This window comes from Heloderma suspectum, chromosome 4, assembly GCF_057233095.1.
Source record: "Heloderma suspectum isolate Gila_16-S chromosome 4, 16-S_ref, whole genome shotgun sequence".
Classification (NCBI taxonomy): domain Eukaryota; kingdom Metazoa; phylum Chordata; class Lepidosauria; order Squamata; family Helodermatidae; genus Heloderma; species Heloderma suspectum.
In genome coordinates, this window is record NC_139461.1 from 173,258,504 (window position 1) to 173,318,942 (window position 60,439).

General features: G+C 45.4%; 1 protein-coding gene across 1 annotated transcript; it reads left to right on the top strand.

The window, feature by feature from the left end:
• Positions 1-15,336: 15,336 nt before the first annotated feature.
• RGSL1 (regulator of G protein signaling like 1) lies at positions 15,337-60,236 on the top strand. Its single transcript, XM_084851618.1, has 22 exons — positions 15,337-15,349; positions 17,022-17,104; positions 19,795-19,869; positions 23,908-24,037; positions 26,266-26,370; positions 27,588-27,749; positions 27,913-28,898; positions 34,866-34,928; positions 39,109-39,331; positions 42,731-42,838; positions 43,610-43,718; positions 46,326-46,519; positions 49,172-49,289; positions 50,045-50,141; positions 50,714-50,843; positions 51,293-51,476; positions 52,881-53,019; positions 55,109-55,233; positions 56,246-56,361; positions 56,667-56,669; positions 59,366-59,461; positions 60,169-60,236. Exons 1-22 carry the CDS (start codon positions 15,337-15,339, stop codon positions 60,234-60,236), a joined length of 3,327 nt encoding a protein of 1,108 aa, XP_084707744.1.
• The last annotated feature ends 203 nt before the right edge of the window (positions 60,237-60,439 follow it).

Below are 60,439 nucleotides of genomic sequence, written 5' to 3' on the forward strand. Positions count from 1 at the left end.
GCTTGTACAGAACAGACCCAGCTTGTGCGTCAGCCTTACCCTACCTGCATGACCCACTGTTCCTCTTTATTATTTATCATGATTTTAAAGGGCTTAATTTTAGGTACAGAATTGTGAAATCAGATTTAAATATTTTTTATCTCTACCCCAAATTAAGAGATTGGCCAATCAGGGCCTGTTTAAAGGGCATATTGTATGCTGTTCTGATCAATAAAATTGTGTCCCATCATATAACCACTATTCTAGTCTGTTAAACTAGTAACTCTAGATCAAGCATGGGGAACCTCTGACCTGTGGACCTCATAAGGCCGGTGGAGGCTCTCCATATGGCCCTGAAGCTTCTTTGCTAACCACTCTGTCATGGAGGGAAAAGCTCTTATCTCCAATCAGCAGCTGATTGGAGATGGGCTTTCCCCTGCTTAGAAAGGCTCCCTTTCTCATACCAGCTTCATCATGTTTTTTAAAAGCACAACATCAATCTCCAGGTGGTAACTTGGCAACCTTAGTTGCTTTCTCACAGGTATGCCTGGCCTCTCCTCAAAACCTCTCTCTCCAAACAGATCATAAGAAGCAGATCATAAAGTTGCTTATGAGAAAAAGAAAGATATTTGGTTTGGCGGAAGCTCCCTGGAAAGGGATGGAGAGGGTCGTCATCTGCTAATCATTTAGGCAAATAAGCTGTTAAAAAAATAAAGAGGAAGACATGTTTTCTACTTCTGTCTAATGGAAGAGGCGTTAGGATTTGTTAAACCGAAGTTACTGCCCACATCAGTCCAGTTTTGCTGAAGAGCTGGAAACACCCCTGAAAACTGCTGAGAACCACACTAGATGTTTACAGGAGATGCATGCCTACCACATCTCCCTGCTAATGTCTAAAGAATGTCTAGAGAAAGGCAAGGCATGATGTGATCAAGCTCAGAGTTTCTCCACCCTGCATAAGCAGCAGCCAACCAAGTGTTGTGGTGGCAGAAACTCCAGTCCTGATGAGGTCAAGTCACAAGTCGGGTGCTTGCAGCTGCAGCTCTAATCACACCAGGCTCTAATTGCCCTACCTCAATTCACAAAATTTTACCTGGGGTCCAGTCATTGTTGTCTTACACTCATATCCGCCCCATGTTTCCCACTGCTTCCTCTGTCTTTTTCCTTACTGCAGAAAATCCGTTAAGGAATAAAAGAATTGCTGCACAATGCCTTCTGGTAGGAGCCCTCCATCTGGAAGCACCCCATATCTACCAGGGAGACACTGGTCAAAGGTGTGCCACATGACCTCCTACCATCTAATTTGGGCCTGACAACCAGTGTATACAATCCACAGAATCTAAAGCTTTTCTTGTCCCCATTTTAAAAAGTCAAATTCCCTGAATATAGCAAAATGAACGTTAGGGAGAAGGTGAACCTTTCGCCCTACCATGCTTTAAAAAAAATGTGGGCATTTTAGATTTTACAGCTGTTATTATATATGTTGAATTGGGGTTTTTTTCTGTACCATTTTTTCTTTTTTGGTATTATATTTTTCTTTTTTCTCTTGGCTTTATCTGTAATCCACCCGGAGAAGTGTTGTTATTTGGCAGATTACAAACAAAACATATTTTATTGTGAGAGATCATTCAGTCATGCAACCACTTCCTGCTTTGGAATGGTCCAGAAAAGCTTTAGCATTTGCTTTTGCAGATAATATACTGCTCCTTAGTGAAGCTTTTTCTGTGTCTGATCATAGCCCTCAGGGTGATGGAGGGTCACTTTGAGTGATTTGAACAGGTGGAGCCTGCATTGACCTTGTTTGTACACTAGCAGACTTGTAGCCTGTGGATTTCAGGTATTGGGGTTGATGAAACTCCCACATAGAGCCAGAGGCCTATGCGCTCAATTTGCTTTTATAAAGAATAAATATTGAAAGACCCACAAAGGTCCTGGGCTAGCTTTGAAGAAGCTGCCAGGTCAGGGGTTGATGATTGCTAGTTTCAAATTGGTTTTTCAATTTCGCAAAGGTCGGCCGTTTATCTGGGGTGCAATGGAAGGCTCTCATCTTTTTTTTCTATTTTTCTAAAAAGGAGCTCCATCTGGCACTGATAGGCTTGGCTGAGATGTGATGCATCTAGGGCAATGTAGATGTGGGGCCAGTGGCCTCAGAAAAAGGGCTGGAAGAAGAGAGGGCTGAAGCAGCAAGCAGTGCACTGAAGCATCTGTTCTGTGCATGCTTACCTGGGAGTAACTCCTATCGAAGTCAGTGAAACTTACTTTCATATAGGTATACACGTTCTGCATGGGGTGGAACTCTGAGGCAAACAGGGGCGTTTCAACCTTGTGTTTACCTTGTAGTGCTAATGTGGATGTGGGAGATGGCATTTGCAAGGATGAATCAGTAGGCCTGAGGATGAAATTAATCCTTCTCCCACCCACTAATTTTCCTCCTCACAAATTTCTCCCTGGCTGTAGTACAGTTAGGACATTTTAGATTCTTCACTTCATGGTCTTACCCTAAGCTCAACCCCATTTAGATGATAATTACCTCAGTCACTTCAAAACATAGTAAGCCAACCCTGCTGTGTTGGAGGACCCCTATGTCCCGCCTTGGGGGCACTGCTGCCCCCTGGCTTCCCTCCCCAATCAGCTTTAAAACCAGAAATAAGTGCAGGTGAGGGAAAGGCCCAAGCAAGAGAATGGAGAGGTGAAGAAAGGGTTAAACATGTCCCAGCTACCCACCCGTTCTCCCCCTCAAATGCCCCACATTGCCATTAACTGGCAAACACACATTTGCCAAAGTATTCAAAGGGGAAACTAGAGGAAAGGGGAAAGTCTCCATCTATGAGGTAAGGCAGGAGTGGGTAGCTTGTGGCCCTCCAGATGTTTTGGCCTACGACTACCATCAGCCCTAGCCAGCATAGCCAGTGGTGAGGACTCATGGGAGTGGTAGGCCAAAACATTGGGAGGGCCATAAGTTGACCACCCCTGAGGTAAGGCTTACTGAAATTTGGGATCATCATCACTATGCAAAACTGTCCCACCAACTGCACACACTTGAGAAACCACAAGAAGGTGGCCAGATGAAAAACCAGGCAGCGCTCCTGCACCTTTATTAGTTGTGTAGAAGAGGGAATTTCAGCAGGTGTAGCTTGCATGGCAGTGGAATGTATTTTCGACACAACAAATTAACAGTGCTGGAGCCCTGCCCTTTTTTTCACCTGGCCAGCCACCCTAGAAGGAACGCTGATCTGGAAGCTTCACCTTCAGCCATCTGAAGGTCTCTTGCTCCACCCATTCTCTTCTGCTGCCTGGAACCCCTTCTCAGAATACCTACATAGTACTTTCTCTCTCTTCCTTCAAAATCCTCTTTTTGTAAAGCCCTTTGCTTAAGACAGCAAGTAGAACTACACACTATGTGGGTTGCAATATGTCTTTGTACACAGCGTTATTATTAGCAACAACTGCAGTGTGAATGACCGCTGTTAATAATGTGATTGTCATTTTCAAGACTTCCTACATTTAGTTTCCTTCTGGCCTTACAGTTTACAGTTCTCCTCCCTTCCATCCCTGTGTGCCCCCCCCCCTTATGTACTATATATAAGCCTGAAACTCTCCATAATATTCCATGCATCTGATAAACTGGGCTATAGTCCACGAAAGCTTATGCAGAATAAATGTATTAGTCTTGAAGATGCCACAGGACTCTTTGTTCTTTTTGCTGCAAAATAGAGGCTTTCTCTGTGCATGCATTACATGCCCATCATAATGAAGAGCATTTCACTTGTAGATAAATACTCATTCACTTAATATTTGCATTATTTTGTGCATGGTGGACTTGTATAATTTGCCCTTTGGGACTGTGTCAGTTACTGAGAAGGAAAAGCCAACTAAGCTCCTCACACAGGGTTTCAGTCTAAAGCAGGAGTTCTTGAGCCCAGAGTAAGTGCCCGCCCACAGAGGAAATTGCCAGTGGTGTCTCTGCGTGAGTGGCTACACAGGCTTTGCCTTCCTCCAGTCAGCTTCCTGTGGGCTTGAATGGAGTATTCAGTCACCCCAACACAGAGGGAGAGCAGCAATACCCACCTTCAGAAGAGGTTGCCTGTTATATTTCTGGATGAATCATCGTTCTGGGCTTGTCTCCTAATCAGCCTTTCTGATCAGTGATTCAGGCAGAAAACACAGAAAAGAGGGGGTAGGTAAGTCTTATTCTTACATACTCTAAGGGTGCTCTCAGATGAGGCTTTTACTGTGCAATCACCCTGTCTTCACAAAATTTTATAGAGGGGTCCAGATATCACTGTCATCCATTAAAAAAAAAAATGTTTTCCCGCTGATACTTCCATCTTTTTCCTTACTACAGAAAATCCATTAAGGAGGGAAAGATGGAATAGCTGTCTTTTGATTGATGGTGTTAGGAGTTGTCCATCCAGAAGCACCCTAAAAACCAACCCTTCTGGCTGCAGGAATGAAATGTGCCCCTGATTTTAATTGAGAACGCAAGTGTTCTTCAGCTATCCAGAAGCCTGGGAAACACTCACTGTAAGTTATCCTGAGCTGAGAAGATAGTACTGTGAGGACACTGTCGTGTGTCACTGAAGGACAAAGGAACAACTGGGTGCAGAAGAATGAGTGATGTTCTGCAGTTTCCTCAACCCTATCTAGCACTGTATTTGAGTCCAGGTCTGACGTGACTAACCGTACTGGAACAAACACAACCAACATAGTAGGACGCTGGCCAAGCGCTACAAGGTCAATCCACTCCCTACCCTTCCCCCTCCTCTGATTGGTCCAGAGGCCTGTGGGCAGAGGGTAGGCGGCAGAGCGGTAAGGAATGTGATGTTGTAAGTTGGGCAAGTGTGGCCAATGAGAGCAGGAGGCAGGGTCACTACCACATTCTCCCTAGTAGTACTCCGGAGTACGTATTTCATTTTCTCACATATCTTCTCCCATGGGCTCTAGGGCAACCTTCCCCAACCTAGAGCTCCCCAGATGTGTTGGGAACATAATGGGAGTTCTGGCCCAATGCATTTAGAGGTTGCCAGGTTGGAGAAGGCTGCTCTAGGGCACAGGCGAGCAAAATGTAGATCTCCTGATGTTTTACATGTCAATTCCCAGCATTCCTGAACATTGGCCATGCTGGCAGGGGCTTCTGGGAGTTGAAATCCAAAACATCAGGAGAGCTACCTTCTGCCCATCCCTGCTCTAAGGTATATATTTCATTTTCCCAGAGCTCCCAGTTACTTAAATCCAGGAATCAACAGCACAGCCTGCCTCTTGTTCCAGACTTTTGGGACAGTACCAGGATCTTGGGGCAATAGCCATTTCTACATGAGCCTTTTATCCCACACCTTTACCGAGGCTTCTGCTTCCAGGTTCTTTGTGGGATTAAGATCAGCTCTTTTACATGTGCTTTTTTCTGGGGAGTTTCTTTCTCTGCCTTTCTATATGTTTCATTATTCAACCACTAGATGGCACTGTGGTGTAGAAGATTTGCACAATTTCACAAGACTCTCATTCTGCCATTTCTAAATAATACCACACTTTCCTTGTTAGGAAATTTTTTTGATAATGGGTGCAAAGCATAGGAGAGGCCCTGCAGGATGACAAGGTTATATAAAGGTCCTGAAAACTACCGTGAGTGAGCAATCACGAGTGCACAATAAAAGCCTCATGTAGAAAGGCTCAGTGTCATTCCGCAGCAAGACAGTTTTCCTGATGGCCGGCTCTTTTCCTTGTTCCATGCCAGTGGAGCAAAGGCATGCCATTCACTTGTATGGGACAAGAGGGGAACTGTAATTTGATTGACCAAGAAAAGAAAATCCAATGTGGCTCTCTCTTGTGTGATTAACAGCAGCTTGATCTGTACAAATCATCAGGTGAAGCTTTTCATGACATGCCAATAAATATTGTTACTTGCTAAAGCCTACAGGTCAAGCTCTTGTTAAAGGTACAGTAAAGAGCAGGGGCCAGTAGAAAAGCTGGCAAGCCTAGCTTGCAGTTCGGAAAAGCATCTGGTGGGAATGCACCTTGAAACAACTTGATCTGGAACAAGAGTAGGGGAAAATACCTACTCTCATTTTCCTTTGCAAACCCTTTGCCTCAGCACCTGTGCTCGGCCTTTCCTGGAAATATCCAGCTTCTGGTTCCGAATAGCTGCATCTCTGAAGGGCTTTTCACAGGAGTTTCAAGGCATCACTAACTGAGACCACCCTTCCCTCAAAAACGAATGTCCAATGTGGATACCAAAAGCCAGTGGTTCTTTCTACAAATTTTGATCCAGACCTTCTCAATCTGGCTGTAAAATCAGACCTGAGGAAGTATATTCACTCCTTATATTCAATAGTATAGTATATAGCAATATCGCATTTAATATATTGCAATACAATATTACTTTAAATAAAGCCGCCTTTCCCAGCCTGATGTCCTCCAGATGTGTTGGACTCCAACTGTCATAATTGCCAGCCAACATAGCCAGTGGCCATGCTGGCTGGGAATTATGGGTGTTTCAGTCCAACACATCTGGAGGGCAGCAGGTTGAGGAAGGCAGAAATAAAGCATTGCTCCTCAGAACCCTTCTGGGATCATGGAGCTCAAGATAAGCAGTGGCTGAATATGAAGGAATGGGTGCTTTCTTGAATATGGATTATCTAATTATAGTATAGCTCACTGCTGTCTGAGAGAGAAGACTGGCTTTTGTTAGTGGGCAGCAAACAACTGTTATAAAATAAATAAATTACAGGAAGGTTGCCACATTTTTACTGGGACTCACACACAGTTATAGCAAGTTAAGTTTTCCTTGCAAGGAAAGAAGTGGTGAAAAAGAATCTCTGTCTGCTCTGTGTGTGTGTGTGTGTGTGTGTGTGTTGTGCTGTGTTATTATGAAGCTAGGAGCAAATCCAGTAAAAACCAAGTGGCAGCTTTGTAGTGAAAGCAGGAAAACTCCAACGGAGTCCAAACTGAGGGCAGAAAAGAGGTCAAAAGAGCTTGTTTTACTTCTGGAAATGAGGAGTTTAAAAGGGCCTGAGTATTGCTCTGATGAGGAAAAAGTTCAGCCACTTCTGGAAAACGCCTACTTACAAAGTTCCAGGTGAAAGGCCAGGGCAGCCTTATCAAAGTTCTTTCCAGAAGAGGTTACATCATTGCACAGAGAAATTGAATCAGAGATCATTGGTTGCCTCAAACTATTAACCCTGCATGCTACAGGTTTTTGTGGTGTTTTACATGTTGCAAGCAGCAAATGCCTTCTCTCTGGCAAAAATGACGTACTTGAAACTGTCTTCACTCACGGGGCACCAGAATTGTTAGAATATTTATGCTACACCAAATAAAAAGCTGAGATTTAGTACATTCATAGTCCAAGAAACAATACTATGGCTGAATCCACACACAGAAGTTATACCGTTATCATACCGTTATCATAACTATTGGTACACATGGCACCAATGGGCACCAATAGTTTTGATAACGGTATGATAATGGTATAACTGCTATGTGTAGATTCAGCCTATATTGTAATATAAAAGTCTGGAAGGAGAATAGTTTCTCTCTGTCACCTGAAATTCAAGACATGAAATTTATCTTACTATAGAGGCCAGCATTGCAGATAGGGTGACTACATGCGAACAAAGAACCCAGGGATGCCTTTAATAATGGGGGGGGGGGGTTAGACAAATCTCACACATTAAAAGAATTCATGAGGGTTGTGGAGGCACATGGGTTACTACCACCTACCACAGATGTGTACGCTGGGTATCCCTACATCAGCAGTGCATTCAGTGGGCATGAGGAGGAGTCCTGTGTGCACAGTCACATGTGTGTAGAGCTCTTGCATGCGGGGGGTGGGACCTGATTGGCCCAGAATCCCCCTTGCACAGAAGAGCTCTATGCGCATACATTACTGCTTGCTGAACATGTGGTTGGTGGGGTGTGTGGCCAGTGCACACGTTGTGTGGCGGGCATGGCTGGCTGGCACAGCCCTGCCCCTAGTACATGAGAAGTGTCCATCCAAACAACCCTATTGCAGAATTCCCGCAGGTGCAGCTTTCCTCAGCCCTACATGTCCAGCTGCACCAGCTAAAATTTCCCTCTTCTAAACAACAATAAAAGAGATGAGAGTCCTATCCATCTTTGCATCTGGTCAATCTAATAGAGGTTAAAGCCTCTCCCCTGCCACCAGCAATCTCCATCAACATCATGGTTTCCTTGCCGCTATTAGCATCTGCCCCTTCATGGATCACTGCCTTGTTGTGGCGAAGGGGCTTGTGTAACTCAGTGAAGCCATAAGCTATGCCATGCAGGACCACCCAAGACAGACAGGTCATGGCGGAGAGTTCTGACAAAATGTGGTCCACTGGAGAAGGAAATGGCAACCCACTCCAGTATTCTTGCCAAGAAAACCCCATGGAACGTATCACAAGGCTAAAAGAGATGATGCTGGAAGATGAGCCCCTCAGGTCGGAAAGTGTCCAATATACTACTGGGGAAGAGCAGAGGGAATTTCCAAGTAGCGCCAGAAAGAGTGAAGTGGCTGGGCCAAAGCCAAAAGGACACTCAGATGTGTCTGGTGGTGAAAAGGAAGTCCGATGCTGTAAAGAACAATATTGTTTAGGAACCTGGAATGGAAGATCAATGAATTAAGTTAAGCTGGAGGTGGTCAAACATGAGATGGCAAGATTGAACATCGACATCTTGGGAATCAGTGAACTAAAATGGACAAGCATGGGCGAATTTAATTCAGGTGACCATTATATCTACTACTGTGGGCAAGAATCCCTTAGAAGAAATGGAGTAGCACTCATAGTCAACAAAAGGGTGGGAAAAGCAGTAGTGGGGTACAATCTCAAAAACGATAGAATGATCTCAGTACGAATCCAAGGCAAACCATTCAAGATCACAGTAATTCAAGTTTATGCCCCAACCACTGAGCCGAAGAAGCTGAGGTTGATCGGTTCTATGAAGACCTACAACACCTTCTAGAACTAACACCAAAAAAAGATGTCCTCTTCATCATAGGGGATTGGAATGCTTAAGTAGGAAGTCAAGAAATCACTGGGATAACAGGCAAGCCTGGCCTTAGTGTACAAAATGAAGCAGGACAAAGGCTAATAGAATTTTGCCAAGAGAACACGGTGATCATAGCAAACACGCTTTTCCAACAGCACAAGAGTAGGGATGTACAAAACTCCCCTTACCTGGCTCTGCCGGGTTCCGCTGGGGGGGGGAGGTGCTCCGTCCCTCCCCCCGGAATCCTGGCCGGCTGGCTGCGCTCTGCAGGGATTCCGTAGAGCCGCCGGCCGGCTCCGCCAGCAGCCGGACATCCGGCCGCTGGCTAGCAGGGACGCAAATGGCGGCGGCCATAGCCTTACGTAGCCTATCACGTCTGGCTTAAAAAAAAAAAAAACACACGCGTGTACACAAAAGGCAGCGGCTATGGCCACAGCCATTTGCGTTCCTTATTTTCACCGTCTTAGTCTACGTAAATATTTACGTAGATTAAGATGGCCAAAAATAAGGAATGCAAATGGCGGCGGCTACAGCGTACGCATTTGCGTACGCATTTTTTTTTTTAAGCCATGAATACACAGTGGAGGTGACGAATAGATTTAAGGGATTAGACTAGGGGTGGACGAAAGTCCCTTACCTGTCCTCGAAGGACGTTCGCGGTGGGGGGGAGGCGCTTCGCTGGTCCCCCCGCAAAGTTCAGGCCGGGGGGGGGAGGCTTCCCGCCTCGGCCCGGCCGAAATTCAGGCCGGGGAGGAGGCTTCCCGCCTCGCCTGGCCGCGAACGCGAAAGTTAAAAAAAACACAAAAAACGCCCCCTGATAGGCTACGTGACGATTCACGTAGCCTATCACGGGTGACTTTAAAAAAAAAAAGCGCGTACGCTAATGGTGGCCCCCATAGGGAGCCGCCATTCGCGTTCCTTATTTAGTCGCTGTAGTCTACGTAAATGTTTACGTAGACTACGGCGAAAATAAGGGCAACGCAAATAGCCGTATTTATTTTCGCCGTAGTCTACGTAAATCTTTACGTAGACTACAGCGAACAAATAAGGAACGGGAATGGCGGCTCCCTATGGGGGCCGCCATTATCCGTACACACTTTTTTTTTTTTAAAGTCACCCGTGATAGGCTACGTGATGATTGACGTAGCCTATCACGGCTGACTTTGCAAATCTAGCCGTGATAGGCTACGTGAATCGTCACGTAGCCTATCAGGGGGCGTATTTTGTTTTTTTCTTTGATTGCAATGGCGGCGGCGGCAGCCAGTCGAAAGACCGGCTGCCGCTCCCGCCCCGCTCGAACACCCACCGAACCGCCGGCCGGACCCGCCGCTGGGAGGGACATTCGGCGAAGGTAAGTCCCGTCCCGGGGGGGGTGTGGGGGGCGGGGGGGTTCGGAGGATTTCTCCCGGAAACTTGTTCGGGGGGCCGAACACGTTGGCGCTCGGCCCCCCGAAGTTTCGGGGAGAAATTCTCCGCCAACCCTAGATTAGACCTGATAGTCAGAGTGCCTGAGGAACTATGGACGGAGGTCCGTAACATTGTTCAGGAGGCAGCAACTCAATCCATCCCAAAGATAAAGAAATGCAAGAAAGCAAAGTGTCTGTCTGATGAGGCTTTACAAGTCACTGAGGAAAGAAGGTAAGTGAAAAGCAAGGGAGAAAGGGGAAGATATATCCAACTGAATGCAGAGTTCCAGAGAATAGCAAGGAGAGACAGGGAGGCCTTCTTAAATGAACAATGCAAAGAAATCGAGGAAAACAATAGAATGGGAAAGACTAGAGATCTCTTCAAGAAAATCGGAGATCTCAAGGGAACGTTTTGTGCAAAGACGGGCATGATAAAGGACAAAGAAGGCAGGGACCTAACAGAAGCAGATGAGATTAAGAAGAGGTGGAAAGAATACACAGAAGAACTATACAGGCAAGATCTTAATGTCCCTGATAGCCATGATAGTGCGGCCGGACTTCCTCGAGAGTGAAGTCAAGTGGGCCTTAGGAAGCATTAGTAACAACAAAGCTAGCGGAGATGACAGTATTCCAGCTGAGCTATTTAAGATCCTAAAAGATGATGCTGTTAAAGTGCTGCACTCAATATGCCAACAAATATGGAACACTCAACAATGGCCACAAGACTGGAAAAGGTCAGTTTACATTCCAATTCCAAAGAAGGGCAATGCCAAAGAGTGTTCAAACTACCGTACAATTGCGCTCATTTCACATGCCAGTTAGGGATGTACGAAAGTCACTTACCTTTTATGAAATTTGATTCGTGGTAGTGGGGAGGCGCTCTGTCCCTCCCCCTGAAATTCTGGCCGGGGGGGAGGTGCCCCATCCCTCCCCCCCGAAATTCTGGCTGGGGGGGAGGCGCCCTGTCCCTCCCGCCGTGAATCCTGGCCGACCGGGTCTGCAAATGGCGGCAGTTGTAGCCGCCGCCGTTTGCGTCCCTGCAGTCACCTGTGATAGGCTACATAAATGTTTACGTAGCCTATAACGGCTGAGTAAAAAAAAAGAAAAAAACTGCGCGTATGCAAAAGGCAGCGCCCATGGGCGCCGCCATTTGCATTCCTTGTTTTGGCAAGTCTAGTCTACGTAAACATTTACATAGACTACAGCGAAAATAAGGGGAACACAAATAGCATAGATGCGTTTTTTTTGTTTTTTGTTTACTCAGCCGTGATAGGCTACTTAAACATTTACGTAGCCTATCACGGTATTTTTTTAAAAATCTAGCCATGATAGGCTACGTAAATCTTTACGTAGCCTATCACTTTTTTTTGTTTTTTGTTTTTTTTACTGGAAATGGTGGCGGTGGCAGCTGGTTGGAAGACCGGCCGCCGCCGCCGAACCGCCCCCCAACCGCCGCCGGAGCCACCACTGCCAGGGAGATTTGCCCAAGGTAAGTCCTGTCCCGGGGGGGGCAGGGGGGGCAGACCGTTTCGCCACCGATTTCGGGGGGCCGAATGCGCTGGCATTCGGCCTCCCCGAGATTCATGGCGAAATTCTCTGACATCCCTAATGCCGGCAAGGTTATGCTCAAAATCCTACAAGCTCGGCTTCAGCAGTATGTGAACCGAGAACTACCAGAAGTACAAGCTGGGTTTTGAAGAGGCAGAAGAACTAGAGATCAAATCGCCAACATTCGCTGGATCATGGAGAAAGCAAGAGAATTCCAGAAAAATGTCTATTTCTGCTTCATTGACTATGCTAAAGCCTTTGATTGTGTGGATCACAACAAAGTCTGGCAATTCTTAAAGAGATGGGAGTACCAGACCACCTTACCTGTCTCCTGAGAAACCTGTACGAGGGCCAAGAAGCAACAGTAAGAACCGGACATGGAACAACCGATTGGTTCAAAATTGGGAAAGGAGTACGACAAGGCTGTATATTGTCGCCCTGCTTATTTAATTTATATGCAGAGTACATCATGAGAAACGCTGGGTTGGATGAATCACAGGTCGGAATTAAGATTGCCGGGAGAATTATCAACAACCTCAGATATGCAGACGATACCACCCTAATGGCAGAAAGCGAAGAGGATCTAAAGAGCCTCTTGTTGAGGGTGAAAGTGGAGAGTGCAAAAGCTGGTTTGAAACTCAGCATTAAAAAAACTAAGATCATGGCATCTGGCCCCATCACTTCCCGGCATATAGAAGGGGAAGAAATGGAAGCAGTGACAGATTTTATTTTCTTGGGCTCCAAGATCACCGCAGACAGTGACTGCAGCCATGAAATTAAAAGATGCTTGCTCCTTGGGAGGAAAGCTATGGCAAAGTTAGACAGCATAGTAAGAAGCAGAGACATCACCTTGCCGACAGAGAGCGCAGGACAGGAAGGCCTGGCGTGCTATGGTCCATGGGGTCACGAAGAGTCGGATATGACTGAACGACAACAATTAGCATCTGACATGTGTTTGGGAGTCTCTAATTTCACTCCTCCTTCCAGTGCTCCTGCTCAAGAATGCGTGTTGCAGAGATCTTGATTCTGTGTGTGTGTGTGTGTACATGCACATATGAGTGTGTGTGCATGGGTTTATGTGCATCTTTGTGCATCACTCCATGGGGCTCTTGGAGGAACAAAGGTTGCCTACCCCTGTACTCCAGCACAAGGCAAGCCCCACACATGGGATTGAATGTTCAGCTGTGGCCATGCTTGAATCTGACTTGGACTGGAGAGGGGGACTTCCAGTGGCTGCCTGGACAGTATCTGTGCTTATAGAACGTAAGCTGAATTTACAGTTACTGGGAGACAGGAGCACCTTGACCATTGCCTCCTGCTGTTTCCCTCAATTACATAGTACATCTGAATGTACTCTAATTCTTGCAGCATTTTAGAATCACCCGTTTCCAGGACGTACAGCATGCCATGTCACGTTCATTGCACAGATCAGATAATTAATGTTTAAAAGCCTCCTCTACTCAACGTCGGGGGTGTGTGAGTGGGTGGGAAGTGGTGCCTCTGAAATTGGGATTGAGGAGTCCCTGAGTGCCAGCTCTGCACTTAATCCACATACGTCAGTAACAGTGTGGATGTAATTGGGAGTTATTGCAACAGGGCTGATAAGCAACAATAATCCAGACTTGGAAAGGAAATCCCTAGCATTAACAATTTGTAGCATGTCACTGAGATTTTCTGCTGTCCTTTCCACACCATCTCATCTCCAGATGAAAATTCAGCTATTTTGACTGATGTGGTTTTTAATCTCTTTGCGCCACCTGCTGTTAGAAAGAATATACTAACCCCCTTTTAGGTACTAGGAATTTAAGGCACAAGGGAGAGTATCTTTTTAACTAGTGCCCTTTCACAACCTTTTGGTTTCCCTGCGAAAGAGGGTGCTGTTTTTCTGCGTCTTTTGCAGGAATGTTGAGAATTTTGGAGAAATTACTCAGGGTGCAGGGCTTCCTTGCTTCTCTTACTTTAAAGAGGTGGCTGAGGGTTTTGTGTGTGTTCTTTATTTTTCAGTTCTTATCCTGCTTTGTACTTGCAGCCTCTCTGGCTTCTTGAACTTTCTGAAAAGCCTGCTAGAGGGCTTGACCAGGACTTCCTCCTTTAGGGCTTTCCAGTTCTGCTGCTTGCTGAGTGCTTGAAAGCTGAACGAGGCACTTGGGGTTTTCAGAAGAAGAAGAAGTCATGCAATTTCCAGCAGGGAAACAGGAGGCAGGAGGAGGGGGCTTAAACTTCCCTCACTCACTACTCCCCCCTTCCAAATTCTTGGAGACAATCAAACCTATTGGTAAGATAACCCAAGGAAAAGAGATATCTGGATAGTTTTGAAGAGCTGAAGTGAGATCTGTAGCATTTCTATTGAAGGAAATGGGAAATGTCCTTGACTTACCTCTTTGGATCCATTTATATAGTCAGCTAAATCAAGTGGTCAAGCATTTTCTAGGGATGTCAGAGGATTCTGTCTGGAGGGTGAAGCTCATTGAGCTTTACTTAGCTCGGCCTCCCAGACTTCAGCTCGCATTCCTGCAAGCTGGCCTGACTTGATCTGCATCAAGTTGGGCCAGCTCACAGATTTCTGGTTGTTGGTTTTATTTGTGTAAAGCAATTTGTGCAAATTACAGCTGCAATTTGTGCAAATTACATAACTTTTGCCTGCAATTTGTGCAAATCGTGCAAATTGCAGCTGTGGTTTGTGCAAATTGAGACCAAATTTGCATAATTTGCTCAAATTACAGCTGTAATTTATGCAAGTTACTTTTTAGAGGAACTCCCCCCTCCAAAAAAGTTCCCAGATTTGGGGAACAAACCCCCAGCCTGGCTCGCAAATACAAGCCAAGCTGGGGCCCAGCAGGAATCCGTCGGGCCCCAAACAGGGCACATTTGCCCGCAACGGACATCTGTAGCATTTTCTGGACTGTACCACTTCAGGGTGGAAGTGTGTGTGTGGGGGGGTAGTGCATATTTGAATGTTCCTAAACACACGCAAGACTCCCTACACGTAGGTCAACCAGTTCTGCCTAGACATCTCTCTGACGTGCTATTTTGATATATGTAGAGAATGGGACTTTTCGGGGGGGGGTGTTCAAACATGCAATCCCCCCCCCCCGCCTCAATCTGCAGCGTGAAGTGGTCCCATCCAGGAAAAGCTTCACTCTGCTGATTCTATAAACACCACTAAGAGTCCAGGAAAATTTGTAAGCTGGATAGGAAGGGAAAAAATGTGCATAACAACATCGTAGGACTGGGATACATATAACATTGGGGGGGGGGAGCAGCGTGAGCTTCCCAAAGGTCACAATTTCAGAAGAGTGGAATGTGGAACCTACTGGAGGAACAACTGCTCTAACGCATCATAACAGAACAGGGAACTCAGTGTAGAACTGTCATAAAAGGCTGCAGCATTTAATATCCTAAAGGCAGGCTCAACATGAATAGAGCCAGTGAGTTTATATATTATTTGCTTATCCAGGATTTTTATCCTACCCTCCCGCCAAGAGTCTCAGGGTGGTGGTGTACGTAAGGCTATCCCATTTATCCTCACAACAATCCTGTGAGGTAGATGAGGCTGAGAGACAGCCATGGCATTTCCACAGCCACAGGGAACCTGACGGATTTGAGACTGGGCTCTTCACAGCACTCAAAACACTACATAGTCTTCACTGGCTCTCCTACACCAAGATCAGTTATGGGCCAAACACCTCATACTTCTCAGTGGCTGCCCTTTGGTTATGGGACTTCCTTCCTACCAGTTCCAACAGGCTTCCAATGTTCATGCCTGAGTACTTTTCGGAAGCAATTGTAAGACCTACCTCTTTAAGCTTACCTTTGGGGCTTAGGGTCCAGATGGCAAAGAGTAGGGAAATTTTACTATTTTGCTGTGCAGGGTGGAGATTTTTCTTTTGTCATCTGCTCTGAACCTTCAGAGTGCGGCAGGCTATACACCTAAAGAAATAAAGACATGGCAGGGGGCATCTACTGCTTACAGCTTCTGATCTGACAATGGCCCTTTGGAATTATGCACAATAATGCCTTGTTCAAAGTAAAGAGGGAAAAGACAAACTGAGGTTTTGGGGAAGAAATGCAGAAGACACTATGGGCAAACAGGAAGCAAAAGAGGGAGTCAAAACCTGGGAAAACTTACCTATGTATGTCCCATCCTCAAAGCATTTCTGCCACTATGGAAGCATTAGTGCAGAAGTAGGCAACATGGTGCCCGTGGGCACAGTGCACCCTCTGGACACCATTTCTGGTACCTGCAAGGTACCTTACCCCTTCCACGTTTTAAAAAAATTAACACATTTTCTTACCAGCAGCTAGGATTGCTGTGGAATAGGTTTTTGGCGGGGCTGTTGTTTAGTGTGTTGGGGCTCAGACCCTGCTTCTGCCTTGTACTCAGTCTTTTGGGCTGGTTCCTTGTCCTTTGCCACATCTCCCATGGCAGCCATTTTGTGGTAGTGCCCAAGACAGTTTCTCAGATTGCCAAATGTGCCTACAACCCCAAAAGGTTGCCTAGCATTAGTGCCACCTTATGTTCATGACATTTTGTAACTTCGAGTAGCCTTCATGGTATAGCGGACCTTCTAACAGCTGAAGCTGATTTGCTGATTGCGTCCGCTCCTAGACAGAATTAGTCTAGCCACAGTTATCCATGCTCTAATAACTTCTGGGTTGGATTACTGCCACACACTTTATGTTGTGCTGCCGTTCAAAATACTTCGGAAATGACAGCTAGTTGAGAACACTGCTAGTAGACCTAATAGGGACCAGAAGAAGAGATCATATCAATCCAAAACACTGCTATGCCCCCCCCCCCGTGATATCAGGAGGCATTAGTGCTAAACTTAAAGATGAGACATCTCTACCGCTTTGAAAGCCCTAGATGACATGGAAGCTGTACCAGTGTTCCAATGTGGAGCTGTCCCTCCGGGTCAAATAGCAGCAGTAGTAAATTTAGCTGGGGCTTTGCGTGTGCTGTACCTGGAAAGGAAGCATATATGTACAGTAATGTTTCCAGATTTATAGGTGATAGGCAGGGGCAAATAATCCAGTGGATAGCATTACATCAAACTTTCAGCTTGATAACCACAATCATGCGTTTCCTCTCCGTTGCAGAGCTGATCGCTAGCAAGCACTTGACAGTTCTTCTACAAGATGAAATCTTTACTGACTTCTTCAACACATTCCTGAACCTTCCTGTAAGTTTCCTTCTTACACCTGGCATCTCTTTCTGCATATAAGCCAGTTCCCCCAAATCTCTCACACTCGTGACCAAGAAACAAAGGATAGGCCTCTGCAGGTAGGAGTAGGTTTGATTCTCCATAGTTGGAGTTATTGGGACAGAGAGCATATTTAGCCCTTACCACGTGTGTCCTCATATTCACCCCTTTCACCCATATAACTCATGGATGGGGAACTTCTGGCCTGTGGAGGTTCCTCATCTGGACCGCAGAGGCCCCCAACCAAGTGCTACCTCCTGAAAGTTTGTGGGGAAAGGAATCCTCACTGTTCTCTCCAATTAGTGATCAGAGATAACAGCAGGGATTCCCCTGTGCGCCACTCCCTTTCCCATTCATATAGCTGTCCATTTATATAGGGAAAAATAAAGAATTGTTGCCATGAGAGTTAAACCTGCTCTCCAGTCCCATTGGGATCAAAGAAATATATGTGTACAGCATGGGAAGTGAAACCTCTCTCAAATCACTTTCAAATCTCTTAAAAACTGGTAGCTGTACTTGTTGCGAAAAAATTTGCAACCATGTGTGTGTAACTTATGATTTAGTAACTTCATTAATCAGCTGTTTTACCTGATCTTGAAATTTCAGAACTTAGTATTAAATTTATATTAACTCTGTTAGAGATAGAGTGGTACAGTAAGCAAGAAAGTTGTTCAGTTTTGAAAGCTTTTTCAAAACAAAAAACCCTGGAAATCGCTATGATCCACAGTTTTGGAGTTATACATAATAGAAAAAAAATAGTTTTACAATTATTTTGATTAAATTCAACCAAAAAGCAATTTTCAGTGTTTTTCCCTTAGTCTGTGTGCAAAGTGCTTTAATTAAAAAAAAAGAAAAGAGTAAACCGACCAAGTGGAACTTGATATATTGATAGCTAAAGAAATAGCTTCACATTTTAATATATATCACACAGTGAAAGATTTCATAACGGAAGTGCATGTAAAGAATTCAAAGTGCTAATTCAAGTACTAAATCTCAATTTTACCATTATTTATTTATCTCTAAATATCTTTGCCATTCCACATCTTCTATTAGTACATTATGTGATTGAGCTGCTTCTTTAAAAGTATCATATACTACCCTATTATATGTTCTGATATCTTCCTTACTGGTGGCACCAACAACGTGTAGTAATAGTAATCTAAGAAAATATATTTCTGTATCTGAAGGAGAGACACCATGCATTGTCCCTAGACAGGAACAGCCCAAGGCACTGGGTACATACACCAGGGGCGCAGAATCTCAGGCCTGGGGGCCAAATCCAGCCCACTTGGGGTCCCAATGCAGCCCTTTAGGGTTCCGCAGACAGCCACAAACCCTTTCCCCCAACCACCGATTGTTTGATGGTTTCCCGGTTTTTGTGCAGTTTTCTCCCCATTCTAAAAGGTTGAAATGCTTCTCCTAAGGCTTAGTGACTGGCAGTTCAGAGCTTTAAGCTACAATAGGCTGGTATTTTTGGTCCTTTGGGCCCTCCCCTTTGCCTTTGGCTCTGCCCATCCCTGGAATGTGCAAGTTTTAACACCCCTGGCATACACCCTGTAGCGTGCAGCAGAGTCAGGGATGTGGAACCTCTGGTCCATGGGCCAAATGCGGACCTCCAGGTCTCCTATTCCAGACCTCCAGGCTCTTCCGAGGCCACGCCCCTTCATTGGCCCACTCTAGGTTACCGATATTATTTACACCAACTAGAATTATTGATTTCTTCCAACTACAAAGGGGGGCTCACACACATTGGGGAAAGGAGAATGCCTGGATGCCAATGTCTTTTTTACCCCTGTTGCACGCTGGACAAAACTATGAGTCACTTCTGTAGTTCCACCCATTTTTGCTCTGACTCCACCCACTTTGGCTCTGGCTCCACCCACTTTTGGCTCTGGCCCCACCCACTGCTGTAATGTGGTGGAGAGAAAACCCGGGCAAGTTTTGACTGAGATTAAGTGGACCTCAACAGGGAAAAGGTCTCCCACTCCACCCATACAGTAACTACAGTGTTGGAATTAAAACTGGGAGGTATCAAGCTATGTACTCAGTGGAGTACTTACTCCCAGCCTTTCTTGGGAATATTCCTGTTCGTATGGAGCATGACTTGCAATAGCAATGGTGGGGAGCATTAGCAATGGCAATTAGCAATGGGAGCATGCATAGATTGACATCACAAGACATCACAAGGTAATCGCATCGCAATACAGTGAGAAGTGAGAGAGTGTCTAAATTAAAAACTTTAACATTTAATTTTGATGTTTCAACTAATTTTTAAAAATAGAATTATTTTTCTGCAGTTCTAGACATCAGTAGCAAATGTATGCGATCACGTATTGCATACCCGTTCAGCTCCGCAATACAAATTATTATAAACATTAACAATCAGTTGCGAAGCTGCCAATTTATTTTGGGGTTTGTGATTATTTTTCTGCAAATCTAGGCATCGGCAGCTTTAATTTGAAACCATTCTGAACTCGATCGGATAATATTTAGGTGTCGAAACAGGGTGAACAAAAATTCATGCTCCCTATTACTATATAGTTTGTCTGTCTCAGCCTTAGTTGCTTTCTTTTATGCATAGTTGCTTAACTACATCCCAGTAGAACCTGGAGCTGAGTCTATATGACATCATCTCTAACCAGGCCTTTTCTCCCTTTCTCCCTCTGTAGGTATTTGGTCAAACACCCATTTTCATGGGCAGCATTCGCAAGTGGTATCTTTGGCCAGAGTTACCGTGCAACCTGGTAAATTTCAAGCTTTTCCAGAGCTGACAATCTTTGGCACAGGGTGATGGATGTTACTGATAGTATCACTGATACCTGCTCAAAGTCCCAGGAATATGGCACAGTTAAATGTGGATCCACCCAGGCTTGCAAACTGATGGCCATCGCTAAGTGTTTATTGCTGCTAATACTCTGCCATATGGCTAATGTATGCAAAGGATGTGAGCTGTCTCACTGAAGTCAAGCCAAAGTGAAGATGATTGCTTAGAGCTATGCTTCATGGTCAGTTCTTGGACGTGGCTTAAATTTTGCAATGTCAGTTGTAATTTCTAGCTATCTCCACAGAATCCAACAATGAGTCTTCCTCAGTGTGTGGTGTCCACAGTCTTTTTTATGTTTTATCTATTGGAGGGGTAATGGTTGGTTGGAATTCCTCATGCTATTCCAGAATATATTATCCTGTAATTTCTCATTAATGTGTCTGGAAAAAAAAAACTTAACCCCTTTATCATGGGGACAGTATATTCTGTCAATGACCCAGGACGTTCCATCCCATGTTGATTATTAAGGCCTGGCTGACATCTCACAAAGCACATTTGATACACTGACAAACTGGGTTGAGCTTTGTACACCCTGAACAACTTCAGTTCCCACCAGGGTATGATATGAGCAACATTCGGACTCCTATAAAAGCAGTTACACAACAGCCACGTTGCAGGTACACAAGAGCCACTTTGTTCTGTCCATGCTGAATGACAACTATCATACACTGAAGAGGTTGTGGGAATCAGTTGCCTCTCTCTGAGAAGCATGAGCACAATCAGTGAGAAAGATCTGCCCAGTATTCAGAAATCAAAGAGGACTAGAAGGGGATACACTTCCAGTGGTTGTGCTCTAAAGCTGATCCCAACCCTCTCTTTCCCCCATAGCTCTGTACGGAGAGGTGTTGCTCTGTACATCAAAGAGGGCACAGTGTCGAGCAGACTAGAATACCTAGAAGGGGTAGACTCTTCCACAGAAGCACTGTGGGTGACAATACCAGGCTCCAAAACTAATTTAGTGCTAGGAACGTACTATCGTCCCCTAGACCAGAATGATCAGGGTGACCTTGAGATGGAAAACGAAATCAGGGAGGCCTCCCAATGAGGAAGTGTTGTAATAATGGGTGACTTCAATTACCCCCACATTGACTGGATAAATGCATATTCCAGTCACGACAAAGAAGTTAAATTTCTCGATGCCCTAAACAACTGTGCCCTAGAAAAGTTGGTCATGGAACCGATTAGAGGGGAGGTGACCCTGGATTTAATCCTAAGTGGTATCGTCCAGGACCTAGTACAAGATGTAAAGGTTGTTGACCCAACTGGAAACAGTGATCACACTGCTATCAGATTTAATATATATTTAAGTGGAAAATTGCCCAGGAAGTGCAACACAGTCACATTTGACTTCAAAAGAGGAAACTTCTCTAAAATGAGGGAACTGGTGAAACGGAAGTTGAAAGGGGGGTTAGATCTCTTCAAAATGCTTGGAGGCTACTCAAAACCACAATAATAGAAACTCAACTAAAATGTATACCACAGGTTAGGAAAGGTAGCACCAAGTCCAAGAGGCATTGGAAGCAGGGAGCTATTCGAGAAAATAGGGCTTCCTTCAGAAAATGGAAGTCTTGCCCAAATGAGGAAAACAAAAGGGAGCACAAGCTTGCACAAAGGCGATGCAAGCAGACAATAAGAGATGCAAAAAAGCATTTTGAAGAGCATATCGCTAACAATATCAAGGCCAACAATAAATAATTATTTATATCAGAAGGAGGAAACCAGCTAGGGAGGCAGTTGGACCATTGGACGACAATGGAGTTAAAGCAGTACTAAAGGAGGACAAGGAAATTGCAGGGAAGCTGAATGAATTTTCATCTGTCTTCACTGCAGAAAATATAGAATAGATACCTGTGCCTGAACTGATGTTTTCAGGAAGGGAGTCTGAGGCAAATAGTGGTGACAAAAGATGAAGTTCTCAACCTTATTGATAAATTGAAAGCAAATAAATCACCAGGCCCAGATGGGATCCATCCTAGAGTTCTCAAATAACTTGAATATGAAATTGCTGATCTTCTAACCAAAATATGCAACATGTCCCCAGGATTAGCCTCTGAACCAGAGGACTGGAAAATGGCCAATGTAATACCAATTTTTTAAAAGGGATCCAGGCAGGATCTGGGAAATTACAGACTGGTTAGCTTAATGTCTGTTCTGGATAAATTGGTTGAAAGCATCATTAAAGATAAAATTAGTAAGCATATAGAAGGACAAGCTCTGCTGAAAAAGAATCAACATGGCTTCTGCAAAGGTAAATCCCATCTCACTAACCCTTTAGAGTTCTTTGAGAGTGTCAATAAACATGTAGACGGGGTGATCTGGTAGACATGGTTTACTTGGACTTCCAAAAGGCTTTTGACCAAGTCCTGTCACCAACCCTCCTGGGCAAACTTAGCAGTCATGAAATAAGAGGACAAGTCCTCTTATGGATCAGTAATTGGTTAAAGAACAGAAAGCAGAGTAGGAATAAATGATAAATTCTCCCAATGGAGGAAAGTAAATAGTGGGGTCTCACAGGGATCTGTATTAGGACCAATGCTTTTCAACCTGTTCATAAATGATCTGGAATTAGGAGTGAGCAGAGAAGTGGCCAAGTTGGCAGATGACACCAAATTAATTAGGGTGGTTAAAACAAAAAGGGATTGTGAGGAGCTCTAAAAGGATCTCTCCAAACTGGGAGAATGGGCATCTAAATGGCAAATGTGGTTCAATGTAAGCAAGTGTAAAGTGCTGCACATTGGGGCAAAAAATCCCAACTTCAACTATAGCCTGATGAGATCTGAGCTAGCAGTGACCGACCAAGAAAGAGATCTTGGGGTTGCGGTGGACATCTCAATGAACATGTCAACCCAGTGTGCAGCTGCTGCAAAAAAGGCAAACTCCATGTTAGGCATAATTAGGAAAGGAATTGAGAATAAAACTGCCAGTATCAAACTGCCCCTATACAAATCTATAGTGTGACCACACTTGGAATACTGTGTATAGTTCTGGTCACCATACCTAAAAAAAAGGTATTGTAGAGCTGGAAAAAGTGCAGAAAAGGGCAACTACAATGACCAAGGGGCTGGAGCATCTCCCTTTTGAGGGAAGGTTACAACAGCTGGGATTTTTTAGCTTGGAAAAACAGTGAGTAAAGGGAGACATGGTAGAAGTGTACAAAACTATGCATGGTGTAGAGAATATGGATCGGTATACATTTCTCCCTCTCTCAAAATACTAGAACCCAGTGGGGTCATCCAATGAAGCTGATTGGTGGGCGATTCAGGACAGATAAAAGGAAGGACTTCTTCACACAGTGCATAGTCAGACTATGGAATTCCCTGCCACAGGTTGTAGTGATAGCCACCAATCTGGATGGCTTTAAAAGAGGGTTAGACAAATTCCTGGAGGAGAAGGCTATCAATGGCTACTAGTCCTGATGGCTATGTGCTACCTCCAGTATCGGAGGCAGTATGTCTATGTACACCAGTTGCTGGGGAACATGGGCAGGAGGGTGCTGTTGCACTTGTGTCCTGCTTGTGGGTTCTTGGTTGACAGCTGTTTGGCCATTGTGTGAACAGAATGCTGGACTCGATGGACCCTTGATCTGCACCAGGATGGCTCTTCTTATGTTCTTACTATTCCCTCTCCTCTGCCTCCCTTTTTTACCTAGCTAGCCCACCCTCCAAACCTTTCCTCTCTGTCTTTGCATTTGAGCTGGCTTAGCACAGATTTTGAGTGGTGTTGTGGTCCAGGCAACACAGCCAATCCTTTTTGCCGGTCATGTCACTCAAGAAAGCTATCATTTCTCTCCCAACCTGTTTTCTTGTCCCCTTGTAAAGAAAATGATAAACCAGGAAGTTCTCCCAAGGCCTTGGATTCTAAGATAGTGAAAGTTAACAGATGTGCCACCTAGTGCTTTTATTGATTATTGACCCAGATTGTTCTTTAATGTCTCATCACCCTTCTGGGGACAATACAGATATCAAAGCACAAAGGTCTGATGAACTGGATGGAAAAATATCGGCTGCCTTTCTTCCACAAAACCAACTTGTGCCTTCACTACATTCTCTGTGACGAGCTCATCAGTTTCATCCGGTCTCCAGAAGCAGGTGAGAATTGCATTAGAGGTTAAGCAAAACATTTGTGTGCACAAGCCATGGAACTGACATTATCTTGACTACGTTTCAAAGAGGTATCTATTAAAAAAGGAGAGGAATGATGAGGTTCTGAAAATAATAATAGAACCCATGAAAAAACAAGAGTGCCCAACAATGATGAAAAAAAACCAATGAAAAATTATGACTCTGTGTGTGTGTGTATGTGTGTATGTGTGTGTGTGTATGTATATATATATATATGTGTGTGTGTGTGTGTGTGTGTGTGTGTGTATATATATATATATATATATATATATATATGCTTCTTTATTATGACTGTTGGCAGGTCACCTTTCTACTGGATGAGCCCAGGATAATCAGCTGATGTTTTATCAATGGAAGCTAATGCCAGGAGACTCCTGATAGCTGGGAATCTCTGTTGTGCTTTTGGAATGAGATACCCATCAGCACACATAGAAGGTGATAGTCCTCCAGCTGGAGGAAGGGGGCAGTGAGAGAACAAAAAGCATTTTGCAGTTTGAATTAACACAGTCAGTGGGAGGCAAAGATAGCTGAGTGTTTCTAGCTGGAATTGGGGGTACATCCTTGGGTGGAGCCACACCAGTTATTCTCTGGTGGTCTGCTAATGAATTGTCTATTTGTTTCAAATGTGGTCTGTGTGCATATTTTTAAGAATACAAATATTAGAAAGACACTATTAGTCTCTACTGCTCTCTCATCTAAAGGGAATTAAATCTGGTAGTACTGCCCATGGAACCTACCTCTCATTGCTCAGGGAAGTGGAATATATATGTATATGTATGTATATGTGGAGAGAGAGAGAGAGAGAGGTATAAAGTGGCACAACAGCAAAGCAACAAGGCAGCTCTGGATCCACTATGGATGCAGTCACCCTTAAGGTAAAAGTTAAAATGTTTAGCTTAAAATATATTTTAATACTTTGCTGTTAGTCTTTCTGTATGAAAGATAGAAAGACTATTTATAGATGAGGGTAAGAATATCACACAAATGATGAGACAATCCATAAGCAATAGAAGGAGATGAACCTGCACTGTAGTTAGTACTGAGTGATATGGTACAAAAATTCCAGTTCCAGTGTGATGCTGGTCATTCTCATGTATTGCTGTTAGCCTTATTTAAGGAGCTTTAGATCCCACACAGTAAGTAGCTATATTGGGGTTATTGTATTGAAAGAGCTGGTAGGATTGGGGGGGGGGCAATATTGCTGGGGGACTACAGGATGCTTCTGCACTCTGTATTACCTTTCAACATGTTTACTGGGAAATAAGCAGATTATTACAACAACAGAAGTCTCTATTGGGCAAACATGCATAAATAGACAAATAAACAGTGCCAAATGACACCACTGCTCATACCTGCATTTAAAAACAAAAACAAAACTCCACTGGCCTTCTCATCAGGAGTAATATATAGGGCTTCTCCGTGTTAGCAAAACCCCCTCAGCATTACCAGAGCTTTGTCTTCTGGAGTCTTCGCAGGTTTAACGCTCTGCACAATACACGCACTCCTCCTGCTTGTTTTTGCCAGTTTCTTTCCCATGTGTTTCATTTATACCACCAGTAGAAGGTGCTATTTTATTGCGAGATTTCGAATTATTACAGCATTTTCAGGGTTTTAGTAAAATGGCTGAAAATGGCAGGAGAGGCATCGAAGATTGACAATGTCATGAAAAGGACCCGGGAACTTCTGTGAGTGAACAATCACGAGCACATGATAAATGCATGGTTAAAAAGACATTTATATGCAGATGTGCACTTACACAATAGAGGCAGGCACACACACAGCAGTGCACACAAGAACAGAGAGCTGCAGCACAATTTATATATTTGTTACTAGCATTTATATAAACCTTATTTGCTAAAAAACAACCACCACCACTACCACCATCAAGGCAGTGCATAGCAATTTAAAACAATGAAACCTTAAGACAATAAAAACAAGAACATTAAAAACTGTAAAACATCATAACATTCCAACAGCTCCATAACTTAAAAGACTCAGTTATGTTCATACCCTTTCTAAAAGCCAAGAGATGATTTTCCTTTGCCAGTGGATGTCTTGCCTTTCTCTTTGCTACTTTGCCCCATTTCAGCGGCATAAGGGATAATTTCTGTACCTAGGGCAGATGCCGAATGTTAGGCTTCCGCCTATCCCCAAATGCTTCCTCAAATGACGTGGTCTTTGCTGTTGCTTTACAGCTGAGATGCTGAGATGGAAAAAGGCTGATCAGTGGCTTCTCCAGAAATGCATTGGTGGCACCAGGGGAATGTGGCGCTTCCGTTCCTTCATGCAAGGAATGGCAGGTAAGAAAAAGAAGACCAGATGTGGTGCAGCACACAGAAATTAACATACATGGAGACAAATGGCCAACTGGGACCTAACACCTCATCTGCTTGACCAGTGGGGCCAAAGCTCAATGGGTAGAGCACGAGCTTTGGCAGTAGAAGGTGCCATGTTCAGTCCCTGATTGCGCCAGTTAAAAAGTTTCAGGTAGCTGGTCTGGGAAAGTTTTCTTCCTGTAACCCTGGAGAACCGCTACTAATCAGGGTAGATAATACTGAGCTACATGGGCCATTTGGTCTGAACTGATTCAATATAAGGAAGCTTCTTATTATTTTAATTATTTTATATTATTTAGTACATTTCTAATCCGCCCAATAACTGATCTTCTCTTGTGTTTCATAGTGTATCTTCCTGATATCCACATGGCTCTTTCTCTTAATAAACCTGTTAGGGCGCAATCCTATGGCTGCTAGTCAGTGGCTAGACAGCCATAGGATAGGTTGGTTCCTGGAGAACTGACCCCTACCCCCTCCTGTGCCGCCTTGTAGGCAGCGCGGATCAGCCCTGCACTCCGTGCTCGTAAGAGCAGCACAGAGCAGGGAAAACAGGGCATTCCCGGGGGCAGGGTCGTTGGAAATACTGGTACAACACATCCTATGTGTCGTCCGGCTGCTGCTTCCCGCGTTCCAAGGTCCCACGGTTAGACAGATGAAATCAGCTGTCTAGCTGCAAAAGCAGGGTGGGGGGAGCAAGGAGGATATCCACTCCTCATCACTCTTCCCTGCAGTGGATATATGGTCGCCCCGGGCTCGGAGGCGACCGTCGATCCACAAAGGACTGCTCCCTTAAAAACTTGCTTCTGCACTTGTACTTCCTCTAAAGGTGAACACAACATAATATAAAAAGAGGGCTGTTTATTTTATGTAGAGCATCTGGTTTATACAGAGACTCGTGAAATAATAATTTTCTTCTTCTTCTTCTTCTTCTTCTTCTTCTTCTTCTTCTTCTTCTTCTTCTTCTTCTTCTTCATAGCTGCTGTTGCTGTTGTAGATCAGTGGACATTGTAGCAATTTTCCCCAGCGCAGTTTTTCAGTTGCATTTCCACAACTATCAGGCTTAATCTTACTGTACAAAAAATAAGAGTGGAGATACTCAGGAGATACCAGATTTTCTGGGGAAATCACAAATATAGTGTTGCCTGAAATGAATTCCCTCTGGCCTTATTTGTGGTCTGCAGGGGAAGAGTTGACCAAGTTCTGGCTAGCTGCAGAAAGGATACTTGGTATCGATGAAACAGATGAATCCCAGCAAGATCTCTACGTGTCGCTGATCCAGGTGTTGATGGCCACCCACTTGCAGGAAGGCTCCACTGTTGTCACCCTCTGTAGCACAACCATTGGTAAGATGCACACTCCAGGCATTTGGGTTAGAACAACAGTCATTCCCTAGCTGTGTGCTCTGGGAGAGCTGCTTGGGTGCTGCAGGAAGTACAAGGCCTGTCGCTGATCATAGACCTGTGAACCCCCAAGCCCTTTCTTTCTCATTCTTTATGATCTTTCCAGAATCACTTCTGAAAATGACTCCCTATCATCCTCAACATGTCTGCACTCGGAGGGAAGTCCTGAGTGAGATGCAGAAAGTGGCCCTGTTCAAGATTGAAAGTTACTGGCTCCCCAACTTCTACCTCCATTGCAAGCTGAGCATGGAGAATGAACCCAAATGCCTCCATCTGCTGGAAGAGTACCAGGACCGGTTACACCAGGCAGGCTTGCCAAAGCTGGCGCTTTCTCCCTTGCTGCCAATGAGCATCAGAGCAAGCAGCCTTTCGGCCACCTCCTATTCCAGCTTGAAAAGCAAGAGGAAGGTCTGGGATCAGGTAAGAGGGCGAAGCCTTTCTCGCAAAGGGAAGCACAAAGAAGGCCACAGGAAGCCAAAGCCACGTAAAAGGAGCCCAGCAGACAAGAAGCAGGGTCCCTCTGCAAAGTGTTCCCCCAGTCCCAGTCCTTGTCAAGCAGAGTACATCAGGGATTCGGACGATGTGGTCATTTCTGATGAGTCGCCAAGCTACAAAAGCAGCCCAAGCGAGTTCCTGTCTGCTCCTCTTGCAGACGAGATCGCAGAGAGGTGCACCTTCAGTAAACTGCGCTCTTCCACTCCGGTGGTCCAGGTCCCCTCCATGCTTGGCCTCAAAACCTTAGTGAAGTCCACCTTGTGCTTAGACTTCCTTCCTTGGGTGCTCACTGCCGACAAATGTGCGGGACGTCCCTTCCGGGAGTTTTTGCTGTGCCGGAATTACGCCATCGAGGTTCATCTCCTTGACCTGTGGCATGACCTGGAGGATTTTTTGCGCATGATGTTATGCTCCCTTGGGGAAGGGAACATCCTCCTGCGCCATGTGATGGGCGAAAGGATATGCGAGCTGTACCTCACCCAGAGCAGCAACTGGCACCTTCCTCTGAAACTAACGACGCTCAGGAGTTTGCAGGATCTCCTGCCTTCTGGACACGTTATTCCTTGGGTATTAAAGGCACAGAAGGAAATCTGCAAGGTGAGTAATCTTGCTTTCTCCAGGGAAAGTAACAGCAGGAAGCACACTTTCAATTTCACCCAGTTTGGCCCGGGTACCCATGTTCTGTGTGGATTGTCATAAGCATTTAAGTATGCATCCGCACAACTTGGCCCACAGGCCAATTTGTGAGGGAATTCTAAATATCCATCATTTGTGCCCATTTCCGACTTCTTTGTGGGAAAATCTATGAAAATCTATGAGCATCTCTACACCAGCCTAAAATTTAAACAGGGCTTTCTGCTTTTGTTTTAAATGCAGGATCACAACGGACTTCCTTGCCACATGTTTCCCCCTTCCCCTTTCCCTTTCCCCCACCGTCTCCCCCTCATCTCAGTCTTCCATATGTTTCATTGATCTCGCTCCTCTTCTTGACACTTTCCCTTTTTTCACGGAGGGAACTCAAGCCAAACACAACGGGGTAATTTGATAGCTCATTATCTGTGATCTATTTAAAAATGGAACAAAGGGCATTTAGTGCAGGAGATGCCCTGGAGGTTCACAACGTCATCTAAAGGGCCTGCAAACTTCCAAGAGTGGGCAATCTCAAGAGCAGGATAAAAGTTCTGTGTGAAGGAGCCCTGTGATCTGCCCAAGCCGATCAGCAGCAGATATAGCACACTTCCGGATGAAGCTTTTATCACAAGATCATCCTACATAATTTGCATAATTTTTCAGCGGGTCCTCCAGATGTCATCACCTTCCACTTGTAACCCTCCTTTGTTTCCTCACCACTTCTTCCATTTTTTTTTCTTACTGTAGAAAATCTGTTAAGGAGAAAAAGATGGAATTGTTGCAAATGCCTTTTGGTTGGTAGCACTAGATTCTCTCTGTCTCAAAGCACCCTGGGAGAATGCCTGCTTCACCACATCTGCCTTGTGCCCCTTCTGCCTGGATTCAGAGGTGTGTGGTGGTGTTGGCATCAGTTGCTTTAGCCCAGGAGTGGGGAACCTGTGCTGCATCTCCTGTCATCCCTGACCATTGGGTATGTTGACTGGTGCTGAATTGGAGTTTAACTGCATCTGGAGGACCACAGATTTCCGCTTCCTGTTCTAGCCAGCCACACCACATGGTCTGCCTGTGTCTGCGCACATATGTACACTACAGACTCAACCTCCCACTTTACCAAGGCTTCTGTTTCTGGATTCTTTGCAGGATTAAGATTGGCTTCTTTATGTGTGTGTTTTTTCCAGGGTTTTTCTTTCTGTTCCTTTTCTTATGTTCCATTACACAAGCACTAGGTGGCGCTGTGGTACAGCAAAATTACATAATTACACGGGGCTTTATCCCACCATTCACAAATATTACCAGACTTTTCTCATTAGAACCCCCCCCCCCCAGCTAAAATTGTTGCAAAGCGTGGGAGACACCCTGAGGGATGACGTGTAAAGTACCTGCAAACCACCATAAGTGAGGAATCATGAGCATGCAATAAATGCCTTGTGCAGAAAGGCTCTTCGACTCTTTATTGGTATGAATTGTCAGGACAGTGAATGCTTGGTGTGTTCTTTCCAATGAGCTCAGCAAAGAAGGGGACAGCTGCAGGGAACAGACACAGAAAAAAAAATGAGGGAAGAAAGGACAGGAGAGGGAATGGAGAGATGGAGGCGCAGAAGGACTTGTAGAATAGGGAAATGGAAAAAAGGAGATAAGAAGAGATGGGAGTGCAGAGAGACCATTAATGGTGCAGAGAGAGAAAAGAGGGGGCTACTGAGAGTAGAGGCTTCAGAGAGAGATGTGGATGCTGAAACAGAAAAGGAGGGATGTAAGAGAGATGGAGGTGCAGACCTTTGAGGTGCAGAGGAAGAGAGAAAGGACAGAGCACATACTATGGGGTGCCAAGAGCGGCTAGTCTCCACTATCTAGCAGCCACCTCTGGTGGCTTACTGCACAGGGCACAGGGTTGGGGAGGAGCAAACGGGAGATGGAGCCCCACCTTGCAGAAATATGTCCCCACTCACCTTTTGCATGCTTGGGGGTGGGGGCCCAGACATGTCAGAGGCAAAAGAGAGGGAGCTCCTGGAACTCAAACCCACACTGCAAATGTCACAGGGAAGTTCTCTAACTAAGGGAAAGGGCTGTAGCTTGGTGGTAAGGCACCTGCTTTGCATGCTAAAGACCCCAGATTCAGCCCCCAACATCTCCAGGTAGCCATTAACCAACTGTGCCATTTAGAATGGAGAGCCGCCCCAAGGGAAATCTGATGGACTTGGAGGTGAGTGGGGTCAGTCCACTGCGGACTTCACAGGTCAGACTCTTGAGAATTCGGTCCGGCTTGAGTCTGCAGCGGATTTCTCCACCATCCCTACCTGAACCCTGGAAAGGTGCTGCTGAGGCTACTGGTGCCACCAGTTAGTGATGACTGACAATACTGAGCCAGATAGACCAAGGGTAAGGTAGCTTCCTAGGAAAAGAGACTAATGAACAGAGGATGGATTAAAATTGCAGAAAAGCCCACAACCTTTTGCAGTTAATGTAACAATTCATCCTTCTTGAATTAATAAAAATGTAAAAGTAATCACCAGAGCGAGCTGAATTGTGCACCCTGGTCTAGTCGTTGCAGCTGTGGTGCTGCTTTTTGTGCGTTGTTTCTGTTGGCAAAACAACGATACACCTGATGAGGCTGAGCCATGTGACATCCTAGCCAGAGGAGCACACTTTAGCCTTGATAAATCACACTGGAGACTCTGGGTCAAAGGAATAAGAAATACATGTTGTATAGGAGGGTCCCCAACTCAAGATGGAGGGAGACCCAAAGAGAGGTCTCCTCTCTGAGAGGCAAGAGCATGAGGAAGGAGGAAGAGAGGTCAGCAACTCCAAGATTATCAGTCTACCATGGGAAAGAAGGTCAGCACAGATCAGAGGATGGTCTAGGAAGCTTGGAGGTCCTTTCTTTATTCTCTTTCCGTGCGGACACATCTGCCTTTCTCTTTTCTCTTTGAAGCTAGCTGAGTTGCACCCACACTTCCAACAGTTTTTGCATTTGTGTTATGTTTGTGTTATCTTTTTATTTAGATGTGCACATGGGCCCTGCCAGCTTGACAGGGTGACAAGAAAAGAATTCCTCTGCTATTAGAGCTTCTTTTAAGCCTGATGAGCTGACTAGAACTCCATTGCACGTACTTAGCTTGACCATGATCCAAAAGGGACAGGGCTCCTGCCCATTTAAGATTCCTGAAGCAGAGCAATATTCAAGTATGTGGGTTTCCTCATAACTGTGATGGAAGAAGTTGCACCTGTAGAATTCTGGGTTTCCCCGTAGTTCTTACCTGTTTTGAAGTGTAGTCACCCTCATTCTAGAGCAACTATTTGGGGTTTTAAAATTGGTCACAGACCTAGCAGCATTTCATTAGCTTTTCCTACAGGGCTATCCAACTGGCCAACTCAGACCTTGCAAATCCATCTGGGGGTTGTATATCCATACCCCCCTCCCTTCAATGAAAACATCACATAAAAATACAAATACCTAAACACCGATCCTGGCTCTACTAATGTTCCCTCTCTCTTGTGTTTTCCTTGTTCCTGTCCCAGGGGACAACTTGGATGGTTTTAAAGGTGGATTAGACACATTCAAAAAGTATAAGAGGCTATCAGTGGCTACAAGTCATGATGGCTATTATAAATTATCTCCAGTGTTGGAGGCAGGATGCCTCTGAGCACCACTTTCTGGGGAACAATAGTGTAGGAGTTTGCTATTGCACTCATGTCCTGCTTGTGGGCTTCCCTCAGGCAGCTGGTTAGGCACTGCATGAACCAGGATGCTAGAAACTACATAGGCTTTTGGTATGATCCAGCTCTTATATACTGCCTTGTTCCTGGGCCTCATAACCTGTTTTCCCATCAAGCAGGACACAAGCACAGTAGCACCCTCCCACTTGCGTTCCCCCAGCCACTGGTATTCAGACACACACTGCGGCTGAAACAGGTAGCCATTGATCTAAAATCTGAGCAGGAGCTAAACCTTTTAATGGCCATCAGCCCAGCATCCCTTTTCATTCAAGCTCTTCCCGCCACCACCACTATTGCATAGGCTGCCATGTTAGATAGAAGAAATCTGTGCTACCCGACCTTTTTAATGGCATAGCAACACTACCCTTAGCTGTGTACCCTTAGCACACTTTAGCTGTGGGCTTCTCCATGCGGAGCTTTTATCCTGCTATTGAGATTGGTTACTCATGGACATTTGTGGGTCCTTTACATGATGCTGTCGACCTCCAGGGCATTTCCTGTGCTAAATGACCTTTATCCCATTTTTTAAAAGATTGGAGGTAACTAGCTATCAAATTACAGCACATTGAGTTCCCTCCTGAAAAGAGGAAATCCTGTGATAAGAGGAGCCAGACCACATCACCATCTAGTGGCTGTATAAGGAAACATAGAACATGCAGATAAGGGGGTAGGGGGAAGGGAAGCTCATGTAAAGGGAGCCCGTCGTGATCCTGCATTTAAAACGGAAGCAGAAAGCCCCAATCAAGTTGCAGGATTTTAGCCTGGTGTAGAAGTGCTCTGTATGTCCTTCCCAGGTCCTGCTGGCATAGTATTATGGGGTATGACAGTTGCTGTCTGGCTTACATTTATTTTATTCATTTATTACATTTCTATACTGCGCAATAGCCAAGGCTCTCTGGACAGTTCACAACTGCAGAGCAGGGATGGGGGACCTTTTTTGGCCTGAGAGCAGGATTCCATTTGGGAGAAGCTCACGGGAGCCACAGTTCAGTGGTGGTCAGGTCCACAGGCAAAAGGATTGAGCTATAGGTAAAAATGAGTGGGGATGAAAATATCCCCCCAAAACACCTCATTTTATTGATACCAATTTATAGTAGGAGGCAAGTCTACTCAGAAGTAAGCATGAGCAGCACATCAACGCAAAAATAAGCAGGACAAGCCTCTGCATGTTTACTCAGATGCAAGCAGGACTAAATAACTCGGCAGCACTTTCAAATTGCATTCCAAATATCAATCCTATTAATGTCTACTCAGAAGTAAGCATGAGCATCATGTCTACTCAAATGTAAACATGAGCATCATGCCTACTCAGAAGTAGGCAGGGCAACCCCCTGCATGACTATTCAGAGGTAAGCAGGACAAGGCTCAGACAGAAGCAGGACTAAATCACTCAGCAGCACCTTCAAATTTCATTCCAAATGCAATTTGAAGGAAGGAGCACAAGGTGCGGAAGGAAGCAGGACTGAATCACTCAGTAGCTTCCTGCCCTGGCCCCTCTGCCTCACATGGGAAAGCTCTTATCTCCAAACAGCAGCTGGGAGATAGACAGCCTCTTTCAGTGCTATGCAGGGAAAAGCACTTACCTCCCATCAGCTGCTGCTTGGAGATAAGAACTTTCCCCTCCATGACAGAGGGCCAGGGGCCAGGGGAAGAAGCTGTCAGGCCAGATGAGGAAACTCTGTGGGGTCCTTATCAGGCCCATGGGCCTGCTATAGAGGAAACGTTTCTCTCTGACTGCAAAGTGGTTAAGGACGCAATCCTATGTTGATAGTTGGCCTCCTCTGAAGTTGGAGGCTGCCTGGTGATCCTTGCCTCCATGCTCCAGCCACCCTGCATTTCTGCTAGACAGGCTTTGGAGAGGGAGGGAAGGAGGCTGAGGCAAGCATAGGAAGCTGTGTTGGGCAGCTTCCCCGGGCCCCACCCTGCCCCGGGGACCGTCCTCTTTTCCCTGTTTCCACACTCAAGTTTCCAAATGTGCAGAGGTAGCTGGCATGGTTCTCTCCGTACCGGCTGAGGGGGAGGGGAGCAGGGTTTACTGGCGCCAAGGTCAGAGCCAGTAAACCGTACAATCCTATGCTCCCCCAGACACTGTCTAGGGGCCATAGGATTGCTCCCTCATTACATTAAATGGCTTGCTTGCAGGACACCAGAAAGCTGGTGCCTTTTGCCTAAAATGGAAAGACTATCTACTTCAGGCTATGTTCTCATGTTCCTTTTTAGATACTCAGCTTCCTCTATGAGGAGTTCCTTCAGCATGATGACAAGATGTTCCTGTATTATGTGGTAAGGTGGAGCTACTGAGGTAGTGAAGGCCTCATCAGGTGTCTCTGAACTTCTCAGAGCTTGACCAAGGGGTTGCGTCAGACATTCCATTTTGGGCTTGGAAAAAGGTTGTTCTCAGCTGACCAACTGTAGCTTGGGATTGGACACGAGGGAGGAGGAGATCTCCAAGATACATGATTTCCCCACAGGTTAGATTACAGTTGGTGTTTACTTATAGCAGCCTTCCCTGTTCTGGTGTCTTTCAGATGTTCTAGATAGCAACTCTGATGGGACTGGATTGGGGAAGACTGACGTATAACACGGTGGCTGAACATCACTAGGCTATGCGCCCTAGATTTCTCCCAGGAAGGCACTTCTGATTTCTAACTCCAACTTATTGTTTTAATTTAATTCATATCACACCTTTCTGGCAAAAAATGGCACTCAAGGTGGCAAACAATAAAATCCACTAAAATAAAACAACATCTTAATTAAAACCTAACACAAAAACAAATAAATTATAAACACAACAATAGAAGAAATAAACAGCACCAACCAATTAAATCCCCTTTCAGGAACAGACCAGCTTATTTGTCAAAGTCCTCCCTAAATAAAAACGTCTTTGCCTACTGCCTTGTGCTATAGTACTTCTGTGTTCATATAAGATACCCACCTATTATATTAACTAGGCCAAATATTAGAAGCTAGAACCAACATTCTCCCTCCTGTTTATTTCCTTGACTGCAATTCTGTGCTGTTTTTGTTTGCTAATAAGCCTAACATTTTGGTTTAATTAAACTGGTGTGTCATGATCTGGGGGGAATTCTAACTAATCTTGGCCACCCCATGTTAACACCTTGGTCCTCTCAGACAAGTAATTGAAAAAGTGTCCGCTAGCCTGCTGGGGGAGTTGGGTGGTTAGAGACTAGAAACTGGTGAAGCTGTAAATCAGGTCTGACTCCCCAATACTGCTTAAGAGTTCTGCTGTTCTTTAACTCAGTAAGTGGTGACAGCTATTGACTTTTTGATACTTCAGGGAGAGATGAGTCCCACTGGTAAAGCTGGAGCAGTGTCACAGCTATATAATTAGGCTTTCAGAGTGATTCCCTAGAGCAGGGGCAAGCAACCTAGTGCCCTCCAGATATTTTGGACTCCCATAATCCATGGCCATTGCATATGATGGTTGTGGCTGATGGGAGTTGTAGTCCAAAGTGTCTGGAGGGTGGTAAGTTGCCTACCCCTGCCCTAGGGAGCCCTGCTCTGGCAGAATAGTGAGCTAGGTGTGCTGTCTGTTTTTAGAGCAGGTTTCAGGTGTGGGATAATAGGTGCAGAGTTAGGGCATTTGCCTTGGGTAGCATGTCGAATGAGGGCCAAACTACATGTGGCATTAGTCACGTGTTTAAACAAGCATGCTCAAAGAGCCTGCTTTTATTTTAGAGACAAAGCAGCCATGCAATCCCGGTCTGGAATGGGTTCCCAATCTGGATGAGGGCCCTGCGCCGGTATTCTACTGAAAATCGCCCCTCTCCCTGGCTGCTGTTCATCCTTGAAGGTGCTCTTCACATTAAACAGTATAAGAACATAAGAAGAGCCATGCTAGATCAGACCAAGGGTCCATCTAGTCCAGCATTCTGTTCACACAGTGGCCAACCAGCTGTCGGCCAGGAACCCACAAGCAGGGCATGAGTGTAACAGCACCCTCTCGCCCATGTTTCCCACCAACTGGTATACATAGGCTCACTGTCCCTGGTACTGGAGGCAGCACATGGCCATCAGGACTAGTAGGCTTTGATAGGCTTTTCCTCCAGGAATTCGTCCAGCCCCCTTTTAAAGCCATCCAAATTGGTGGACATCACTACATCCTGTGGTAGCAAATTCCATAGTTTAACTATGGGGGCACTCCCTGGGGGCAAAAAAACAGGGGAGTGACTTTCAGCAGAAAACTAGAGCAGCCTTGATCCCAATTGGGAGCAGGTTCTGGATTGGGGCCCTCCTGCTGCTTTTTCTCCAAAATAAAAGCAGTCAGATTAAGGGCTCCTTCACACCAGGCTTTCATCCTGCGATTGAGATTGCTCCTTCACGGAAGTTTGCAGGCTCTTTACATGAATCAGTGATCATCCAAGGCATCTCCTACACTAAATTTCCCTTGTTCCGTTTTTAAATAGATCGTAGATAATGAGCTATCAAATCAACTCACTGTGTTTCGCTTGAGTTCCCTCCATGAAAAGAGGAAAAGCGGCAAGAAGAGGAGAGAGATCAATGAAAGATAATGGAAGACTCAGATACGGGGAGAAGGAGGGGGAAGGGGGTGAGGGAAAAGGAGGCACGTGAAAAAGGGAGTCGTTGTGATCCTGCATTTAAAATGGAAGCAGAAAGCCCCATTTAAAATGCAGGATTTTAGGCTGGTGTAGAGATGCCCTAAGCCAACACCACATGAAGTTTGGTCCTAAGTGTGTTGAGCAGGGGTGGTCAACTTGAGGCCTTCCAGATGTTTTGGCCTACAACTCCCATCAACCCTAGCCAGCATAGCCAATGGTGAGGGGAGTTGTTGGCCAAAATATCTGGAGGACCACAAATTCCCAACTTCTGGAGCAACTGGTAACCTGAGGGGGGGGGGGCTACATTCCACCCTAGTGGAGTGGCAGGACAGGAGAAAGCTCGGACCAGAGGAGCCTGAGCTCTCTTCTCACCTCTTGTGCTGTGTATGTTGGGGGCGGCCTGTGGCACTGTGCTTAAAAGTTGTCTATACAGCTGGTTGATGGAGATAGAGGGCTCCAGTTCAACAGGTTGTGCCAGCTAGCTCTGGGAGTGAAGTGACGACTCCTCCTCCTTATGGAGGCTATTTCTCTTAGGGTGGCCACTTATGCATTGCAAAAAAAAAAAAAAGGAATTTCATCACCGAAAGGGACAAAAAAGGGCAGTGCTTTTGCACATGTAAATGTGTAGAAATAATAGCTATCATTTCAACTGAAATACTATACATCTTACCATACAACCAGGAGCCAATCTACATGCAAACGGGTTTTGAAGCGGTTCCATTTAAATTCAGATTTTCATGAAATTGGGTTAGCTTCTCCTGGGGCAAACAGTAGCCAGTAATGTGGTGTATACACTAAAAAATCCGTTTGCATGGAATAAATGAGTAGGACTGAACGTCATCAGATGGGTAGGTGCAGGGAAGCAAGGAGGCATGCTCTCTGCCCCCCCCCCCCGCCCCCAGTGAAGCTTTTACAATCAGCAAGGCTCTGCACATCTTTGCACCTCCATACATAACAGCCTCCTTATGCTCCCCTCCCGACTCTTGCGCTCAGTGAATATTGAAAGGGACAGGCAGTGACTGTGCGCAGTGTTGAAACAGCGTTCTTTCAAAACAGCAGGGATGACTCCCACCCCCAAGGCAATGAGTTACTTCTGGGCAAACATAAGCCCCCACCCGATGCAACTCTTCCCTTCCGCAAAGCAGTGCCGCTTCCATCAGCCTGTGCTGAAGCCAGCTGAGGTCACATGGACTCCCAAACTACATTGAAGCCGCTGTGACTGGAAAACCTGCCACAAAGAGTTTTTTTTTAAAAAAACTGGATTTAGGGCCAGAAATGCCACATTAGCTACGGAGAGGGGTATCCGTCATCTGACAAGATGGACTTGGGGGCGGAGCAGAACCAGAATAAAAATCCGGTGTAGATGAGCCCCAGGTGATCTGTCTGCCTGCTCAGTCTGCTGTCCGGGTGGTAACTATTGATGGGCAACTTCAGGGCCCCAACTTCCCTCCTTATGATTCTTTGACCTTAAACCAGACTTGGACTGAGCAGCCCATCAAACAGAGGACACGTTCAAACAGAGGACTGTCCTCTGCCAGCTCTCCAAAATAGAGGACTGCCCTTTGTAACATAGGGCACCTGGTTGCTCTGCTCTTTGCCTGTGTTGGGCAGGGTAGGCAGGAAGGGAGTGACTGCAGAGTCAAAGGGGGAAAGCGTGGGGAAGGTCAGAAATGCCTAGGACAATCCCCACACTATGGACCTGTATCAAAGCGTCATAGTCCTTTTAATCCAGCACTCGTCACTTTAAAGCCGCCTTTCAAGTGGCCATCCTGTCTGGGGGTGATGGGGATTGTAGCCCAGGACATCTGGAGGGTGCCAGCTCGGGGAAGATGGCATTAAATATCCACACAGACCTACACTGTTCACATTGTCTGTCATTGCAGAGTGGCAAGGAAAAGAAACCCGGCAAAGAAGAGCTTAATGAAAAGGAAGAGATCCTTCGCCTGATCCGAAGGATAATTGAGTCTGTGCATCTGAGCCAGGCCTTGGCTGGAATGAAAGACTTTGATCCGCTTACTGGAGAGCACTGGCAAATGCTGGGCACTCAGGACCTGCACATGGGGGGCTCTATCTACATGGAGGTGGAGCCTGTTGTGCGAAAGCTGGGTAAAAATAAGAGTTGTCCTCATGGTTCAGTGTTTAATTTTCTCAGATAAGAGTAAGTTTGCAGGGCTGGCCACTTAGAGCATATCCATACTACATACTTAGAGTGATTTTATATTGTAGCTGTCATGTCTTCCACCCTAAAATAATCCTGGGAATTGTAGTTTGGTGACAGTTCTCTGCTCACAGTTAGCCAATGCCTTTATTAGGGCCAACCAAAATATCTCAAAAGAGTGTGCAAGCTTTTGAGTTCTCTAGAGTTCTCTTTGGCCATTTCTACATGAGCCATTTATCGTACACTTGTGACTGGTCACTCACAGAAGATCACAGGTCCTATTCATGACGCCTTCATTCTCCAGGGCACCTCCCACTCTTTGCAAGCTTTGTTGAGTTTTTTTTCCATGATGACAAAAATCCGGCATTTTCTCTCCTCCTGCTATGAACTGCAGTAAATCTATGGTGTACTGATGAAATGGCGCTTTATAGCAGCAATAGCACTGCGCCATCTGGTGGCTTTATAATGAAACATATAGAACTTGCCCAGAAAAAAAGGAAAGGAACTGATCGTAATCCCACAAGGAGTCGGGAAGCAGAAGCCCCAGTAAAGTTGCAGGATTTTAGCTTCATGTAGAGAGAGCCTTTGTCAAGCTCGGTGGCACAAAATGTAGGGGGTGGAGGGACAAAACAAGGAAATACAAAGATTAGGCTAGATATTGTGTCCATGAGGTCTGAAGCTTAAGTCTCAGACTGAATGAATGAGTCACTGGTGTGTTTACAGCTAGCATTCTGGGTCAAAGAAACAATGGCTGACCCCCATTTCGGAAAATACAAATGCCAGGTGTAACTCAGATCTGTGTCTTGCACTGGGCGAAAAACACACAGGTTCCTGAGTAGGCAGAGAGCAGAAGAGAAACATGATGATCTTCATATTATCCAAGCTAGAGATTAATTTTAGGTGGTGAACTAGGTTAAAAAGTCAGTCGAAACCAAATTGTTTAGCACATTAGCTAGTGGTTGGAGGCAATGGAACCCTCAAACAGCAAAGACCCTCTTCAGGGGGTTGAAAATAATTTTCCTCTGGTGGTAGATTCCACCCTGAAAGGTTAAAGACAGTATTCTCCAAGGCACATAAAACACAAAGGTAGCAGCACTGGTTGAGGAGGGAAAAAATCCAAAATCCATAGTTAGGCAATACCTTCATTAGGACCAATTAAAATGTCACAAAAGCGTGTACAAGCTTCTGAGTTCTGCAGAACTCTTCTTCAGGCTAGATGAACAAAGAACAGGCCGGGTGGGAAGTACAAAAGATCACCCAAAAGGTTGTGGCTGTAAAGTCTGTGGCGTAGATGACTCATTCTCAAGATGGATATTGGAGATTGAATGAATTTATCACTAGTAGTTGTTGCAGATATCAGATTACACCTAGCATCCTGGAACAAGGATAATTCTCTGTTAAGGATTTATTGCCCAACTTTCAAAACTTAGTGGGACTCTTATAAAGGGAAAATGCAAGGAACATCACGTTGATGTAAATACAAAGACATAAAACACAAAGTTCACATACACACACATACATACACACACCGCAAGGGAGGAGAGATGGAGGGTGCTTCCAGATGAGGCTTTACTGTACAATCATCCTGCCTCATTCACAAAATTTTAGGTGTGTGTGTGTTCCAGAAGTTATTCTCTTCCATTTGTAACCCTCCTGTGTTTTCCCACTGCTTTTTCAGGTTTTTTTCTTATCATTCAAAATATGTTTAGGAGGGGAAGATGCCTACCTTCAGGGTGCCTCTCGACCTTTAGCACTAGGAGCTGTCGTCTGGAAGCACCCATCGTTACTCATGACTAGCTAGATGGCTACTCTAGGAATGCTCACAAGGGAGACCTGCTAGTGGCCTTAGGAACAAGATTTCAGCCTGGGCCCCAGCAGTGTAAGGCTGCCAGATCTCTGAGACACAGACCCTGAGATGCAGGGGGGTTCATTGGAGCACAGAGATAGTGGGCCAACAGACTTGTGGTTATGCAAGGGTTGTTAAACCCTCAAATAACCCTCGGTGGCCAGGTTCCCACAACACAACCTCCACTCAGGGCTGCATATTCAAAATGTCACCCAGCACACACTGCTGCTCATCAGGGGTGTTGTGCACACAGGGTCAGTGCCTGGTAGCTCAGAGGGCAGAACCTGATGGGATGGGACAGCACCTGGTGGAGGACTATGACTGGTGCTGCAGGTGTGGACATCGATGGGGTATGTGGGTCGAGCAAATAGCTGAAGCTCTCATCAAGTCAAACACCCAATAGCCTGCCCACCTCATTCTGGACCCCCGGCCTGAGATTTAATTCCTTCCTCTGGTGATCCTGAGAAGGTGGCTAAAACCCTGAACCGTGACCAGACAACCTGCAGAAGGACCCTGAACCAGCAGTCTCTTACAGGCACCTTGCATATGCTCAAAACACCCTATTCTGTACTGCTGTTAAATTTTGTTAAATGTGCACTAGACATCTTTGGACTTCAGCTCCATACTCTTTCTCTCTAGAAATTAAATTTCTGAACTGGGAGGTATGGCGGCGGGGGGGGGGGGAGGTGCATGCATCTTGTCTCCAGTGTACATGCACCTGAACGCAGCATGCACATGGACGCAAAATGCCAGTATACAGCTTCCCTTTCATTTTGCCAACCTATCCAGATATAGCAAGCTATTTGATTAATGTGTCTGAGTTGCAGGTAGTTTTATAAGCATAATCAGATCCATTATGAGATTAAACATTTATAAGGTTTTGATTTTTGTTGTTGTTATGGCCAGTTTACTGACATCCCCTGCTTTCTAAGCTGCAGCAGGACAGGGTATTGCAGAGTCCATGCAATGAATATTGTGTACAGAAAGCAGAGAAGAGCCTTCAGCAATTTGTAAAGCAGGAATGGGCAGCAGGGGTGTGTTTGTATGCGGAGCTCAGACAGTGATCCTTGGTGTGAGAATAGGGGATTGGATCCAGACTAAAGTAGTCACACTTCATTTCTATTGAAATCACTGATACACGTTAGCCATGGCTAAGTTTTTACACTGATTTCAGTGGCATCTAAGTGCAACTAACTAGAACCAACTTGGGGAGATTTCAGGTAGACAAGAGTATACCATTCCTATTTCATACGTGAAATGCCAGAGGGTATGCTTTTAACCGCAATGGCCTATGTTTGTGATCCCATCTCAGCTGCTTTTAACAACATCCTGTTTTTAACAACATAACAATATATGTACATGATGCTCCGTTACACACAGACTCCCAAACTTTCAAGTGTGGGGTGTACACAAACTCTCAATGTTCAATCGCTTTGTCTTGGCTGCAGGGACCAAAAATGCTAATAACCTCCCTGCTTCTTCTTTTCTCCCATAACAACAGATTACAGCAGCATGGCATTTGAGGAGTTGGCCCAATTGAACCCAAAGATGGCCGTGGAACTTCTTAGTAAGAACTTCAGGGCATTCTGCAGGAGGTGTCCATCAGGCGGTGAGTCCCTGCAGTTTTGGAAACAAGGTAGTCTTAGGGCTTCTCCACATGGGGCTTTTATCCTGCTATAGAGATTGGTTACTCACCGAAGTTTGCAAATCCTTTACATGACGCTGTCAACCTCCAGGGCATCTCCTGCGCTAAATTACCTTTATCCCATTTTTTAAAAGATCGGAGATAATGAACTATCAAATTACAGCGCATTGAGTTCCCTCCTAAAAAGAGGAAATCCTGTGATAAGAGGACCTAGACCACAGTGCCGTCTAGTGGTTGTATAATTAAACATATAGAACATGCAGATAAGGGGAAAGGGGCGGGGGAAAGAAGCACGCCTAAAGGGAGTGACCCTACATTTAAAATGGAAGCAGAAAGCCCTGGTAAAGTTGAGGGATTTTAGGCTGGTGTAAAAATGCTCTTAATCTGGCTCCTGAGCAAGCAGGGAGGAGAACAGAACTAAGCTAAGGCAGAGGCTCAAGTACAGGAGAGACTACAGAATGACAGCACATGCATGTCTTAGTAACGTCTAGCTCTGCCCTGAGAAGGAAAAAGAAAAGGGCAGACGAAAGAAAGTGTCCTGCAGGCAACCTTAATGAGTTGCCTCCAGAAATCAGTCCTTGCTAAACTCATGAGGTCTTGCCAAGGTCATTGCCTGAGAACTTAACCTTGGCCTAAAATCCTCTGAGCATCACTCGCTCCCAAGAGTCGGCCTTGCAGGGGTTGTTATGACAAGACTTGCATTCACCTGGGCATACTACTTCATTTCCCCTGTAGGAGTGTTTGTTCGGCCCTTGGTGGCAAGGAGGAGCCTCCACTGGACCAGATCAAGTTTGTCCTTCATGAGAAAGGGTGCTACCACAAGAAAGTCCCTTTTGAAGCCCAGGTATTACACCATAGAGATATGTCGTGCTGTTCAGTTCCAGTGCTCAGGGCCAAACTAGCCATGCAGAGAATTGTGCGAATGCAATTAATGGGCACCTTTTTTGAGGAGAATTGTATGAATGCAATTAACGGGCACCTTTTTTTGAAGAGAATTATGTGAATGCAATTAACGGGCACCCTTTTGAGGAAGATTGAGCAAATGCAATTAACGGGCACCTTTTTTGAGGAGAATTGAGTGAATGCAATTAACGGGCACCTTTTTTTGAGGAGAATTGTGTGAATGCAATTAGCAGGCACCCTTTTGAGGAGAACTGAGCAAATGCAATTAACTGGCACCTTTTTTGAGGAGAATTGAATGAATGCAATTAACGGGCACCTTTTTTGAGGAGAACTGTGAAAATAACGGGCACCTTTTTTTGTTCTCTGCCACCCTAATCAGCCACAGGATGGTGGGGGTGGGGAAGGAACTCATCCTGGCTGGCTCTGATGCTGCTCTTTGTCTTTCAAGAGAAGCCTCCTTTGGCACCAGTGGGAGCTTCCGTTGAAATGCAAACAGCAGCTTCCAAGAGGAGAAGGGATTTTTTTGGTCAGGGCAGCTGCTATTTATATAACAAAAACGTGCATGTTAATTGCAGTCACATAATTAATATCATGTCTAGTTTGGTCCTTGGTTACTGCCTGTACTCTCCTACCAATACCATCCTCCAGGATGTTCATGGGGTAGGAACAGGCAGGTCTTCAGAGAGCTGAATGTGGGCAGTGCAGGGGCGGGGGGCGACAATTTAGGTGTTGTTGTCTGTGGTCTGCACAATGACCATACCACCATCTCTTGTCAGATAGGCTTTAAAGGTTCATGGCTGCAACCCTGTACACCCTTCCCATTGAACTCAGTAGAACTCCCTTCAGAGTAGACATGCAAAGGATTGTGCTGTAAAGGTTACAGTGCAGCCTTCCCCAACTTGGTGCCCTCCAGATTTGTTGGACTACAACTATCATAATTCCCAGCAATGGCCACACTGGCTGGGAATTATGGGAGTTGCAGTCGAACACTGGGGAAAGCTGCTACAGTGCTTCTGAAACCTGCAAATCTATTTAAAGTATGTGAGAGTCGAACACAACGATTGAGTGTGTACACCACGGGTAGCAAGGGTGCCCCACTCGTGCCCACATTCAGCCTTCTGAAAATGCAAACAGCTGTGTCTCTAGAAAAGACCCTCCCCAGTCCTGCATTGAAGGAGGCAGAGCTCTGTGCTCAGAACAAGTCATGCAAATGTGGAGATTTAATCCTGCTGTTTTTCATGAGCTTGTTAAACGGGCCAACTTCAGTATTTGTGTTTTTTTGCACTGTTTGGACATTTTTGGCCCAAAGTAATAAGGACAGCAAGAGGAGATCAGAAAGAAAAGTGGTCGTACATATGGAAGAAGGGGGATGTAAGCATAGAGGGACATCCCTAGGAGAAGCCTAGAAGGAAGGTCAGGGAGCCACAAAGGTCACAGAAGGCCTCTGCCACATGGAAGCAGGAGTCTTTCTTCAAACAGTGCCTGGATGTTTTGAAGCAGGCAGCCCTCAGTTCATCTCATTTCTATCCGTCCCTTCCTCCAGATTGCTCAGGGCAATGTACGTGGAGATCGCCCCATTCCATTCTGTGAAGTCAGCTAGGCGGAAAGGTAGTTACTGGCTCAAGCTCACCCAGTGACCTTTCTAGCTCAGTGCGGGACTTGCACCCAGTCTCTCTGGTGTGAATCCACACCCTATCGACTACTGTCAGGGTGGAAACTGAGCCAATAGAGCCCCAGAACAGTTCTGATTCTGAGGAGGAACAGCAATCCGTGGGAGAGGAGCTCGCTCATCTCTCACAAGCACAGCAGCTGGCAGAGATTCCTTCCTGCCAGCATTCCTGGGATAGATAGTGACTCTGGCAGTGAGAGAGCGCTGGAGGGGGGCTTGCTGGATGCCCGGCGCAGACGCAAGGAGCGACAACAGATGGAGGGTGCGGAAAGGAGGCGTAGCACTCGTTTGGCGTGCAAACAATGGTCGCATCCCGAGGACCCAAGGGAAAGAGGGAGGATCTCTCCCTAGCCCATAAGTTCAGGGTCTTCCCGTGATTCTCCTTCAAACGGGGACCAACGGCTTTACCTGGAGCTTAGGCTACTCTGCTATCTTTCCCCAGTGCAGTTCCTTGCTTAGTCGCTGGTGATTTGTATCTGAAAGAGTCATAAAGGAATAAAGGAATAAAGTCTCGGAAAGAATTCCTCATCATCTGTGTCCTGAGTTGGCTATTGGTGGGGACTGCAAGAGGCAGCTAGGGCGCTCCTGACAACTACATTTCACTGGCTCTCATGAGGCCCAGAAACTTGATTTTAAAGGAAAGAGGAGCTTTTCAGGAACCTAACACTGTGCAGAGGTCAAAGGATTGGGGAAATCTTCATTCTGTAACCCGCCTTAAAATGGGGTGGGTGGGGAGGGATGGGGAAATCTTCATTCTGTTTATTTGTTTCTGTTTTCCATCATCATTTTCAACCTGGGATATTTCCCCGGGGCATCTGTGTGTGATCTGAACAGAAGAGATGGTGCCCCTTGCTGCCTGGTCTCTCCTTGCCATTTTAGAAACTTTTCGGAGGTGCTGCAGAGCCCCCTCCACTTGGACTACTTCCGGCACTTCCTCAAGATGCACTATGCCGAAGGCCCACTCCTTTTCTGGATGGCTGTAGAAGAACTCAAGAACGAGCCTAATGCCAGGGTTCAGCGTGCTCAGATCAATGACTGCGTCAGGACATTCTTCTTCAACGCTATCCCACCTGGTACGTAGGCCAAGCTCCTGTTCCATCTCACTCTGGCCCACAAATCAAGCCCCAGGCTCTGGAACCTGTGAGATAGGCCAGCTTGCCCCTGGGTCTGCCAGCTACAGGAGCTTCCACCTGTCTTATAGGTTAGGATGTGTATGTGGAGCTTCTTATTTATTATTTATTTATTATTAAATTTATTAATCGCCCATCTGGCTGGTCACCCAGCCACTCTGGGCGATATACAACATACAATAAAACAGTTTAAAACAATAAAATTCTACAATAAAAAACATTTTCTAAAATACCCTAACCCACCCCAAATGCCTCCCTGAACAACCACGTTTTTAATGCACGACGGAAGCTCATTAAAGAGGGGGTATGACGGAGTTCCCTAGGGAGGGAGTTCCACAGAGTGGGGGCCACCACAGAAAAGGCCCTCTCCCTCGTCCCCACCAGTCTAGCTGTCCTGGCTGATGGGACAGAGAGAAGGCCATCCGAGGCTGATCTTGTGAAGCGGCCTGTCTGGTGCTGCTGGAGGCGCTCCTTAAGATAGGCTGGGCCAGAACCATATAGGGTTTTAAAGGTCAAAACCAACACCTTGAATTTGGCCCGGAAAACAACTGGTAACCAGTGCAACTCCTTCAGCACTGGAGTGATGTGATCTCGCTGGCGGCTGCCTTTAATCAGGCGAGCTGCCGCATTCTATACCAGCTGCAGTTTCTGAACCGTCTTCAAGGGTAACCCCACGTAAAGCGCATTACAGTAGTCTAAACGAGAGGAGACCAGGGCATGTACTACCGATGGGAGCAGATGGTCGGGAAGGAAGGGGTGCAGCCGCCGTATCAGATGGAGTAGATACAGCGCTGTCCGGCTCACAGCTGACACCTGAGCCTCCATGGACAGCTGGGAGTCCAAAATGACCCCCAGGCTGCGGACCTGGTCTTTCAAGGGTAGCCGTACCCCATTCAACACCAGGTCAACATCCCCCAGCCTCCTCTTGTCTCCCACCAAAAGTACCTCGGTCTTGTCAGGGTTCAGCTTCAGCTTATTCCTCTCCACCCAGCCACTCACCGTCTCCAGACATGTGTGTGATACACCAGAACCCTTTGTGGTAGACCCTTGAGGCTGCAAGTAGAGCAGCCTTTCCCAAGCTGGTGCCCTCCAGAGGTGTTGGACTACAGCTCCCAGAATCCCCCAGCCAGCTATGCTGGGAGATTCTGGGAGCTGTAGTCCAACACCTCTGGAGAACACCAGGTTGGAGAAGGCTACAAGCAGAGGGAGAAAGGGCAGCATTGCTTTCCCAGGTCCCAGCACAGTACCTCCTCCAGGAAAGCCCATTGGTTCCTGCTCCTGATCTCGCCTGCTTAGAAATCCTTCCTGGTCAGGCCTGGGTGTACCTGAAAGAAGCCAGACTCTGCTCTTGCTTGTGTGACTCCCTAGCTTTGATGGAGGAGTTCTGCCCATCATCTTGCCTATCATTGCACTGCTTCCCTCCCTCCCTCCCTCCCTCTCAGTCTGTCAGCTTCGCTCTCTGCTTGCCCTGCCTTTGTGCATTCTCAACCCCTTGCTCCACTTGGGCTGATTTCTCAGTTCAGACCCTGGCTGCAAACTGACACTGCCTCCACCATGGCCTTTGTGTGGCTCAGCTGTTTTGCTCCATCTGACTCTAGTCTCTGTCCTTCTAGGACTCACAGGTCAGCTCCTCTATACTTGGCTACCTAGTCCCAGCAAGAATGGCACCTTCTGGTTGCTTCCACCTTGGTCCTCACCACCATGCTTCCTACTCTTCTTCTGCCCTGCCCTTGCCTTTTGCTGGAAACTGGAAATTGGAACCACAGATTCTCAGAGAAATGCCTTTCCCTTTGAGCTAAGGAAGGGTGGGGGGAGTGAGTTTTGTGAGCATTTTCATGCTCCTCAAACTGCACCCACCATTTTCAGTCACTTTTTCCAGGGGCACTTGCAAGGGTGTGAAAACGTTTCTGGGGAAAGGAAGATCACCAGGCTGATTCTTCCTGTTCTGCTGCACTATATTTCAGCAAGAATCTGTGCAGCAAAACCAAGAGTATCAGCTCAGAGGTACATCTGGATGAGTGCTGGAATGTACATCTAAGTACAAATGTGTGTCTGGACACATGTTTCTTTGCGTATTCTGATGTGACTGAGGGCATGTTTGCTCTCACTGTGATGTTATATTTACTATGTGGTCCCTGATTTGCTGGGGTCACATAGTGAAAATGAAACAGGAATCGACTTGGGGGAAAATGGCGCCAAGGTAGGAACAGACTATGCAGTGAACAGGTTCATAAATGACCTGTTCCACCACTACCCACCCATGAAATATATTTGTCCTCTCAGAATCATCACTCTGAAGTTGTTCATGGCTTGACATGCAGTGCAGAACTAAATTCCCTGCATAGAAAGCAAGCAATCTTACAGATAACCATTTTTCCATATATGTGGACCTGCTGTGTGGTAAAATTCTCCTTGTCACTAGGCAGAATAATATAGATAGCTGGCCTACCAAATGGCTACATGCAGTTTGTGCATGAGTTACTGCCTGTTAATGGTCATATATCCACACAGCATTACCCCATATTGCAGTGTTGCCAAGGGGCAAAAATAAACTAAGAAATACTGGGAAGTGTGTGTGCTTATTTTTTCACCTAGAGAAGCTGCTGCAGTGCGATGCTGACATTATCAAAGAGATCCCAAGGGCATATCTAGTCACTGTTCCCATGTTGGTCACAGCACAAATGGAAGTCATGAAGATCCTGGAAGAGAAATGGTGAGCAAAGTAGAAATGTAAAGACAGGCATGGTTTTTGTTTTTTAAAACCAAATTCTGCCTGAGTAAAATCATGGAAAATCATATTGTTTTGCATATTGTCAAACTTGTGAGGCATGGTGGAAAGGGCTTTGATATAACACAACCTAAGACAGCAATGAGATGATCTATTCCATCACATTTGTGGCCTGCAGAATGGCAAGGAATTACAACGGAGTGCTAGTTTAAGCTCCTTTGGCCAGAGATCCACCTTTTTCCAACCTGCTGTTCTGTGAATCACCCACGTACATTGATTGGTTTAGGGTGCAATCCTATGCAAGTTTAGACAGAAAAAAGTCCTACAACTCCCAGCAAGGCTAGCTGGGGAATGCTGGGAGTTGTAGGACTTTTTTCTGACTTTCCACAAAATGGAGCCCAATTTATATAATGCATATACATTACTAAGGGCATGATTCTATGCATGTTTAGACAGAAAAATGTCCTACAGTTCCCAGCATTCCACAGCCAGCCATGCTGTAGGACTTTTTTCTGTCTAAACATGCATACGATTGCACCCTAAATACATTAACGGGGAGGATTTAAGGAGTGTGGAATCATGTGCCAGCCCAATCTTGAGACAGGATCTGTTTGCTGCATCCAAGATTTTCATCAAAAATGCTTTGGGCAAGGACCAGGACAAACGGACAGACTACAAGTAAATTAGGGAGCAAATGAATTCCACCTTAACTAATTCTCCTTTTTTGCTGGACTTGGCAGGTTTAAAATGTATCAAGGCTTGTATCCTGAGACTGATCTTTCATTTGTTCCACCTGGTGGAAAGTCAAGGCGGGCTTCCATGATAAAGGATAAGATGGTGAGTGAAGGCTGTGGAGTGGGGATTTGCATTTATCTCCTTCTGCCTTAGATCTATACTATATTTGAAATTAAAAAGGCCTATGACCTGCTGACTTGGCTGACCAGAATCTCACCCTAAAAGTGAATATGAGCTTGACAGGCTCACAGGAGGGCGAGGATTTCAATTCCCTTTCCAACCGTGGTTAGAAGTGGGTTTATAAACTCTGGTTTGAGCTAACCATGGTTAGCATTAACATCAGTGCAGTCATAATGCTGCACCATAGTTAGCTCTAAAGAGAGGGGAGGGAAGGAAGGAGCTCATGAGTGTTCCCAATCTCCTATCCATGGCTGAGAGATTGGGAATGTTGTATCTGTACCAGGCTCTGGAGATGAAATGGAGTTTCACGCGAATCCAAAATATAGGACGTTTTCAGAAGCTGAAGTTTTCAATGTCAAAAGTCTTCAAAATTTGTGTTTGAAATGGAAGGCTTTTGCTAAAAATAAAGGAAGAAAAAAGAAAAGTGGCTTCTTGTCTTGTTGATGAACAAGCTGCATGGTGTTGCACAGAGCTAACAATGTTCTCTTCTCCAGAAAAGGTGCTGGTATGCTCTTGCTGCATTCGTCAGGACTGTTTGCAGGTTCCGGAAGGCAATGAGTTATGTGGCGCATCGCAAACTCTTTGAAGAATTCCTCCACCGGGAACTAAAAAACGACAAGGAAAGTGCGTCCTGAGTCTCTTACCTCATACAGGATTGGACCTGGGGAAGGTCATAGCAGGAGTCTTCCTGGGTTTCTTTCCTGCCCTTGCTTATTTAAGCTCTGCCTGCCCGCATGGCATCCCTGCCCCATTTTCAAGAATGCTTTGACTAAAGGAATGTTAACGCTACTTCCCAAAGAGCTACCTTTAGCTGAGATCATGTCTATAAAGCAAATATTGCTTGATATTATTATTAACTGGGATACAGTGGGTCTGAATTGCTCCAAGACTTTTCTGTTCAGAGCAGCTTGGACTCTCCTACCTTAATGAAACCGCCTAAGTCCTCTAGTGTCAAAGCATATTAGTTGTGCTGAATGTATGAATTGCTTCTTTTTTGTTTACACCACTGGTGGCCAGGAGTCAGATATTGTGAGAGATGCTGTGATGGGAGGACTCCCCTTTTCTCTCTCCAGATCTGCCAAGCCCAGGAGCTCAGACACGGATGAGCATGAGTGGACCTAGCGGGCGTTCTGGTGCATATTCTGGTGGGTCAGATGACATCGAGGTGGTACAAGCAAAGCGTAAGATATTTGGCACCCGCATCATCTTAGTCAACTTCCTGGTCAACGATCTCTATTTTTATCTGGAGATGGAGAAGTGAGTGAGTCTGTCCCCTGCTGTGCTATATATACCTCCCTTCCCCAACCTGGCACCCTCCAGATGTGTTGGACTACAGCTCCCAGCATGTCCCAGCCTGGGAAGGCTGCTATACACACTTCTTATTTTATTTTATTTTATTGATTGATTGCATTTCTATACTGCCCAATAGCTGAAGCTCTCTGAGTCATTCACAAAAATTAAAACCACAAAGTGCAGAATAAAACTAGCATAAAATATAAAAGCTTAAAAGTACAGTATAAAAGTACATCCAGAATAAAACCTAGCAGCAATGCAGAAATTTAAAATAGAGTAACAGATTTAAAACAGCAAAGTTAACAGGCTATAACACTAAAATGCAGGGAAAATAAAAAAGGTGTTCACATGGCACCTGAAAAGCACAATGTAGGCGCTAGGCGAGCCTCTCTAGGAAGCTCATTCCACATCTGGGGTGCCACAGCAGAAAAGGCCCTCTTCCTGGTAGTCACCCACCTCATTTCCTTTGGCAGGGGCTCCCGGATATGGACCCCTGAAGATGATCTTAGGGTCCAGGCAGCTACATATGGGAGGAGGTGATCCTTCAGATAACCTGACCCCAAGCCATTTAGGGCGTTTAATGTTAATACCAGCATTTTGAATCAGGCCTGGACATGGACTGGCAGCCAGTGCAGCAGGAGAAGTACTCGCATAATGTGATCTCATTGGCCGGTCCCCATTAACAATCTTGCTGCCCTGTTTTGGATCAGCTGAAGTTTCCAGACCATTTTTAAAGGCAGCCCCATGTATAATGCATTGCAATAATCCAGATGAGAGGTAATTGCAGTAATCCAGACTTCTTGTACTGTGGAAGTGGGACCCCATCCCACTTTCCATGTGAACGGGACAGTCATGTGAATAGAAACACTTGTCTGTCCCCATCACATCTAGCTTGGCCTGCAGAGGGAGCAGCCTGAATCTTGTGCTATAAGTAGTACCATATACACCAGTTTGGATTGGAGGCTCTGTTAAAGATGGTGTGTGGTTTTTTTCTCTCCTTCTGACATGTTCAGTACACCAGTCATGTATAGTCAGCTCCCAGGGCTTAACCATCACAACCTGAGTGAGCTTCTGCTTGCACTGGTTTCCTACCAGTTCACAAAATTAAGGGGCCAGTATGGGACTAGTGTTGAATTTACATGGCTATTTTCCTATTATCGGGGTGGGAACAGCCCAAGGGAAGAAGCAGCTCACTGACCCCAAATATTGCCTGTTGGATGCCCAATCTGAATCCAGTTTTAGTGTCTGGTTTGCAGCTACTGATTGCAATCCTTCTCGTTCTTGTGTTGGACAAAGGGTTGCTGTCCCCTTTGCCCACCCATCTCTCCTCCTTCTGTTCATGCCTGTGTCTGTCTGTTCCTGCTCCAGGTTTTTTCACCTGGCTGACTCGGTGGTTGTGCTGGCCTCCCTTGGGTTGTACACAGAAAAAGACATTGCCTTCCTGAAAAGCAAAGTGGCCACCATCAACAAACTCTTTTTAAATTCAGATATCCCACCTAAACTAAGGGTAAGAGGCCTGGAAGCAAATTTTCCAAAGCAGTGGGACTATAGGGTTGCAAAGTGAAGATGCTGGGGCTCCTAAGAGCCATGGATCAGACCAAGGGTCCATCTAGTCCAGCATTCTGTTCAAAGAGTGGCCAACCAGCTGCCCACAAAAAACCCACAAGTAGGACATGAGTGCAACAGCGCCCTCCCACCCATGTTCCCCAGCAACTGGTATACAGAGGCATACTGCCGAAGATACTGGAGGTAGCATATATCAGGACTGGTAGCCACTGATGGCCTTATCGTCTATGGATTTGTCCAACCACTTTTTAAAGCCATCCAAATTGGTGGCCATCACTATATCTTGTGGTAGTGAATTCCATAGTTTAACTATGTGCAGTATGAAGAAGTCCTTCCTTTTATCTGGTTCATGACACAGTACATGCATGGCCAGGGTGGGGGTGAGGGTGCAACGTCAAGGGATGGAAACAGGCAAGCATTTATGATGTGGTTGCCTTTTCAAATATCACCCCTTAACTACTGCACAGGAATGCTGGTGATCTGTAAACTCTTTGGTAAGGGTCAGCATGCTTCTATAGTAATGTTCTACAGCAGTAGCACCATTCTGAGATAACAGGGGAGCCATTGTTTTCTCATGCACACATCTGAGTTTAAGATCCCATGTGATCATTCCTCAGGACCACCTACGTAAATCTAGGGTTGACCTAGTGGTCCTAGGCACTGGGCAAAGGTAAATGCACATCTGCATAAATGCATATGTGCCGAGAACAGACATTCTGAAGGGTATGTCTGGTCCCCACCAACACTACTGTGTGGCTCACACTCCAGTCCTACTGGGGAGCTGTCCAGTGAATCAGAGGCCAGAGTTTTCAAGGTAACAGAAAAGCTGTCCAGTTGAGAGCTGAGCAGGGTGAGATGTAGCATCAGCAACTGCTAGGCACCAACTGAGCAGCTCTGAAACTGGCCCTGCTGCCCACCCCTTCCTGGTGTATCATCAAGGCCAAAATCCAGAGCATGTGTTAGATCTGGCTTCCTCTTCTCAAGTAGGGCTCAGGAATGGGAAGCTTCATGCTGGCCTTCAGGCAATGTCCTTTCAATCCTGGGCTCCCTCTCAGACTCACTGGGGTCCCAGGGATGACTTTGGTGGTTTTGGAGTTTGGGGGACCTGTCTGGGTGTGTTGGCTCCCCTGAATCTGTAGCCTTCCCCAGTGGGGCATCTTTCAGGGTGATGGCATGGTGTGAGGGGGGGAGTTATTGGTTTCTGCTGACTCCCCTGGAATCTCATGGGGGCTGTGGAGGTCAATAGCATCCTCCTCTGCAGAGGAGGATCCATTGAGTTCCAGGCTGGTCTTGACTGGGAGATGGTGGGGCAGGACAGGGCAAGACTGAGGCCTGATCCAGTGCCTAAGGCAAGTGGAAGACAAGTTATAAAGCCAGGTCCACATTGTGGATGAAAAACCAACTGTGACCACTTTAGATGTATTTATTTATTTAAAACATGTATAAGTCATGTTCTAGGGCAGGAGTAAGCAACATGATACTCATAGGCAACATGGTGCCCATAGACACCAATGCACCTGCGGACACCCCTCCCTCTTTTTTTTTTAATTAATGTATTTTCTTACTGGCAGCTGAGGTTGCTGTGAAATAGGTTTCTGTCAGTGCTGAAAATTGTGGATTCAAAGGAGTTGTTTAGTGGGTTGGGGCTCAGACCCCACCTCTGCCTTGTAGTCACTCTTTTGGGCAGTTTACTCATCCTTTGTCACACCTCCCATTGCAGCCATTTTGTGGTGGTGCCCAAGACAGTTTCTCAAATTGCCAAATGTGCCCATGGCCCAAAAAGGTTGCCTACCCCTGTTTTAGGGTATGCCCCCATAGGTGGTGTAGAACTGTATTTAAAACCACAAAATGCAAGCTCATGTGCAGGCTCTAGCATTCTGTTGAGCCGTTAGTCAGAGGGCAGGACCTCAGAGGTTGGAGACCAGACCAACCATCAGTTGTCCCATGAAATGTTTTACTTTATTTCTGTCTAACTGAAGATTGGTGTACTTGCCATCCATTTTCTGATATGGCCTCTCTTCTGCGGCCAGGTTAACCTCACAGATGCACAGTGTGTTCAAATTCGGAGTTTAATTGCTGAAGGTGTGCTGAACAGGACTCTTTATCATGGTGCAATAGTCTCCATCTTCCCAGTTTTGTTATTCTTCTGGAAGAAGTAAGTGTCCGCTCCCTTGGATTAAACATATGTGTGTCTGTGTGTCTGTACCTGTCATGGTTATGGATGAAGTCAATGTGTCTTAATAAGGATTATAAACAGATTTGATGAATCTGTCTCAAAGTTGTCTTTGCAACTAGGCAGGATGTTGACAGAATCAAATCCCGATGGTAGGGCAAACAGGGAGCAGATCCAAAAGGGTGCGGGTTGCAGGGGAGTTGGTTAAAATAATAGGTGTAGTTATCAGTTGCTAAACTTGTCCTGCTCCTTCGGCAAATGCTTATTTCATACAAAAAAATAATCTATGATAGGAAAACAAGCTATCACTCAGCTGTAGGAAATGTCACATCCCCCCAAAAGACGTGTGACTCCATGCATCGTCCGGACAATTTGTTGCGATCTCTCGCTCCAGTTCAGGCTTGCACACGTTGTGACCCACCAAGCCAAACACAATACATCAGCCAAGTATGCCAGCCCAGCAAGGGCTCCATCAGCCTTCTGGCTGATTCATCTCCCCATTCTTTGGGACTATCCCAATCAGTAACTGTGTTCTGTCCAGTCCAGCGATGTACAAGAGTTTTGTTTCTGTTCACCAATCATGTAAACATGTCCCATTCACCATTTCAAATGTGGAATGGTTTTTTCCTCAAGAAATATTTACAAATTCCCAAATTTATGATCGCATTCAGAAAATGTGTAATTTTTTAGAATGTGCACTTTGAAATGCATATTTTAAAAAAAATTACACATTTTCATGCTTTAGTCAATGGGGGGAAACTTTTGAAACTTTTGTGCGCTTTTGAAAAATATGCCCAGAAATGCATATTGAACTTTCCAGTTCAAAACACAGGCTTTTCCCCATTCGAATGAGTTGAAAAACAGGTTGAAAGCAAAAAACAGGAGCAAGCCAAATTGAGCTTTGAAGTGATTTTCAGAGAATTTAGGTGAGCTTGAAAATCACTGGTTTTCCCATCCCTGTGCAAAGGTGTCTGTGTCAATGTTTTCCTTGCAGATATTGCCATTGGAAGGTAACGAAGGGCTTCAAAAAACCGAAGGTAGAGAAACCAGTAATTTCTCCTCCACCACCTTCCGCAAAGCCAACTAGGAAGCTCAGCTGTTTCAGTGGAGGTAAGCAGAGTGTGCAGTTTCAATGTTCTCTCTTCTATCTGCTGTACCTCATGAGATATGCACTAGACCAGGCTGGTGGGTTTGTCTATATATCTATACATCAAAATAATGCAGAGTAAATTGCATCGCTGAACATTTTATATCACATTATATAAAGACTTTTCAAAGTATCTTGGAACACTTTGTTGTTGAACCTGTGTAACTCCATAATTTGTGTTCCAATATATTGGGGTGTGGGGGAACCATTTTTGGCCCAAGGGCTGAATTGGCTCCAGGCCTAGACATCAAGGACTGCGTACCAGCAGTGGGTGGGGGCCATTGTCCAAAATGGGTGGAGTCACTGCTGGGATGCCCCCTCCGCCACAGTTTCACACACACACGCACGCACGCACGCACACACACACGATTCACACGGATACAGACAGCATGGGAAGAGGGGGAGGGTCTGTGAAGAGGTAGATTGTGAAGAGATAAATTGTGACTAGGATTTGTGTGTATAGGACTAAAGTGGAAATTAAGTGTGCCTGTGTGAGAGGATATATATATATATATATATATATATATTGATAGAAGGTTTTAAAGTTACTTATTTACTGTTTATCATCTTAATGCTGTAATAAAAAAATATATTTATTTTTCTAAAATCCTACACCTACCGCTTGTGGTACAAAAGGGGTAAAGTAATAAATGGAATAATATAGGTTAGAATAAAGCCAGTGTGTCCTCTCACAGCTCAAGGATTAAGTGCGTTGGACCTGATGAAAAGCTCCTGGAGGGAGCGGTACTGAGTGTGTGTGCTAGAAGGTGCTGCCTCCTATGGGAAAGGCCGTATAGAAGAGGAATTCTCACTGATAAACACTGATTAATAGGCAGAAACACCATAGGCCCATTCCCTCTCTCTCTCTCTCTCTCTCTCTCACACACACACACACACGCACCAGGCACACACATCCTCAGCTGATCCATGTAGATCAGCAGAGGAGGGGGGCATTTTCATCTTCTTCGTAGTGTGCTGGGGATGAATATTGGGACCTCTCCACAACTCAGCTGAGGAATGGAGAGCTCCCAATCTTCATCTGCAGCACGCCACAGTCAGAGGTGAGGGGTGGGGTCACAGGAAAGGGGAGCTTCTTGCAGGCCGGGTTGGGGAGTTTTGTAGGCCGGATTAGGCACATGGGCCAGATGTTCCTCGTGACTGCAATATACAGTTCTGTTAGCCTAATTGTTATTATGTCTGAGCTCATGTTTGAATGGTAGTAATTAGCTTCTCTTTTCCTGTGACCAAGCCTTAGCCCCCATTCCTTAATCACCATTCAGTGGAACTATATTTAATTTCAATATTTTACCAATGTTATCTTTGTTGCAGTTAACAAGTTCATAACAAAGAATCTATTCTACTTTCTGACAACTTGTATATCTCCTAATAGTGTTTCCAAAGGATCGTTCCCTAAGCTATATCTAGATATACCGTGTGTCTGTCTGTCTATTTATGTATCTAATTATCTATCATGTAAGAACCTCCTCCCAGTATTTGCTAATATGAGGACAACTTCAACATATGTGCGAAAAATCATTACTCAAGTATGCATGTTTCTAACAGCGCTGTTTATTTACACACATCCTATTAACTATCCTCTGGAATGTTTGGCTCACATAAAGCCATGGAAAGCAATGGCACTCACATGTGCAAGGAACTGGGGCTGTTAATCTCTTTGCCACTTCATACCAAAAGCAAAGAATCTTAAGTTGAGATTCTTTTAAATGGTATATTAGATGCCAAAATATTGAGAAATACTGTTTCAGTAATAATCCCTCCTGTGCTGGAACTGTTACTATTCTTACATTCTCAATATCTGTTCATTCTCTATTGTGTCGCTTCCTCACTGTTTTTTGAAGCAGGTAATGCCAGATCAGTGGCTTCCAAACTGTTTTCCATGGAATCCTGGGGTTTCTTAGAAGCTTATCAGGAATTCCTCAGTGAGAAGATCAGGAATCCACCGCCCCCCCCTTTTTTTTTTAAAGAAGAAGGCATGGATTCTAAGGGGTCTGTACTACCAGCTGTTTTCCTAGGATGTATTCTGAGAAACAATTATGTTTTACTGTTATCCAGGTATATATTAATTACAATTAATAGCATTTTAACATATAATCCACATATTCAAAATTAGCCCATAGTCCTTTTCTTGCCCTTGGTGCCTTTTCTGAGTAGATAACTTTTTGAGGAATGCAACATAGAGATGTGCAAAATATTCACACACATACTTTTTTGCTAGTCTACTGAAACTCCTTTTGCTTCCCTTGAAATGCCTCAAATATTTTCCCAGAGCAGAAACGTTTACTTTTAAAAAAAATTGGTGATAACTCTAAATGCAAAATTGATCAGCATTCTTTGAGTACAGTTTTCCAACCAGCTATGAATCTATCTGATGCTATCATCATCTGGTCCACATTTAACCAGTTTGCTAACCAAAATATCATGGGGGACTTTGTTGAAGTTTTTGCTGAAATAAACTATGTCCAGAGCATTCCCACAATCCACTAAATTAGTAACCCATTCAAAAAAGAGATATAAGATTAGTCTGATATTATTAGAGATATTATGTGACATGCATTTTTAAATGAGTACATAACTTTAACAATGCCACAGTAACAGTATGGATGAGTTCTATTTTCATGCTCATAGAAACACAGGGAGAAACTGCAACATGATACAAAAGAATGATTGAATCTAGACTTTGGAAAACATTGACGATTTATTTCTAACCTGGTCTGCATTATTACCACACAGTTCTAGGCATCTTCAAATCTGAAATCATTTCAGAACAGTCCCTTGTTTAGCAATATGCTTGCTATAAGACCTCTTTTAACCATGCCATGATGTTTTGCCTACATTCTTTCTCTTGGGGTACCTGGATGTAATACTTCAGAGAATTGTGAATGGTGAGACTGAGAAGCCTCCCACCTTATATTTTGCTTTGCCTTTCTCTTTTCTTTTCTTGAACAGAGGATCATCCAATCATCAGGTATACTATTCTCAAAGGAATCCAGCTACTGCTGCCTCAGCCTAAAGAAGAGGCGGATGAATCACCTGGAGAGAAATGTGAGTTATAATGCTGCAGGGACACAGCAACCTATGAATTGGGCTGATTCTGGTTGTTTGAATGCCTCCAATGACACCTGAGGACCCTCCTGCCTTTTCCAGGATCAATAGCATAGCCATTGTCGTGTGTATTCCATCTTTATGAGGAATCCTGTAGCCATGCTACAAGTCTTGGGGAATAAAAGGGAAGAACCTTTAGGAAATATTTCTACCAGTTTGATCCAGAATTGTCTGGGTAACAGGTCTAGAGATTGCTAGGTGTCGGGAGCATGCTGGCTTGACTTGGTCTCAGTCCGAGATGGGTAACCAGGCCATTGAAACAAGAAAGGCAGGCAGGATGGCAAGAATGAAGATTCAGTTAATCCAGAGTAATCTAGGAAGCTACATCAGTCCCATTACCAGGGAGGCTGGGATTTCTGAGGCAAAGCTGCTTGGATTTCCTGAGATCCAGCCAAGGGACTTGATCCTGACACTGGAACTAGGTGATCTCAACTTGCTTCCACCCCTTCCCTCCCTATCAACCAGTAAACTGCTCAGCAAGGAATTCTGGAGGCAAAGTATCAGCAGGCAAAATACCTGGCAACTACCTAGATAGCACCTTTCTTAGTTGGAGATAAAGGAGAAAATAATGTATAGTTTAAAATGTTGTCAACTGCTTGGTATGGAGGAGGCCTCAAATGTGATGTGTTGTCTCTTTTTCCCTCCAGCTTCTTTAGGAAGTGTAGGCCATTTTAGAAAGTCCTCATCTGGCCTCTGTGTACCCCAGAAACGGTAGGTGTCTCTGAGATCTCATGCCTTCTATCTAAACTTGAATTGAGGGGCCCCTGAGAGCTGAACAGTCCACTGCTTCCCAGCAAATGTGTATGAGCTGTACAAGCAAATCCAGGTCCCTGGTGACCCATGATGCCTACCCAAGGAAAGCAAAAGAACGTGGGACATTCCCTCAATAAGTAACCTTCCGTTCACTGTGTCTACCCT

Bases quoted from the DNA above. Each gene is read 5' to 3' on its own strand.
- RGSL1 (XM_084851618.1), top strand. The intron at 24,038-26,265 runs GTGAGAATTGCA...GTTGCTTTACAG, and splicing joins CATCCGGTCTCCAGAAGCAG to CTGAGATGCTGAGATGGAAA. The intron at 34,929-39,108 runs GTAAGGTGGAGC...CTGTCATTGCAG, and splicing joins AGATGTTCCTGTATTATGTG to AGTGGCAAGGAAAAGAAACC.